Here is a 72,089-nt window from a genome sequence, read left to right on the forward strand (position 1 = left end):
TAAAAAACTTTGCATTTCAGAAAATAAAAATAAACAATTGCAAAAAGATCTGGATGAAACATAAAAAATAAACACACAAATGATAAATGATCTTCAACAATATCATATTGAAAATGACAAGCTTGAAAGAACTTCTATATCCCTTGAATCAGAAAGTCAAAAACTAAAGAAACAGATCAAATTTTTAGAATTAGAAAATGAAGAACTCAAAAATGAAAATCACACACTGAGATTCGATTTAGAAAAGTCTAATCGGTCTGTTAAACTTAGTTACAAGTCTCACAAAGCAGTGAAAAACTGGATAAATTGCTAGGGATGGGAAGAAGCCATAAAGACAAAAGAGGATTAGGCTATGAATCTAGAAAGCCAAGCCCTGTCTCTGCACCACCTATAATTAGGAAGATTGTTGCATCTGGAAGCAACACAAAAATCACTCCAATCTGTTACTCCTATGGAGACTTAGGACACTACAAGTTTGAGTGTCTTCTATCCAGTAAGTCTCACTTCACTTCCACACTGAACCATATAGAAAAATCAAAACCAGCAGGAAGAGTAGTCCAAAAAATTACTAGTCCTTCAAAACATACATTAAATGAAGGTAGAAAATACCATACTCCACCCAAAATAACTGAAAGGATGGTGGAGTTGTTGAACTAAGTGAATCAACTGAATCAAAAAACTAGGGAACTAATGAAACATGGAATCTGACATAAACACCTGAAAAATCTAAGAAAATCCAAAATGAAGATAAAGTGACATCTCCTAAGAAAACTATCGCCAAATGGGTTGTAAAGAACAAGAACAACTGCCTTATAATTCACATCGCACTTAAGGCAGGCAGTAGTTCCAAGTGGTATTTTGATAGTGGATGCTCCAGACATATGACTGGTGATCAGACCCATTTTTGTGAATATTCAAAATTTGATGGTGGGTTAGTCACTTTTGGTGATGGGAGCTCGGCCAAGATTATTAGACGTGGGACAGTTGTTAGGCCTGGCTTGCTCAAGAATACAGATGTTCTTTGCGTAGAGGGACTGAAACACAATCTCCTAAGCATTTCCCAAATTTGTGACGAAGAGCATTCTGTAATCTTCTCCAAAAATATGTGTAAGATCTCAAATCACATAGGTAAACTAGTTATGAAAGGTCTTCGCACAAATGACAACTGTTATGTAATTAAAAGCAGTGGAGAAAGTGTCCCATCCACAAAGTACCACATGGCCTTAAACCGTGAATCCAAGCTGTGACACCAAAGACTTGGGCATGTCCACTATTGGAATTTGGTGAATTTAAGTTCAAGAAACTTCGTGAAAGGTCTCCCTAAGATCAAGAAAAAGGAGAAGATTGTGTACGGTGATTGTCTAAAAGGCAAATAAATAAAAGTTGGACATAAAAACACAACCACCGTAGCAACTTCCAAACCTCTTGACCTATTACACATGGATTTAGTAGGACCTACTAAAGTTGTGGGCCATAGGAAAAAGAGATATTTTCTGGTAGTAGTGGATGATTATTCAAGATTCACTTGGGTTGCCTTTCTTCGGAAAAAATTTAATGCATTTGAAGAATTTCAAAAGTAGGTAAAAAGAATTCAAAATTAAAAAGGGTATTTCATAAAATGAATCAGGATTGATCATGGTGGAGAGTTTGAGAATGATCAATTCGAATCATATTGTGATAATAATGGAATTAGACATGGATTCTAAGCTCCGAAGACACCTCAATAGAATGGAGTGGTAGAAAGGAAAGACAAGGTATTACAGGAAATGTTCTCAATTATGCTAAATAGTAAAAACATGACTAAAAGATTCTGAGCCAAAGTCATCAACACAGCCTGCTACATAATTAATAAGGTATATCTCAGGGAATGAATTATGGAATAGAAAACAGCCTAGTGTAAAATATTTTTGTATCTTTGGTAATAAATGTTATATTCTTAAAGACAAAGAACATTTAGACAAGTTTGACTCTAAAAGTGACGAAGGTATTTTCCTTGGATATTCTACTAACAACCATGCTTATAGAGTATACAATTTGAGGACACTCATTATTTAAGAATCAGTCAATGTGGTTGTTGATGACCAACCACACGACAAAAATAGTCCTGAAATTGATATAAAGGATGAAGTAGACATGTTGACAATGAGCAAATTAGATAACAAAGTCTCTACACCTCTTGAACCTTAACTGTTGAATAACTTGCCATTCATTAAGGATCACCCCATCAATCAAATTAGTGGAGATCCTACTGGTGGTGTGAAAACTCAACGTCAACTTGAGGACATGATCAGTCATCTGTGCTTCACCTAAAAAATCAAGCCAAAAAATGTCATAGAAGCTCTCCAAGATGAATTTTGGATAGTAGCTATGCAAGAAGAGCTCCATCAATTTAAAAGAAATGAGGTGTGGCAACTAGTTCCTACGCCGTATGATACAAATATCATCGGAACCAAATGGATTTTCAAAAACAAATCCGATGAATCTGGTAATGTAGTAAGGAACAAGGCTAAAATAGTGGCACAAGGCTACTCACAAATTGAGGGCATATATTTTAATGAGACATATGCCCCTGTAGCTCACCTCGAGTTCATAAGAATTCTCTTGTCTATTGCGTGTGCGTTAAAGTTTAAACTATTTCAAATGGATGTTAAGAGCGCCTTTCTCAATGGTGTACTTGACGAAGAGGTGTACGTAGAACAACCAAAAGGATTTCTGGATCCTGAATTCCCTCAACACTATACAAATTGAGTAAAGCATTTTATGGTCTGAAGCAAGGTCCCCAAACATGGTATGAGCGCCTAATGCAATTTTTGCTCGACCATAATTTTTGTAGGGGGAGTGTTGATAAGACACTATTTACGCAAAAGACTAGGAATATCTTACCCATTGCCCAAATTTACATGGATAATATTGTTTTTGGATCCACTTGTGAAGATACAGCTCATGAATTTGCTGAATTGATGAAATCTGAATTTGAGATAAGCATGGTTGGTGAGCTGAAATTCTTTCTGGGATTACAAGTGATATAAATGGCTAATGGAATATTCATATGCCAGTCCAAATATGCTAAAGATTTGATTAAAAAATTTAAACTTGATTCTAGCCGCACTCATAATACTCCCATGAGCACCACTCTCAAACTTTCTAAAGATATCAATGGGAATAGTGTAGATCAACACTTCTATCACAGTATAATCTGCAACTTACTTTACCTCACCGCGAGTCGGCCAGATATCTCATTTAACATTGGTGCATGTGCTAGATTTCAGGTCAATCCCCAAGAATCACATCTATTCACAGTATCATACGGTTTGTGGCTAGGACTACTAACTACGACTTATATATGATACCCTTTGACACATCTACCATTATTGCTGAGTATTCAGATGCTGACTGGGCTGGGCACATTGATGATTGCAAATCAACCAGCGGAGGTTGTTTTTATATCGGTAACCGTCTTTTATAGAAAAAAGCAAAATTCAATCTCACTATCCACCGCTGAGGCCGAATACATTGCAGCAGGGAGTTGTTGCGCACAACTTCTATGAATGAAGCAAATGTTATTGGATTATGGTATTACATAATCAACAATGACATTCTTTTGTGATAACAAAACTCCATCAATATTTCGAAAAATCCAGTCCAACATTCTCCCACCAAGCACAGAGACATTCAACATCACTTCATTCGTGAACTTGTCGAAGAAAACATCATTATATTAGAACATGTGCTTACCAAGCAACAACTTGCCGATATATTAACAAAACCGCTAGATGCCAACAGATTTGAAAATCTCCAAAAATCTGTTGGGATACGTGCGATATAAACATAACAGCCCATTTTCACGAATTATCAGATTTAAGGAGTCACAACCTCAAAAAAAAAAAATTGAACATATATGTATATTGAATTTTGAACCTTGAAGTTCTATTCACAATTTGGACATATATGTTATCAATTTTGATACCTTTTTTAATATACAAACTCAAATGAGGAATATATATATATATATATATATATATATGTACATTTTTTAAAATAGTGAAAAATTCACTTTCTGAAGGAACTTCGGTAACATCGAACTAACCTTCGGTGATACCGAAATCGGGCAGGGCTGTTTATAAGAGTCGGGCCCTAAACAGTCCAGTTTTTCCCTAGTTTGTTTTCTTGCTCTCACTGGACTTCGACTGGAGGTTTTTGCTACTGACTCAACCGTTTCAATGGTACTTCCTAGGTAAATCCTTTCCTTTCTCATATTTTGTGGTAGTTGCCTTTGGTGCTTCCTAGGTAAATCCTCCTTCCACCCCTTTTGTCCATTTTCGTCATTCTCCTTCTCTTCGATGGATGACTAAGAATTTACACCATTAAGAGAAGGTCGCACTAAAAAGAAGCATGATAGGGATGAGTCCTCCAGGATAAAGACAAAGCTATGTGTTGTAAAGAGAGGACGAAGTATTCACCAATATACCCAATGTTCCCAAGCACTCTCTCTTCCATCGAGTCCCATCGCAGCCCGTTTACTACCCGAAAAAATTATTTGTGAAAGGACTATTGACACTTCATGCCTTTAATCTTACAATGTACGCAATATCCTTCACAATCACTGTTGGGACCTGATTTTGTCGTTCGGAGGGGATGTTGATGTAAACCTCATCAAGGCATTCATGTCTCATTACACACGGCCAGATGATCATGACTCTCTGGCCTTTGATGTCAACTATCGCGGGAAAACCTATCAAGACACTCCAGCCAAGATAACTTCTCTTATCAAAATTCCTCTTTGCAATGACCTAGCATCTGAACTCGATATGACAATCGGTGAAAAGCAAATTGTTTGGACCAAGTTTCTTTGTAATGGTCACACTATTGAGTGGAACAAGGGAAATGCTCTCCGAGCAATCGAAATAGCTCATAATTACCACATCCTACATGTCATCTTTGTTGCAAATGTCTACCCTTGAGGTGATAACACCACCGAGCTTACTCCATTCATGGTCGAAACATTACATAAGCTCGGAATGGGTGAGCCAATGTGTCTTCCTACCATGATCTATGATCAACTTGTGTCCGCCTTCGAGTTACAATCTAGTGCAATACCATTTGGTAGGTTGATCTGTCGGTTAGCAAATCTGTTCGGCATAAAGGGAGAGGAGGGCACAATTCTTAAAGGATTCACCTCGGTCAGTCATATCCAAATGCAACTTGGTTCTGGATAAGGACTGAGTGCTCATATAGACGAGGAAGGAGCCCCTGAAGAAGCCCTTGTTCCCCAGAAGAGGCTGTGGATGCACCTCCTGCTCCTTCTGCCTCTTTAGAGGCCACTCTCGCCCATCTCAGTAAGCAACAGCAGGAGCTCAAGGAACGCTAACTCGGCTGGAAAGAATGGTTGCATCTATCTAGTGAACCGTGCGAAACATTGCAGCTCATCTCTCGTGTCGCCAAGATGACTCCGCCGATGCTCTAGAGCCTAGTCCTCTCTAATTTCTTGTTATGCATTCAAGATTAGTTTATATAGATGGATGTTTGACTTGCCTTACACTTAACTTTTACGGCCTGGTATTTTGGTAATCAGTTGGGTTGTATGCTAATCTGGATTTTGTTTGTGTTGTGGTATGCCCTTAAGGGCTTAACTTGTTTTTATTTTTGGATGATGGTTAAAACTACCAAATCTTGTGGTAGTATTTTTTGACAAATTTATGACCATATCCATTCTGAGAAGATGAGTTGATGGCTTTCTTTTATCTTTCCTACTAATGAACTGTGTGACGAAGGCTTTGCTAAGTAGAGTGAAGCGGCTAATGGACTTCAACTTTTATTGCTTGTACCATTTTCGTGCAGTCCCCGACAAATTTAGGGAGAATGCTCTACACATCACCAACTTAGAGGCACCGTGAAGTTCCATCCAAGCTCTTAAGGATTCCAGGTGTTCAGCTGAGTCCCTGGATCTAGACTTGGGGGTGATCTAGGGCATCTGGAACCTAGACGATAGCTGATATCTCATGATTTTGTCAATAAATGGGGGCTCAGATTCCTTAAACATGGCTTCGATGGAGGACAGAGCTTTTGCTCAGCCTGCCCACTGGATGTCGCTGAGTTGATCTCAGATCTATTTCAGCTCTATCCCCCATGGGACCTCGCTCTCTACGACGACCTCAGGAGTTTTCCCACACCTTCTCTTCTCTAGAGTATGGCGTAGGTCAGACTTGGCGAGCTCGGTTGTTCTCATTGTTTGCATGGGGACTCGCATGCATTGTGTTGGTCAGTCCTTTACTACATACAAATTGTGAGGTACCTGTGAAGGTCAAGATTGCTCCGTTGTTACCTCCACTTCTATGCCTTAGTCAGGAAACGGTTGATGTCTCTCCAATATTTGCAGTATTCGATACACATTGCTGGTCAGGGCCTTGACTTGATTCTCTAGGGAGACAAGTATGTTAGTGCACTTATTTGCACCCATATTTGTCAATTACATGACTAGTTGTGTCCTGTAGTTGGATGAGTTCTTGGCAAGTAAAGACTGGCCACACAACTAGATCAGAAGCATCAAAGCTACAATAAAGATGAAGAAATACTTCTGCGATCGTGACCTTGCAAATAGATGATCTCAACCCAAATAGGAACACCTACTTAGGTCATCTATTCTAAGCCAATCCCAACTCTAAAGATTATATCCTAAAAATATTAGCTTATGCAAATCCCAAGTTGCTGAATGATTAAAAAGATAAAAACAGGAAAATCTGTCCACCTTTGGTAGGAAGAAGGTGTCACTGAATGTCACATTCGGTATCACCGAAGATACCTTTGGTGTTACCGAAGAGACTCAAAACTGTCCAGAAACCTCATGATTATAATTCAGTATCACTGACTGGATAATTCGGTGACACCGACTGCCACCGACGAACAATGCCCGATGCTACCGAAATGGACATATTTTGAACAACAACTTGAGGGATTAATTCGGTACTACCGAATAATATTTCGGTACCACCGAAGCAAGTTCGATGATATCGAAGTTGACTTTGATAGCACCATAAACTAGCCGTTTTATAGCCATTTTATATCTGTCGGAAGCTTTTGTCTACAAAAGCGGCTTGTAAAAACTTGCAAAATTAGTGGAAATAGGCACCATTGAGTCTCTAGTGTATCCCAAGCTTATCCTAGCCCATTTAGGCTCTATACATATGAGTTCGTGTTCTCTTCATTGTGGTCCTTCACTCCTATGAGCATTCAAAGCTCATAATTAATATAGAACATGAACTTGTGCCTTTTCTAGAGTATGAAGACCAAACCAATAGGAATATCCTTGGTTCTTTAATACTCTAGAGCGTTCATAAGTTGAATCCCTAAGGAAATCCACTTATTATCCTAGATAGGAGATTCAACCAACTCCCATAACTTTGGTCATCTTTTAGGTACATCTCATACAAGGGTTTTGATCATGAAGCTTAGCCAACAAGCAAATCCCAGCTACGCAATTGGGGGAGCACCGGGAAGTTGATTCAAGCTCGAGAGCGCGAAGATCTAGCAACCCGAGACAAGTTACAAGAGAGAACTCTATCCGACAAGTAAGTGTCATTTTAAGAGTTCAAAAGTTTAGTATTATTCCTCGTGTAGCATTGAGATTAAGAGTTTGATATCAACAAACTCAATTAGGTTCCTATTGTGGAACTTTGGCCGGTGGGCCTAAAGGTAGGTTCCTAGTGTGGGACCTAACGGTAGGTTCCTTGTGTGGGACCTTGGCCAATGGGCCTAAACGTAGGTGCCTTATGTGGGACCTTGGCCGGTGAGCCTAAACGTGGGTTCTAGGTGTAAGATCTTTGCTCTTGTGGAGAGCACAAATTGTGTCCTTAATGTAGGGCTGTAAAGGTTATTAGTGAACTTATTTTAAAACCATTAATAGTGAAATCTGGTGCACTCTGGGATTGAGTGTGGAGGCCAGGAGTGGAGTAGGTACGTAGCTGAACCACTATAAATGCTTGTGTTTTGAATGATCATTTGCGCATCTGTTTAATTATGCTTATATATGATTGAAAGTTTAATTTTGTATACATGATTGGATGAATGCTATTCATTGATAAAAAACACATTTCACACATAAGCTCACGACACTAAGCTAGGTATTATATCTGCATATCTTTAATAGCCTTGTGAATGGATCCTCTAACTAACTTGGAAGCTGTTAGAGTTATATTGCCTTACTAGCTTTAAGTTTTTAAATAGGCAGAAATAATTGAAAAGTCCTATTCACCCCTCTCTAGGACATTGCCTCATATTATTCTTCAGTATCAGCGGTATAAACTGTAATTTCAGAGTCGACCAACTCTGTTGTGGGGCCTACCCGAGGCCACCAATGGAATGAGGTCAGTATGGTGGTCCAAAGGCAATTCCTTAGGCTACTCATTTGGTGCGAGGATTGGCGCGGTAATGGCGGCCAAAGCCCCCTTTCTTCCTTTAGCCCTTGCAGGGTAGACGAAGACATGGTAAGTGATGGCTTCACTATTGTTTCTCATAAATGCCGCCAAACTGTTGATGCTCAAATCTAGTCGATCCTTATTAGCTCACTTTCCACTTGCAATTTAATGAAGAACAAGAGATGGCCTGCCTCATCTGCTACAAGCCGCTAAGTACCTGCAATTTAATGGAGGTACAAAAAAAAACACCGGGGGCGCTAGTTAAGGCTGAGGACCCTTCTGATGCTTAAGTCTGCGTATGGATTCACAGTAGGCATAGTAGAATCGGTGTATTTGTGTGTACCTTTACCCATGGCAGGGGGTGTATTTATAAGCTTTCTAGGTAGTCTACGTATCTAAGTTGATTTAATGAGGGCATATTGGAGTTAGATTCTAATTCCAAGAATATCTTCGACTTTACTTCGATCAGCGTGATTTCCGACGGAGATCTCGGGAGGTAATCCTACCAATATACGAAGAGGATTCTTCTTTCTATTTTGAGGCCAAGGTCGGTATCTGAAGTCGAGGTTGGTATCCGAGGCCGAGGTCGGTATTTGAGGCCGACCTTTGAGGTCGAGGTCTATGGTCAAGGCTGGTACTCAAAGCTAACGGTCGAGGTTGTCCCTTGAGGCTGAGGTTGGCACCCGAGATACCTGAGGTTGAGGTCATCTTTTGAGGTCGGCGAACAAGGCTGACCTCCAAAGTCATTGTTTGACACCTGAGGTCAGGTCAATACTCCGCCCTTCTCTGGGTTTTCCTATGATCTCTCTATTTTATTCTTGATCGTCAGGTCAGTCTGATTCACCTATAATAATAGCATGTCCCAGCTGACGAATTCGTCTGCCTTGTTCCTTCTTGAAGAAGAGCTTCGTAACAGGATACTTTTCTAGTTAAATCGTAAAGATTGATAAACTCCGTTCCAATAAACTTTTTATAGAGTCTAAATTGTAGACCATTTTGAGCCAGTTGTACAAATTTGGCCTCAGTCGTGACCACTTTGCATCGCTCTTGGTGCTTTCAAACCGAGTGATATAATTTTCGACTGATTCCCTTGGCACTGCCGGAAGCATGCAAGGTCGGTGATAGATTTTTTATTTTTTATTTTTTATTTTTATTCTTTGTAAAAGAATTGGGCATGAAACTTCCCTTCCATTTCTTGCTAGGTTTGAATAAATCTAGCAATAAATTAGAGCACTAGGTGAAAGCTAATGCTCTTAAGGAATGACCAAACAGTTGTAATTTGTGATAATCATTATTGGCCGGTTCTTCACGGTGCATGGTAAATCAACATATATGTTCTATGATTGATTGACCCGTGTCACCGGTGAATAATGTAAAATCTGGTCAATTCATTTAGGAGGTGGTTTGTGATAAACAAGAGTGGTCGTTCAATCAAAAACTTGACTAGCCACCTCTTGGACCATTTATAAAATTCGGTCATGGTCCACATGGCGATGCTCGTCCATTGGAGGTGGCTCAGGGCTTACCGGATATTATTCCCTATTGTGAGGGATATTTTTAGGAAAAAGTTGTCCCCCTAGGTATTATCCGATTCCTAACCTCATGAACAAAAATTATATTCTCCTTTTCATGTTGTCTAACCTCAACAAGTTGAGGAATACTCAACACTTTCTGTACTGGAGCATGACACGTGTTTCGTTGAAAAAGAGGTGTTGTCGGGACTAGTTATGTTGGCGGCAAGTTTCTAACAAAGCTTATCTTAATAGTTTGTTAAGGCAGAAATTGCTAAAGCATGACGGATGCTTTTGATCAGCAAAAATAGCCATCATCCGATTCAAGCTTTCAACTTGACTGACCATTCACCTATTGAATGTTTCGGCATGAATTCAAGATTGCTCGGCCTGAGCTTATGAATGTTCTACAATATCCTGAATCTCCATTTGCATATCACGTAGCCCAGTTGACATTATCTCAAGAAAATCAATCCGAGATGAAAGATACCCTGTCCTGATTAGAAGGATTGGGTGCTGGGTTCGACAGTATCTCAGGCACTAACTGCATATGTATTTCATCTTCTTGTGTAAGAGGTTTATTAACACCATAAGTGTTATGACCTCTTCGGCTCATATTGTACCGGTGCACAATAAATTTTTATGACAACCTAGTAATTTTTAGTCTTATCGGGCATGCCAAAAATTGTTCTCTCAACTTATTTTTGGTCACGTGTGGTGTATGCGGGTATGCTATAACTAAATGTGGGACTTGATTCAAACCAAATAACTTTGACTCCAAGTGCCAAGATAGGCAAATATGTTGAATGCGATTGTATATGATCGAGACTTGAGAGCATTGGTCGTCTATTAAGCCACTCGCACAAAGATTATTATAAGATGATCAGGCGACTTGTCAGAGGGTGAGGTTCTTCCTCCAAAGATGGGTTGCACTCTGCCTTTTGTGCGAAAGGACTTTTGGTATATTAGGCAATTAGAAACAATCACACAAAAATGAATACTCACAATCGATCGCAGGAGGACTACAAGGAGCCTTTTTGAATGGATAACTGTTTGTATTGAAATGGAACTAGTCCAACGTGAGAGTATAGACTTGAATTACAATTAGAAATTATCACTAATCCTAAAATAAAACTAAAGTTATGATTTTTTTTTTTTTAAAGATAGATTGATTTGTTATTTTGATTTTTCTTTCTATTTATAAGCTTTTTGGCTTTACAAATACTACACATCTATTTCTATTTTTTAATTCAATGGTTACGACAACTGAATCGTTGCCACATCAATCTTTTAGATTCTTCTGCTTCTTTGTACTCTTCCAATTGTTCTTCTCTTGACTTTTTTTGTCTCTTGAACTTCTCGATCGTGTCCTATTATCAGATGATTTGTACCATTTAACTCAACATTAGCTATGTTTATGCAAAAAAATACTCTAAATATTTTCTAAGATCTCTCCGCATACTATATTCTCTTTGTGCAATAATGTGTCATTTTCTGATTGACTAATTTAAGAATGACCAAAAATAGAATACAACATAAGTTAGTCCATTTTTTTTTAATTGACAAGCAAATTTAGATTAACCCACTATTAGAGCCTCCAAATTCAAGATCATATTTTCCACATTATTTATGCAACTCTTAAGTGCTTGCATATCAACCATCACTGTCTATCAGAGTATATGGAACTTTTTCAGTGGGATGTTCATTCCCTACTGACCGGGTCACCAGATATATTCCCTGTGGGTGACCCAATCCGTGTGACTTACCATCTTCCTTTATTCCAGATTATTTTAGTGAGTGAATAAAAAATGATATATATTTTAATATCAGGAGAATCACACTATAGAAAATAGTAGAGAAATTAATGGTCATCATTAAAACCTTTTTAAATCCTATTGGGATGTTTATTTGCCATCTAACCTGTTGGCAAGGTCATGGAAACATCCACTGATGAGCGGAAAATGTAAATGTCAGCTTCAGATAAAAACTAGTTTGGAATTTCTTTGGCACTCAAAATGTTTTCAACTTTTCAGCAGCTTCGCCATCGAATAACTGAGTAAAACGTATAAACATGGTGGATGAAATACCTCCATCAAGGTAGGTCCAATGGCGTCGGGTCTCAAGGCAATCAGTCTCAGTGAGACTTTTGCAATCATTCTTCTCAGTGGTGGTTGACCGTATTGCTCCTATGATAGTTTACCACCATATAAAAAAGTTATGATAACTCTTTAGCTGTGGATATTGCATACTTGCACGCCGATCCAGACCATCCAACTCTCTGAAACAATCAGGGATGGAACATAACCCAAGACCTAGGTATAGAAAATGATGGAAACCGCGTACTTTTTCCATATAATTCAGGCCACTTGCAATTTTGATCCTAAGCATTCATTTCTAGCCGTCGATTGGATTTAGGATTACTGATCAGCGTGATTTTATTGATATGATTCAGGAAGAGCCACCACAAATGGATGGTCTGGATAGCTGTGTGGAGAGTGCTACACGCGAAGACGATGAGCCACCACCATTTACAAAATGTCGGTGAGCTTCCACACGAGTCTAGACGTGGTTAAACGCGGTTTGGCCTCCCCAAATCCGTGGATCTCACGCAATTCGTTTCACTTCCAAGGGCAATTACAAATAATCATTTGGTGCACATCCACATCCCTGGGAATTTCATGCTCTGCCACTTCATGAGACTCGATACTCAGGCACTCAGAAATTCTACACATTCATGCATTAACTCAATCCAAACCACATAAATCGAAAAACCAGATTGGTAGAACAATCCTAGCCTCTTGTTCGCCGAGACTTGTTTGCCATAATTGGGCCGTAGGATATTTTTCATTTCAGTCGTCCAATAAATGTCCATAAATACATAGTTAAATCATTGCGTGATTTCTGGTCCATAATACATCAATCAACTCGCACCCATAATTTTGACAGTTCAATTGAATTACTTATACGCTGCGTGTACAAATTTTCAGCGCCTGTGTATCATCCATTGAACTAAGCCAGAGTAGAAAAGTTGCTCCCACCTCCATTTCTCTTGGGAACGTCAGGTGTTATCCGGGTAACACTGTAGTGGGCGTTTCTCCGACCGTGGGGCCCCCGATGATTCATATGCTGTATACGCCCTCCATCAATTTTTCCAGATCATTTTTGGGCTTTGTCCCAAAAATAAAGAGATCCAAATCTCATAGTGGACCACACCACGGGAAACAGTGGTCATTGAACGCCCACCGTTTAAAACTTCCTATGGCCTGCCGTAATGTTTGTTTTCTATCCAATCTGCGGATAAAGTCACACCGGAAAAACACAAATATGAGAATCCAAAGCTTTTGTGGCGCACAGGAAGGTTTTAATGGTCAGTCTCCACTGTTTACTGTGGTGTGATCCATATGAGATTTTTTAAAATTATTTTTTAGATCATGACTTAAAATGAGCTGGAAAATGGGGATGGACGGCGTGGATTATAATACATACATCAAGGTGGGCCCATGGTGAGGGAAACACTCGTTACTATGTTTACTCGGATAACACCTAATCCGCTCGCTCTCGTCTATAGGTTTGTCGTTTGGCTCCGGTTGGTCTCCTTCCTGGTTTTCTCCGTACTTAAAAAATAAATTAAAAAAAAATAAATAAATAAATAAAGTAAAAGAAAAAACCAGAGACGCGAGACGAGTCAAAAGATCAACCCAAACGCGGAACTCCAAAACTCATTCCTCTGATCGTCTCCCAACGCCAGCGTCTTCAAAAATTCCCTTCTATTCCAGACTCCTCTAATGTCAGACGTAGAGATAGCCTCGGCAATTTCCCTTCCCCTCAGGTTTCTTTAATGTCAGACGCACAGATATCCTTCTGCCTCTAACTCTCTCTCTCTCTCCCTCTCTCTCTCTCTCTAATGGCGTCTGAGATCGAGATTGTTGAAGACGTAGGATCGACTGCGACCTCGGGCGGAGGAGTGATTTCCGAAGCGCAGGGCGACGAGATACTTCGCAATGACGTATACACGGCAGCGGCGTACGGCGATCTGGAGAAGCTGCAGAGATTGGTGGAGAGCGAGGGGTGCTCCGTCTCGGAACCCGATAATCTCGGATACTATGCGCTGCAGTGGGCCGCGCTGAACAATCGGACGGCAGCTGCGCAGTATATAATCGAGGTCGGTTTTCTTTTTGGATTTCGATCTGGGCTTTTAGCTGGAAATTTCATTTTCTATATATATATATATATATATATATAAATTTGAAATTGATACTTGGTTGGAAAAGATGAATTTCATTTTACATACAACACCCCTTATTTCATTTTCATACACTTTTGGTTCTGTTATAATTCCAAATTGATACGTGGGTGTGTGTTTTAAAATTATAGAATGCAAGTATCATTTCCCCTAAATTCAACGGAGGAATTCTAGTCTTAGTTGGGCACTCTTTTATAGATTTGAATATTTTTGGCAGCATGGCGGAGATGTAAATGCAGCTGATCACACTGGCCAGACAGCACTCCATTGGAGTTCAGTGCGGGGTGCAATCCAAGTCGCTGAGCTATTACTCCAGGAGGGTGCTCGGGTGAATGCTGCAGATTTGTATGGGTATCAGGTCAGTTTATCTTGTTTCCTTAGTTCCTAATTGCACTTGAGTAATGGTTAATGCTTTGCTTAATGTACAGAACATGCTGAGTGTGTAGGACATCTTGGTCATGAAAAAGGTGGTCCCACCATGACAGTCACCTCGCACCAAAATCAGGCGGGCACATTAGTATGTTGAATCAGATGGTTGGTAGGTCTCATTAGACCGCTCATTGTCTCAAGTGGACCAGCCTTGTTTTTGCACCAATAGATCTTCATGGTGGGTCTCGTCTCTTGCACGGCTAGGATGGCCTACATAGGGACATGTTGGCACGTGAAATAGCTTGTATGTTAAGCTAACCTACAAATGGTTGTAGGTGATTGTTACTCTTTTAACAGTTATCTCCTTCAATTGTCTTTGATTTCTTTACTGCTTGTTGAGGTGAATAGGATGTGCTCTGCCTCTCTCCACGTGGATGACTTTGGGTCACACTTGAAGTTATCTGGATGGAGATTTAAGGTGGGAGCCTGCCTATTTTGGACTTGTTTGCTGAAGTGTCAAATGCCTTCCCATTCAAATGTCTATTGTGAATCTCCATAGGCAAAAAAGAAAAAAAAAATCTCCATAGGTCATTGATTCTATGGTGATGTGGGATTTCATCAAAATGTGCCCTAACAGTTCTTTTTGAAGGTGGGTTGTATGGTAGATGGTATGTAGATACATAATCAGATGCACTTGATGCCGATGCAAGTATTACTTAATGCTTGTAAAGCATGGAAATAATTGGGACAAGTTAATTGTGGCTCATTGCCATTCATTACATGTTCTTTTTTTTTTTTCTTTTTTTTTTTCTTTTTTTTTTTTGTTGAAGATTGAAATGCTTTAAAGGGCAAATTGCCAAAACAAAACGACAAGACCAACAGAACAGCAAAAGAGAACAAAACAAAGAAAAAACAAAGGAAAAGCAGAAAAAAACCTAAAAAAGCTCAAAACAACTCAAACCCAAGCTTCCGGGAAGCATTGAAACTAATCCAAGATCGAGGATATGATAGTTCTATCCAAGAGATTTAGACTAGACAACCTATCCTTCAGATCCCAGATGATTCGATTTGAAATAAAAGGAGAGGAAGATACATCTTGTAAACAATGATTATTTCTTTCTTCCCAAAGGGCCCAAAGAGTAGCCATCGCAGCCATCTTCCACACTGCCTTAGAATTCTTCTCAAGATGCACACCATTCCAAGAAAACAGGAGACTCTGAATTGAGGTTGGCATCACCCAGGGAACTTGGAATTTGCTGGATATAGAATACTAAACTACAATAGCATACAAACAGTGGAGAAAAAGATGAGGAATGGCTTCCGCCTTGCGAAGACAGAGAAGGCAGACATTGGGGGAGAATGAATGGAGACTAAGGATTCTAAATCAGATTTCTAGAGACAGTGCTTTTAATGATAAAAAGACTGAAAAAAGAAACAAATTACCTTTTGTGGCCCGACTGAAAAAAGAAACAAAGTACCTTTAGTGGCCAATATGGAACAATGACAAATGCTCCTTTGAAGTTTTAGCAGTTGTCTCTTCTACATTTCGAGTTGCCTTTCCTTCTTGAGATGAGATGTTAGTTAGAAAATGTAGAATCTCTGTGACTTATCATCATATCATCTCCATATGGACACTAAGGATGTCATAATTCGATTTCCAAGGAACATAGGTACATTAAGTGGCCTAATACAATGATGGCACTCGATCTTATCAAGTCACCCTGTGAAATCCAAGTTGTCTTCCTTATGGAGAAGTTCCAAATTGCTTTTATCCAGTGGTGTGTCCAAAACGTGGAAGGAGAGCTGTTATGCTTAGTTGAATAACGTGATAATGCTTGGTAAATTCATTCGAAATTGTTATGTTGTCAGCATCAGTTTAAGTGGATGCTCTTGCTTAGGAAGAGAGGGATGTGCTTAGTTAATATTTGCCTGTGCTATATGAAGGCGGAGGAATCGGTGGACCATTTGCTTCTTCACTGTCCATTCATTTCTGCCATTTGGGCTGCTATTCGGGCCTGTTTCGGTCTCAGCTGGTGCCCTCCTGGTTCAGTTTCCTCTTTCTTTTTGGATTGGCAAGGGGTGAAGCTTGGAAGGAAGCGAAACATGTTGTGGAAAAATGGCCCTTCTTGCCATTTGGTGGTGCGTTTGGGAGGAGAGGAACGGCAGATGTTTTCGGGACTCTGCTAATTCTGTGGGCTGGGTCTTATCTAGAGCTAAATCACGAATCATTGAATAGGCCACCCTAGTTGAATCCTTGAAGGATTCCGACCTTTTGTTTCTTGGCCTGTAGCCCTTGTCTGCTATCTCAGCTGTATCGGCTGCTGTTTTTGTTCTGTTTCCCTTATTTTTCTAATCTAAATCTCGTTATCTTTCAAAAAAAAAAGAAAAAGAAAGTGGATGCTCTTGCTAAAGGAGTTTGTCTTAATGGATAGCCATTTGTCCTTCTTCTTTGAGTAACATTTTGTTTCATATATGACTTTGAATTTTACTAAAGGAGAAATAAGAACAATACAAGCTCGTTGAATTCTTTTCTTGCTTTTTGGTAGGTTTCTGTTACCTCTCCAAAAAAAAAAAAAAAAAGGAATAGAAAAGAACAGTGCAAACACTAATCACTTAGAATATCTAGTCAATCAGATCTGCACTCTAATTATTATCTTCCATCATTGATAAGGAGAGTGTCCCTAGATACTCCATCTATTGCAAGCTGATCCACTTTGGTATTTGCATCAGGATGAATGTGGGAAAATGTTACAGCTCACTGCTCACAATAATTAAAACCCTACTCAATTGGCATTCCTCCATAGACATCTCCCAAATTTAGCCAATTTTATGGCATTGCTAGAATCACCCTTGACAATAATTGGGAAAAGATTGAAATTTCCACTATGTCGACTTCTTGAAGGAGTGGTGTGGCCTCTGCATGATTTGAGCCCTTAACCCCAATAGGCCTAGAGAATTCTATCAAAGTGATATCTTGGTTGCTTCTAACAATGCCCCTGATATTGGCCTGACCTGGATTCCCTATCAAACAACCGTCAAAATTCAGCAGGGGGAAATTTCCGTTTCTCTTTAATCTTTGAATTCTCCAGCCACATTGAATAATCTGTCCAATTCAATGAAAAATACTGCCTTGGGATTCCATTCATCCTTGGATTGACCCTGCTCCACTTGCTTGCGAGCCAGAAAAGTTTTCTCGCTATTGAGCCAACTAGCGATGATTTACCTTTAAAAATCTTTCTATTACGTTCCAGCCATTGGCATCATATTGGAGCTTGTACAGATAAATTCCATAGGATTTTACTCTTAAGGATCAAAAGAATCTGACTGCCACCCTTCTACCGGGCATTTAACTGAATCCGGGACTCCCCAGTCAATGCCAAATCTTGCAAAAATTGAAGACCAAGCTGCCCATGCATATGGGCATTGAATCCACAAATGGCCGTTTTCTTCATCATCATGGCATGACCATCCTGCTAGGAAGGGAAACACTGTCATTTTGATATGATCGAGAGTCAGAATTCTGTTCAGGCATGAAGATCAGCAGAATGCATTCAACCTTAACGGGGCAGCACCCTCCCATAGCTTCCAAAAAAGCTTCCTCCACTATGCTTGAGCAACCTGACAGCAACAAGGCAAAGTACTTCACCGAGAAACTACATTATTTTTCTAAATCCCAAATATGTTTGTCTGCACCACCACAAGGAATATAAAACTCTTCCAAAGTTGCTAGCATATGCTACAGTTGATGAATCTCGTACATTGATCCTGAACACGGGGGTACTGCACAAACTTCCCCTATGCACTGGAAGAAAATTTCACAGTATCACCTTTGTTCACCACTACTGCATATAGCCTTGGAAACTTACTAAAAAGTGGACTGTCAGAACACCACTTGTCTTCCCATCTCTAACAAATTCCAACAAAATTGCACTTTGTTCCTGGTTCCTCCTACCCTGAAACGGATAGGGACCCATTCTCTGAGAAATATCCATAGACTGATGATATTGCTCTCCAAATCGCTGAATCTTAGATTTGCACAGTTATGTCCCAACCATTTTCTGGCAGTCAATATTTTGCTACAAGAAATTTCCTGAGAATGGAGTTTTCTTGGAGCCAAATGACACTTCGAATGATTTTTTTTTTTTTTTTTTTTGAAGGGTGTTTTGAATAAAATTTTGTTGCTGACAATAGAAAAAATTTCAGTTTTGGCACTGGAATGAGTAGCTTGTGGCTTTGAAGGAAGTCAGATCTCTTACTAGAGGGGAGATTAGTTTGCTTTTATGTGATAACGATTATGACTTCATTCTTATCTTGTACTTCTTCTGAAGTAGAACTCACGCTTCCACACTCGAGATATCTTGCACTTTGAACAAAATTTTGCTGCTGATAAAAAAAAATAAATGAAACTTAGTTTTAGCACTAGAGTGAGTAGCTTGTGGTCCTGAAGGAAGTTGATTCTCTTGCCTAGTGGTGAGATTAATTTGCTTTTATGTGAGAAAGATGGTGACTTCATTCCTATGTTTTACTTTTTTGACGTAGAAAGTCATGCATCTACACTCAAGAGATTATGCAAGTTCTAACTAGAGTTACTGGACTTGACTAGTTTATGGCTCGAGTCCTGGTCAAATTGATACCCAACATAGTTTTTTGGGTTGACTCAAAACTCAACGTAGTTTATCAGGTGGATTTGGCTGAATCCTGTATCTTGGGAAGTAATAAAAAAGGATAAGTGATGCAGGACAATTAACCACGTGCTCTAAAAGCTTGAATTATTAGAGCATGACGAATCAATCCCTTTATCTCATAGCCCAGGCCCTTCATCTCATGGGTTAGGACCTTTGCCGAACCCCCCTCGTGGGCTCCAAATCACATGGGTACCACCTCACACGGGCCACCTACCCTAAGTGTATCCCCGCATCCCACAGGCTACCCCACTCGAGCCCGGTATGAAATGCGCATTAATCACCCCCAGTGAGGAGTATCAAACACGAGACCTTCCCTGTGGGCCCCTCCCACCCCGAGTGTGCCCCTGCATCCCACAGGCGGCCCCACTCGAGTCCGGTGTGAAAATGCCCATGCATTAATCACCCCCGGTGAGGAGCCTCGAACATAAGATCTCCCGCTCTGATACCAATTTGATGCAGGACAATTAACCACTTGCTTTAAAAGTTTGAATTGTTAGAGCATAGCGAATCAATCCCTTTATCTCATATCCCAAGCTCCACATCTCATGGATTAGGACCTCTGCCGAACCCCCCCTCGTGGGCCTCAAATTACATGGGTACCGCCTCACATGGGCCGCCCACCCCAAGTGTGTCCCCGCATCCCACAGGCTACCCCACTTGAGCCTGTGTGAAAATGCCCTTGCATTAATAAGTCCATGCGATGAGCCAAAATGGCCAAGTCCATGAGATGAGGAATGAAGATGATCTGTCCCTGACTACTTGTACCTAATCCGGTGACAACCTCGTCACTTATTGTTCATAGAATCTCTTGATCTGATCCTCAAACTGCCACAACATCTCAATGTGCTCCCAATTTGCCTTTCTGTTTGGCAAGTCTTTCCACTTAACCAGGTGCTCAATGTAGGGTGGAATGCCTCACCATTGAATCGTCCAATCTGCGATGATGTACTCTACTTTTGTGTCAATGAAATAACCATTGTCATTGGTGCTCGCTCGAAGATTCCCTTACCTGGGTCTTCCATGCCCCCATGTTAGGGCTTCAAGTTGCTCGCATGATAGACTGGGTGTATGTTGAATCATGAGGTTAGCCACACTTAGGGGTGCAACTTGGGTTGGGTAAACCCAAACCCGATTGGCCCAAGCTGAACATTGGGCCATGTTGGGCCGATGTTGGGTTGGGCTTGGGTTGAAAAACCCTCTACCCAATCCTCAACCCGACCTAAGTTGGGTTGGGTTTTGGTTAGGGCCTTGAGCAGCCTGACCCAACCCGAACCTGATCTTATGTGCAATACATGTACTTGTGAGTTATGACTAATATATATGATATAAATGTAAAATTATGTCCTAGATATAAAATAGAGTTTATGCAAGTTTGACCGCATGATGAGTGGACCAACGTTATTTTGGTCAATAGCATGTTCCCATTGCACACTACTTGACGAATGGCATGAATCTTTGATACGTGTGTCTTTCGTCAGGATCCCTCACACTTTTTCCTCCCCCTCACATGAAGGGCTTTTCATTAATATTGTTTTGCCTGTGTCACAACTCAGGATCCAGGGTATGGTGCCTCCCACTGGGGACCACGTACTGAGCAGTCAGATTATCAGAACCATCCATATTGTGGATTTTATGTATATGGGCCACTGTAAGAAACTTAACACTAAATGGACGATTATACCATCACTATCAATAAATGAATTTAGAACAATGGAGAGAAAATTTTCAATGGCTCGCATTCAGTCTAAAAATTGACGGTTAAGATTGTAGACTTTATTTTGCCAGTGTTATTTCAGTAGTTATATATATGTTACTTTAATGGTTAGATTTTTGATTCCATGGGTTAATTTACTACTTATAGGCAAGGGTTACATAATTACTGCAACAACCTCTATGTGACAGTAATGGCGGTAACTGTTACATGTTAGGGGGCTATAATGACTGTTGTCGAAAAAAATGGCTTGTAATGGTCCGTTATGTGGCCGAAACACGTTTATATATATATTAATTTTTATTTTTATAAAGTTAACAGTGATGGCTGTTATGGCCACCGTTACCGTTATGGAATACCTTGATTATAGGTGTTAACCTGACCCAACTAAGTACGTAACCCAACTTGATCTAATCCGTTCCAACTCAAATTTCATTATGGTTGATTGTTGAATACCTTGGGTTAGTTCTATAGTTGGGTTGGGCCTTGGGTCAACTCCTCAACTTAACCCAACTCGACCGAGTTGCACCCCTAGCTGCACTTGGCAGGATATCTTGTCCACCTCTCAGTGATAAGAATGGTCCTTCATACTTCCAACCAACACTTGATGAACTTTCTATAGTGTCTTGAATTGTTAGGGTAGGAACTTCACCATCACCTTATATCTCCTACATTGTACTTGATTGGCCATCTGTTCTTAATTCTTGTTCACCCATTTCTTCAGGTGTCTAGTGGCCTTGTTAAGGTAGTTGCATGCCAAGTTCACATTCTCTTGCCAACTCTTAGCAAACTGATAGGTAGCAAGCCTTTTCCAATTCTACCCACACACAAATGTATGAGGTGAGCGGTTTACGGCCCCGTTGTGAACTCGAACAAGCTGTTGTGGGTAGATTCACTCCTTTGTAGATTGTAGGAGAATTGCGCCACATCAAGTAACTTGGCCCAATCCCATTGGTTGGCACTCACGAATTGCTTCAAGTACAGCTCCGAGAGTGCATTTACATGCTCAGTTTGTCCATCATTCTGGGGGTGAAGCTCATAAATAATTGGAAATTGGAGCCCAACATCTTGAGCTGCGCAGTCCAACATCGCCTACCGAATTGAGGATCCTGATTGTTGACAATGGTCTGTGTTACCCCCTAATACTTCACGACATTCATTCGGAATAGGTGTGTCGCTTTTTCCACCCCATAGTCTGCAGGTGCAGCAATGGATGTATTGTACTTTGAGAATAGATTCAAAATGGCCATGATTGATTCACACCCTTTGACTTCAGTGGGGCTAAGATGAAGTCCATAGTGACACTTTCCTATGGTCTCTAAAATGGGTAAAGGCTCCAATAGGCCTCTCTGCTGTGGCTGATCTACCTTGTCTTGTTGGTATGCAAGTCAAATTCGTACGTAGGCCTCCTCATCATCCCTCATCTGTGGTCAAAATTAGGCTATGTCTAACAATGCAAATGTATGATACTGTCGTGGGTGCCTTCCCAACGTGTGTCGTGACATTCCTTTATTAGTCTCTTAGGTTTCCTGCATGTAGGGGTGATTATCTTTTTGTAAGTAGCCCATCCTTTACCTAAAATTGCCGAATTCTCCTCTCTGGTGCCAAATCTAGTAGATTTTTGGAGGTACGTTCTTGCCGCAGGCCTTTCTCTATCCTCTCCAAGATTCCTTTTCTTTGGCTTATTTTTGCCAACTTCTCAATTGTTGCAAACTTCGCCTACCTACTTAGTGTGTCTGCCACTTGGTTTGACTGTCTTGGCTTGTATTCAAATTGCATGTTGAACTTGGGTAGAAAGTCTTGCCATCGCGCTTGCTTCGAACTTAGCTTCTTTCGTATCTAGAAGTAGCTTGTGGTGATGTTAATCTGTCATCACCATGAACTTCAACCCCGATGGGCAATGTCTCTATGTCCTCAAGCACTACACTAGAGCCGCCATCTCCTTTTCCTTTTCTTGCACCATGTATCGCCTCTCTTTATCATTCACCTTCCAACATTCGTAAGCAATGGGGTGCCCCTCATACAGGAGAACCCCTCCAATGTCGAAGTTTGATGCATCTGTTTGCAATTCTTGGAGCTTGTAGTTATCCTTTAAGCTCACCACTGGTTCCTCCATCACTGCCTTCAAGTCTTCAAAGGCTTGTTAGCATTCATCCATCCAGCGCCAACTCATAGTCTTCTTCAACAAGTCCATTAGAGTTGCCACCCTTTCCAAGTAGGACTTGTTGAACCGTCAATAGTAGTTCACCAAGCCCAGGAACTATTGCAACTCTATCTCTTTTGTGGGGGGATCCCCCTCTTTCATGCCCTTCACCTTTTCTTTTGTCCATCCATAACGTGTCACTGCCCATTATCTTGTGACTCAAGAAGATGGTTTCCGTTTTTGTTGAATGGGCACTTCTCCTCCTTTACGTATAGGTCGTGTTCCATTAGTACTGAAAATGCGATCTTCAAGTGCTCTTCATGGTGACTGTTAACCACAATGTCATCCAAGTAGACAACAACGAACCAATCTAGGTACCGGTGGAATAGCTTCTTGATCATCATACAACATGTCGCTAAGGAATTGGTGAAGCCAAAGGGCATGACTAATAACTTGTGTGATCTGTACCTTTTCACGCATGTCATCTTCGGCTCGCATCCCTTGGTGGTGTTCACCTGATAGTAGCTGGATCAAAGGTTTATTTTGGAGAAGGATAATGGGAATGATTCCAGTCTTCACATAAGGCCTCTGCAGTCCACCATCCATCTCTGCACATCTATGTTGTCCACTTCATCACCACCACTCACCATGCCATTGATGACCAAAATGCTGATTGATGAATATCAGGAAATGCTTTCTTTGTGTATTTTATATGGACTTCTTTGCTTGATCAAATCAGATTTTTATTCAACCTTTGACTATTGCTGCAAATCTTCTCTAAGTTCTACCCTTTTTCCCATTATTTCCAGCATAATTTGATTGTCGATTTTTATTTTTATATTCCAGCTTCTGGCCTGCTTTGCTGATTTTACTTCCATCATAATCAGCAATTAAGTTTCTGACTGATTCAGTAGTTATATATTTGATTATCTCTTGTTTGTAATGAGATTCCTTCAATTTTGATTTAGATTAATTGACTCTTTCTAAACCATTGAATCTAATTTTTATTTCCATCATTGTCGAATCTGATTTATCAATTTTATTTCTGTTACAGTTACCTCAATCAAAACCATTAGTTTCATTTTTGTTTCATTGATTACTTGATCAACTGGTTTTGTTTTTTTTTTAGGTCTACTTTAGTTACTTCTGTTTCATATTCATATTTTTGATATGTGGAATCTAAGACTCGGTGACCATTTTGTCTTAACACACATGGCTAATCTCTATTATCATTATCTTCCATTTAAGTTTGCGTATGTTTATAGATTGTGTTGACTTGCGGTATATAAATTCCACTGTTGAATAGTTCATTGAAGAATTGATCACATATATTTAGACTATTTCACTATTAGAATTCAAGTGTCATTGCCCTCGTCACGTTTTAGAAAAGAAGAAAAAAGCGTTATTGGCTTCATTACTTCTTGTCATTCTCATTTGGATTCAACCATCAACATGAAGGTCTCATTCATTGGATGCAGCCACATTTTTTTTTTCCCTTTTCAGATTTTTTTTTTTTTTTTTTTTTTTTTTTCTGTTGACTTGTAGTATATTTTACAAATCCTTATCTATCTGTCACGCCCCAGACTCGGTAACCGGACTCACAAGGAACCCGATGGCCGGTTCCGGCCGCAACAGCCTCCGTAGTACCCCATTCTCGGCTCCTGAGGCAGGTTCCGATCCTGGGATCCTAGAAGGAGAATTTCTATAACAATATAATCATTTCCAATGCGAGCATACCCAAGATTACAGCAAGTACATATGAGAATAACAAGGGGCACACATCACAAAATCCACTAAGAATTTGAACTTTTACAAGCTTACATCAGGTCCGAAAGGACATACATAAGATAATGGGAAAAGAGAGAGAGGTCAGCAACACTGGAATCCTCAACTCAACTCTACTCCACGCTTTGCTGCTACGACGCCTGCCTAGAGTCTCCTGCACGCATCAATCGTGCATAAGCTTATAGAAGCTTAGAGGGTGGTGAAAGTGTGTGACAAAGGTGCACAGAAGAATAACAGGATGTACAAGGAAAGAAACGTGCTCAATGAGAATATTACTAACCATACCAAGGCTTATCATAAATACAATGCAATGAGTATTGGATGCCATACTAAGGCAATGCATGAATGGGCTTACACAACCAATGCTAATGCGATGCAAGTAATGCCAGTGCTCATATCCAAACCACATATCAAGTACATTTCCAATTATAAGGAAATCATGGGGGTCCATTATATTGCTGAATGACTGTCACTCTATAGACCCCGCACAGTCAAACGAGCGTAAGAGACCTCACTACCTGCATGTGGACAGCCAATCACCAACAAGGCCTGAAGGTAGCGGATCCATTTACGAGCTGGTCAGACTCAGCCTAACAACGCCTCCTCACACCAGGCAGGTAAGGTCATACCCCTATCCAACCGACTACACGATAGTGGGAGTCGCGGCCTAACGGTATAAGGCCCTCCTGCGCTCATAGTTTCCACTCGGTCACGGCGTTGAAGCAGATCCTTGGTACCATGAAAGTTTTGAAAATTTCACCCATGGGCATCCTATGCACCCGGTATGCTCAAGTAATATTTCCGGTGTCCACTTATACGGCCATCTACGAATATCCCTGTGGAGGTGAGGCTCTGATGAAGCAAGGGTGGTATTATCATGAAATGCTATGCCAATGCATGAGTCACACACATAGATCATACACTAGCTGCAGGCACACAATGTGCATAAGGGGAGAAAATCCATCCCTCAATGACCACCACACAATGTAATCAATTCATACAGATGATGTATATGAGTCACAAGAAAGTAAGTGTGCTTCCCGTGGAAAATGAAATCCTCCGTCCTAAGGAGGGTCAAGGTCTAAATATATAAACAGGTGTCCTAGGGAGAAGAAAAATCCTCTAGTGGGGGCCTAGTACTTTGGGATAACCCACATGCTAAGAGAGAGAGTCATGATCTTAAAAAGGAACGGTCCTAGCCAGGCCCAAGGTGGATCTTCAACCACCTATAAGGGCCTCTATGGGCCTATCTTAGGGCCACCAAGGAGGACATCCAACCTTAATTAGGTCCCAAAAGGAAGCCCACTACGCATAATGTAAGGTCTAAGGCCTAAGCAATGTATGGTCTAATGGGCCATACACCAAGCCCAATCTCATAGACCATATAGTGGGCCCTCAAGCGAGGTTTGGTCCCAACCATAAGGGTCATAGACCCATATGTTGTGGTGGGCTTCATGGGCAGCCCAGTAGTTCATTTACATGGGCAATTCTCACATTTAACACAAGTGAGTTGGGCCTCACTTTTTAGTCCAAGTATAGGGTCAATTTTAATGGGTGGCCAAGGGCCCAACTTCTTGCATATTCTTGCTCCTAAACCCATCACAATAGATGGGAGAGTATAGGCCTAAGATCAATGGGCCTATCCAAAAGGACTTAGTCCACAAGGCCTAATTACCAATACAAAAGGGCGGCCATGCATATATATAATGTCACATAATGGGCCTTGAGGAAATAGCCCAAAAACAAAAGCCATTCAATTCATGCTTTATGGTGGACTTAGAGGGCAGCCCATAAACCCAAAAAAATACACGTGGGCAGGGCCTTGCCGTATCAGCCCAAAGACTTAGCAAGACCTTCCACAATATGCATCAATGTGGGCCTTACAAGTCAGCCCATAATTAAGTACTTCATGAGGGCATCAAGGCCCATAATACATGATCAGCTTATAGACAGCCCATTGGGCCCACAATTCAATAAGGTCAGACCTTGCACAATGTTGGGCTCAAGGAAGAGGTTTATAGTCCATTGGGCCTATAAAACTACTTAAAAATCTGGTTAAGGTTAGCCTACAATATCACCACAAAGGTGGGCCTTAAGAGGCACTAATTAAGCCTAAAAATGTTAAAGGAAAGAAGGCAAAGAGTGTGTGCAACACTCCCTTAAATCTGGTTGGCCACAACAACTCCAAAACAGTCAACCATGCAACAAATTTGGGCCCCTTGTTGGAATTCCAGCCCACCCATTTCCTGGGCCTGCTGGAGTCCAGAAATTTATTTAATCTAGATGGGTTACTAACCCATGATGACCCACACATCACAACGGGCCCCACCAGATAAAAATGGGGATATACAACACTTACTTCAAGTGGGCCATGCCGTTGGAATGTAGGCTCAGCAACCCAAGGTTGGGGCGTCCCATGGTGGTTAGTCCTACGGGCCTGGGTATTTGGCCCAAAATTGATCCAAATTGCAGGCCACACTACGGTCGGTACAGGGGCCCGATGGCCCTGAAAATTTGCAGGGTGGTCCTTCCATGGGTGGACCACACCTCCACAAAATTTCGTGATTTTTGGATAACTAAAAGTATTTTAATTAATTTATAGAAATCAGTCTGTCCAGAAAATCGGACTGACCTGGACGTCCCAACGTGGTGGGCCAGTCCGGCCCTTGCCACGGTGTGCACAGGGGTCCATTGGCCCTAAAATTTGGTAGGTGGGTCCTACCATGGGTGGGCCACCTCCCTGTAAATTTTCATAATTTTTGGACACTCAAAAGTATTTTAATAAATTTCGAAATTACAATCTGTCCAGGGTGGAATGTTGCTGGAAATGTAACTGTCCTGAATTTGGGCCATCCAAATGGGTGGGTTCTGGGCCTCCAAAATTCCTGAAATTTGGACCCAAGGTCCCTCATCAAGCCTACAACAAAGTGAGACACAGAAAGATGGTCCACCTTTTAAGAAAATATTTTTAAAATTTTATTTTTTTGGGACTGTGCTGCTGGACTGCTCAACAGAAATTTTTGGCAGTCCACTATGTTGGCCCACCCCTTTAGATGCCCAAATGGGATCCATAGGCTCTAAAATTTTGCAGGTAGGTCCTACCATGGATGGGACAGCTCTCTGCAAAATTTTAGAATTTTTGAGGTAGTATAAGTATTTTATTTAATTCATACAAATTATGGACAACAATGAATATCCAGAAAATCTACTGGTGCAGAAAATACGGCTGTCCCATGTTTGGCACCATATGGGGTGGGCCTATATTTGCCCAAATTACTGGAGAATTGGTGGGTTTGATGGTCCCACATATGGACAGCAAGTGGGTTCCACTGGAGTGGTCCACTTACTCCCAAATCAAGATGGAAAATGAGCATTTCTAACATGCAATGTTGCTGGACTATCCAGAAATTTCTGGATAGTCGGCCTACTTTGGCCCATCCCATAGGCCTCAAACATGGGGGAAATGATGTGGGCCCCAATCCTCATCAAAGTGGGGTCCACACTCTAGAAAACCCCCAAAGAAATTTGGGAGAAATAGATATACAAACAGTCCCAAACAATTACTCAAAATCATACTATAGATGGCGTGAAATCTGGACGGCAACATATGTTGTCCATATTTCGGTCTATAAAAATTATCCAAAGGGTTTTGTATCCTAATCCATCAAGTGTGGTCCACCTAAATGGGTCATCAAGATTTCAGATCCATCAGCACACCAAAAACTCTAAGAAAATCCATGTTTGGAGACCACCCAACCCATGCATGTCATGGTGGGCCTGGACGTCCCATTTTCTGATGGAACTGAGATGTTACAGACCACATCAGTGGGCCACAAATTTCCAGCAACAAAATGAAGAGAAAGGGAGAAAGATCACGGCCATGGTGGAAGGTTCCGGCACTATAAACCTTCCACCTTCAATCCACACCATCCACTATATTGGTGGCTTACATGCATGCCATTTACAATTAAAAAGAGGTGCTGAGGTCATGCATGCAAAGGTCTAAATGACCTATGAAAGGTTAGATCTAAGAAAAATGCCTCATGGTGGGTCCATGGAGAATGGCCTACCATGGAAGAAGATATGCATGCTCTAAGCCCATGGCCTTGAATTTAGGAGTCATGTAGGACCTCCACCATGGATTGGTGGGTCTTACATGCTTTCGTTCATGTAGAAAAAGAAAAACAAGAAGAAGAAAGGGAGGAGAGTCTTCATGGAGCACCCACCTCCAATGGACAAGCTCCAACACCAAGTGCTAGCTTCTATACTTCAAGGGAGATGTTTAAATGGTGTAGATGGGGGTTTGAGGGTAGGATTGAGGGGAAGATAGGAGAAAGAGTTGCTGGAAATGAGGGAAGGTGGGGACGTCTCCACCATGGAAGGAGAGAAATGAGAGAATGAGAAAGAGAGAGAAGGGAGAGGGGTATAGCAAAGCAATCATTTGTTTTCTTGGCTAGGAAAGAGGGTTGTAATCATAACACATGGGGGGAAGAACCCAAGGCTAATGATGGGGTTTAGGGAAGAGAAATTGCATGGGGAAGAAAAAAAGATCTCATGATGACTTCTAGAAAAGAGAAAAAAAGAGTCATGATGAGTTTAGAGAAGGGAGTCCATCATTACTAGACTAGGCTAGGTAATCATGGTAACTTGCATGGGAGATAGGTGCATTAGGGTGGGGTCCACATGGGGAAACGTGCAAGCCAGGTGGGTCCCACCAAAATGCAATCAACGGTCTAAATAATGCGCGGCCTACAACTTTTGATGGACACGTCGGATTTATGCATGAGACGCGACGTTGGAATCACGGCAACGAGGCGATTGCAATGGCATAGGTCCTGGGTCAATCCGAGTCGGGTCGTGACCGAACTCAAGGATGACTGCAAACGTTATCTGAGGGTCGCGAGTCGCTGGAATTTGACCGGTAGGACTGCGGGACCAACATGGAAGGAATGCATACTCACACACACACATGCACACATGTGAACCCGGTCGGGTCTCACACTATCTATTTTTCTGCCTATCTTCTTGGTCATCCCACAGCTCCCTAAGGCACCCAAGAGGGGCAGCCTTTAGGCAAATATTCCTTTTTGAACATCCTATTTTCAAAATTGAAGGTAATGTTTGATTCTACCAGCTTCTCCTTCTTTTTTTTTCAAATTGAAGCTAGAATCTCATTTTACTACACTTGCCAGGTTTGCCAAGCCTCAAAATACTTGGATTTGGCTGTATATTTTGTTTAATTGAAAAAAAAAAGATGTTATAAATAAAAGATGAATAAAATATTAGATTGTCAGGATTCTCGAGAAGTTGTGGTCAATGTTTTAAATATTGATGATATCGGCCGATATATCCCACGATATATCTTGTATCCCACCCATGCGATATGAAATGTACATTTAGTGCCGATATATCCCACATGTTCGATCTAGTGAGCATTTTCATTTCCGATCCCTTTAAATTTTATTTTATTTTTATTGAAATCATGTTAATTCAGTGTTAAATGGTTATAAATCCATTGGTTCTTCATGTTTTGCATGAAAAATCATAAATTTGGAGCGTTGATCTATATCCACTGGTTCTTCATGTTCTCCATGTTTTTTTGTTTCGAAAATTTCCTTCAACCAGCTATCAATTGAGACTAATTTCAAAGTATTTAGGAGTATTTGATGAAATAATCATCACATAGACTCTAATTTCGAAATTTGAGTGTAGGTGGTCCAATTTGGGAGAAATTGGGAAAAATCAAAATTTTCCCAATTTCTCTTGCAATATTGCACTCTAAATATGAAATCAAGCATGTATGATGGTTGATCTACTGATTTGTTACGTCCTTGTTAATTTTCAAAAAACAAAAATAATTTTTAATTAATAATTTAATAAAAATTGTTGATTTTTTTTTTTTGTTTTTTGTTTTTTTTTTTTGAAATTTCCCTTCAACCAACTGTCAATTGAGACTAATTTCGAAGTATTTAGGATTGTTTGAACTTTGATGAAATGATCATCACATACACTCTAAATGTTATGCATTCAATTTGAATATGGTTGCATTAGTTCAGTCAGACAACGCATAGCTTAGGGCCCTATACAAAGAAAACCTATTATGTGCACTTCTTTTTTGCGATGTTATGATTTAAAAGTGTGTATTAATGTCTTTTTTAACAATCCTTGAAGTTTCATTGAAAAATTCAACCAATTTCCCAATGTTTCCCCATGTTTCCCAAAAAGTGCAATAAATTAGCCCATGTAAACAATATATCCCATGTGATCATAGGTCCGATATGGATCTATATGCAATGTTGTCATGTGCGATCACACATTTGGATATGCACACACTGTGAGACCTGACCCGGTTCACATGTGTGTATGTGTGTGTGTGTGTGTGTGTGTGTGAGTATGCATTCCTTCTATGTTGGTCTCGCGGTCCTACCGGTCAAATTCCAGCGACCCGCGACCCTCGGATAGCGTTTGCGGTCATCCTTGAGTTCGGTCACGTAGACCCGACTCGGATTGACCCAGGACCTATGCAGTGCGATCGCCTCGTCGCTGTGGTTCCAACGCCGCGTCTCATGCATAAATCCGACGCGTCCATCAAAAGTTATAGGCCGCACATTATTTAGACCGTTGATTGCATTTTGGTGGGACCTACCCGGCTTGCACGTTTCCCCATGTGGACCCCACCCTAGTGCAATATCTCCCATGCAAGCTACCATGATTACCTAGCCTAGTCTAGTAATGATGGACTCCCTTCTCTAAACTCATCATGACTCTTTTTTTCTCTCTTCTAGAAGTCATCATGAGATCTTTTTTCTTCCCCATGCAATTTCTCTTCCCTAAACCCCATCATTAGCCTTGGGTTCTTCCCCCCATGTGCTATGATTACAACCCTCTTCTCTAGCCAAGAAAACAAATGATTACTTTGCTATACCCCTCTCTCTCCCTTCTCTCTCTTTCTCATTCTCTCATTTCTCTCCTTCCATGGTGGAGACGTCCCCACCGTCCCTCATTTCCAACAACTCTTTCTCCTATCTTCCCCTTAATCCTACCCTCAAACCCCCATCTACACCATTAAAACATCTCCCTTGAAGCATAAAAGCTAGCACTTGGTGTTGGAGCTTGTCCATTGGAGGTGGGTGCTCCATGAAGACTCTCCTCCCTTTCTTCTTCTTGTTTTTCTTTTTCTACATGAACGAAAGTATGTAGGACCCACCAATCCATGGTGGAGGTCCTACATGACTCCTAGATTCAAGGCCATGGGCCTAAGAGCATGCATATCTTCTTCCATGGTGGGCCATTCTCCATAGACCCACCATGAGGCATTTTTCTTAGATCTAACCTTTTATAGGTCATTTAGACCTTTGCATGCATGACCTCAGCACCTCTTTTTAATTGTAAATGGCGTGCATGTAAGCCACCAATATAGTGGATGGCGTGGATTGAAGGTGGAAGGTTTATAGTGCCGGAACCTTCCACCATGGCCGTGATCTTTCTCTCTTTCTCTTCATTTTGTTGCTGGAAATTTGTGGCCCACTGATGTAGTCTGCAACATCTCAGTTCCATCAGAAAATGGGACGTCCAGGCCCACCATGACATGCATGGGTTGGGTGGTCTCCAAACATGGGTTTTCTTAGAGTTTTTGGTGTGCTGATGGATCTGAAATCTTGATGACCTATTTAGGTGGACCACACTTGATGGATTAGGATACAAAACCCTTTGGACAATTTCTATGGACCGAAATATGGATAGCATAGGTTGCTGTCCTAATTTCACGCCCATCTATAGTATGATTTTGAGTAATTGTTTGGGACTGTTTGTATGTCTATTTCTCCCAAATTTCTTTGGGGGTTTTCTAGAATGTGGACCCCACTTTGATGAGGATTGGGGCCCACATCATTTCCCCCATGTTTGAGGCCTATGGGATGGGCCAAAGTAGGCCGACTGTCCAGAAATTTCTGGACTAGCAACATTGCATGTTAGAAATGCTCATTTTCCATCTTGATTTGGGAGTAAGTGGGCCACTCCAGTGGACCCCACTTGCTATCCATATGTGGGACCATCAAACCCACCAATTCTCCAATAATTTGGGCAAGTATAGGCCCACCCCATATGGTGCCAAACATGGGACAACAATATTTTCTGGATATTTATTGTTGTCCATAATTTGTATGAATTAAACAAAATACTTATACTACCTTAAAAATTCTAAAATTTTGCAGAGAGGTGTCCCATCCATGGTAGGACCTACCTGCAAAATTTTAGGGCCTATGGATCCCATTTGGGCATTCAAAGGGGTGGGCCAACATAGTGGACTGCTAGAAATTTTTGCTGAGCAGTCCAGCAGCACAGTCCCAAAAAAATAAAATTTTAAAAATATTTTCTTAGAAGGTAGACCATTTTTCTGGGTCCCACTTTGTTGTAGGCCTGATGAGGGACCTCGAGTCCAAATTTCAGGAATTTTGGAGGCCCAGAACCCACCCATTTGGATGGCCCAAATTCAGGACAGTTACATTTCCAGCAACATTCCACCCTGGATAGATTGTAATTTCGAAATTTATTAAAATACTTTTGAGTGTCCAAAAATTATGAAAATTTACAGGGAGGTGGCCCACCCATGGTAGGACCCACCTACCAAATGTTAGGAATGGACCCCTGTGCACACCGTGGCAAGGGCTGGACTGGCCCACCATGTTGGGACGTCTAGGTCAGTTCGATTTTCTGGACAGACTGATTTTTATAAATTAATTAAAATACTTTTAATTATCCAAAAATCGCGAAATTTTGTGGAGGTGTGGTCCACCCATGGAAGGACCACCCTGCAAATTTTCAGGGCCATCGGGCCCCTGTACCGACCGTGGTGTGGCCTGCAATTTGGATCAGTTTTGGGCCAAATACCCAGGCCCGTAGGACTAACCACCATGGGACGCCCCTACCTTGGGTTGCTGGGCCTGCATTCCAATGGCATGGCCCACTTGAAGTAAGTGTTGTATATCCCCCCTTTTTATCTGGTGGGGCCCGCTGTGATATGTGTGGGTCATCATGGGTTAGTAACCCATCTAGATTAAATAAATTTCTGGACTCCAGTAGGCCCAGGAAATGGGTGGGCTGGAATTCCAGCAAGGTGCCCAAATTTGCTGCATGGTTGACTATTTTGGAGTTGTTGTGGCCCACCAGATTTAAGGGAGTGTTGCACACACTCTTTGCCTTCTTTCCTTAAACATTTTTGGGCTTAATTAGTGCCTCTTAAGGCCCACCTTTGTGGTGATATTGTACGCTAACCTTAACTAGATTTTAAAGTAGTTTTATAGGCCCAATGGACAGTAAACCTCTTCCTTGAGCCCAACATTGTGCAAGGGCTGACCTTATTGAATTGTGAGCCCAATGGGCTGTCTATAAGTTGATCATGTATTAGGGGCCTTGATGCCCTCATGAGGTACTTAATTATGAGCTGACTTGTAAGGCCCACATTGATGCATATTGTTGAGGGTCTTGCTAAGTCTTTGGGCTGACATGGCAAGGCCTTGCCCACGTGTATTATTTTGGGTTTATGGGCTGCCCTTTAAGTCCACCATAAAGCATGAATTGAATGGCTTTTGTTTTTGGGCTATTTCCTGAAGGTCCATTATGTGACATTATATATATGCATGGCCGCCCTTTTGTGTTGGTAATTAGGCCTTGTGGACTAAGTCCTTTTGGATAGGCCCATTGATCTTGGGCCTATACTCTCCCATCTATTGTGATGGGCTTAGGGGCAAGAATATGCAAGAAGTTGGGCCCTTGGCCGCCCATTAAAATTGACCCTATACTTGGGCTAAAAAGTGAGGCCCAACTCACTTGTGTTAAATGTGAGAATTGCCCATGTAAATGAACTACCGGGCTGCCCATAAAGCCCACCACAACATATGGGTCTATGACTCTTATAGTTGGGCCCAAACCTTGCTTGAGGGCCCACTATATGGTCTATGAGATTGGGCTAGGTGTATGGCCCATTAGACCATACATTGCTTAGGCCTTAGACCTTACATTATGCGTAGTGGGCTACCTTTTGGGACCCAGTTAAGGTTGGATGTCCTCCTTGATGGCCCTAAGGTAGGCCCATAGAGGCCCTTATAGGTGGTTGAAGGTCCACCTTGGGCCTGGCTAGGATCGTTCATTTTTAAGATCATGACTCTCTCTCTTAGCTTGTGGGTCATCCCAAAGTACTGGGCCCCCACTAGAGGATTTTTCTTCTCCCTAGGACACCTGTTTATGTGCTTAGACCTTGACCCTCCTTAGGACGAAGGATTCCATTTTCCACAGGAAGCACACTTACATTCTTGTGACCCATATGCATCATCTGTATGAATTGATTGTATTGTGTGGTGGTCATTGAGGGATAGAGTTTCTCCCCTTATGCACATTGTGTGCCTACAGATAGTGCATGATCTGTGTGTGTGACTCATGCATTGGCATAGCATTTCATGATGATACCGCCCTTGCTTCATCAGGGCCTCGCCTCCATTGGGATATTTGTGGATGGCCGTATGAGTGGACACCGGAAATATTACTTGAGCATACTGGGTGCATAGGATGCCCATGGGTGAAATTCCCAAAACTTCCATGGTACCAAGGATCTGCTCCAACGCCGTGACCGAGTGGCAACTATGAGTGTACGAGGGCCTTATACCGTTAGGCCGCGACTCCTACTGTCGTGTAGTTGGTTGGATAGGGGTGTGGCCTTACCTGCCTGGTGGTAGGAGGCGTTGCTAGGCTGAGTCTGACCAGCTCGTAAATGGGTCTGCTACCTTCAGGCCTTGTTGGTGATTGGCTGTCCACAGGCGGGTAGTGAGGTCTCTTACGCTCGTTTGACTGTGCGGGGTCTGTAGAGCGGCAGTCATTCAGTAGTGTAATGGACCCCGGTCTCGGTAACCGGACTCACAAGGAACCCGATGGCCGGTTTTGGCCACAACAGCCTCCGTAGAACTCCATTCTCGGCTTCTGAGGTAGGTTCCAATCCTGGGATCCTACAAGGAGGATTTCTATAACAATATAATCATTTCCAATGCGAGCATACCCTTGATTATAGCAAGTACATATGAGAAGAAGAAGGGGCACACATCATAAAATCCACTAAGGATTTGAACTTTTATAAGCTTATATCAGGTCCGAAAGGACATACATAAGATAATGGGAAAATAGAGAAAGGTCAGCAACACTGGAGTCCTCAACTCAACTCAACTCTACTCCACGCTCTACTGCTACGATGCCTGCCTAGAGTCTCCTGCACACATCAATCGTGCATAAGCTTATAGAAGCTTAATGGGTGGTGAAAGTGTGTGACAAAGGTGCACAGAAGAATAGGAGGATGTACAAGGAAAGAAACTTGCTCAATGAGAATATCACTAGCCTTACCAAGGCTTATCATAAATACGATGCAACGAGTACTGGACGCCATACTAAGGCAATGCATGAAGGGGCTTACCCAGCTAATGCTAATGCGATGCAAGTAGTGCCAGTGCTCATATCCAAACCACATATCAAGTACATTTCCAATCATAAGGAAATCACCAGGGTCCATTGCACATTCAGCTGGAAATTGCATATGCGACAGTGGCATATGCGATTTCCGTACATGTGCGATCGCATATGCCACATATGCGAGAATATGCAATGTATGCGATTCACCAACAGTCAGAAATCTGACCGTTTTCTAACTACTGGGATTTTTTTATTTTAAAAAAATTTTAAAATATGTATTTTTAGTCTATAAATGGGCATTCAAAGCACTCATACAAGCACTCAAAGTTCAAACTCTCTCTCTATCTCTATTTTCTACTCTTACACTCTTTCTTATATAATTCCAAGGCCCAAGCTCCATTCATATTTCTTTCAAGTTTGAAGTTTCAATCAAGGGACAAGGATTCAAGAATCAAGAAAGTAAAGCAAACAAGATTCAAGATTACATCGAAATTGAACTCTCTTTCTAGTTTCTTCCAAGTTCTAAATATCATAATCATATTCACACACCCACCACTCTCTCTTTCTATCTCTCTTTCTCAAAGTTTCTTTACATTCAAGACTTAAGAGACTCAACTTACAAGTTGCAAGTTAGTTTGTTATAGTTTGAGTTTCTTCTAAGTTCTAACATTTTTATTTTTTTTTCTTTTTTAAAGTTTGTTACTTACAACACTAGTTACAAGTTACAAATTACTTATAAGTTACAAGTTATTACAAGTTAGTTACAACTTACAAGAGTACAATACAAGTCTACAACATTCTCTCAAGATTCAAGACTCAAGTCAAAAGTGAAGAATTTGTGTTTCTATAAATTTGTAATTGTGTGTAAATCTCTCTCTCTCTCTCTCTCTCTCTCTCTCCCCCCTCTCTTTTACTACAAGAATTTATTCATTTTTTTTTCTTATTTTCCCCCTATTTTTCTGTTTTATTTTTTATTTTTTATTTTTTAAATTTGAAATTTAAAATTTTTTTAAAATAATTATTATTATAATTTTTTTAGAAAAAATAAAAAAATAAAAAAAATATGCGACCACATATGCGATTGTGTGATTGCATATGAGCACAGGCATATGCAATCGCACACGATCGCATATGTGATTTGACAACATTGTCTGTATCCCAAGGATGTGATACGTAACGTGATATTGATATTTCGAACACTGGTTGTGGTGAAGTTTTATTAGCAGCTGCCAACCTGACATAACTCACCTTATCTGGGCTTGTGGCGGGCAATGAGAGCACAAAACTTCCACATGCGTGATTTAGAATTGAAAGCATTCAAGGGAACTTAAAAGTAGCACCAATTGGTAATAAAATGAGGGAAAGTAGATTTAGATAATTTGGCCATATGTGGTGGAATTCAAGAACTACACAAATCTAGTTGAGAAAGGGTTAAAAATAGTCTCAAGCAGTGTTGTCATATGTGATCACATGACATTTTGACAATGGTTTTATGACCGTTGGGCATTATGTGGTCCCATAAAAAAATATGTGATTGCGTATGCCATAGGTATGCAATGGCATAATCTCCATCAAAATCACATCAATAAAATTTCTAGTTTAAATGATCTCTATTCAAAATCACATCGAGAAATTTTTTGTTGTTTATTTTGGTTGATTTTTTTTTTTTATTTTTTTATTATTATTTTATCACATTTCTTTAGTTCGACTACTTGTTAGTTCACTTGTTATAGTATAATAGTCTAATCAGTGTAATAAATAAATATACATATATATATATATATATATATATATATATATATATATATATATATATATATAAATAAAATTGGTAATAAAACTATAAAAAGTAATTCCCTACCATTGTACTATTTTTACATAAATTTTTTCCTTTTTTTTTTCTTTTAATTTTTTCTTAAAAAAATACACTTCGGGGCTGTGTGCATATGTGATTGTGCAGTCCATATGCGCACAGCCCCCTTGGGTCACACAAGATTGGATATGCAAGCAAAAAAGTCAAAAATGAGAAGGAAAAATGGAAAAAGCCCTTCAAAGGGGCACTAGGCTACTATGAATGGTCATAAAATGGAAAAAGGCCCCTTACGGTTCGAGCCATTATGACCTCATGTCACTTAATAGCTCTTGCCGTTACCGTTATGTTTATTGCATACCGTTATGACATTTTCTTCTATTTTCTGAGACAGAGAAAAACACATAAAGTTGTTGTTGTGGTTGTTTTTATTAATTTTTTAACATGTAAAGGAAGAAAATAAAAATCTAACAAAGATTTAAAGCTATATTACAAAAAAGAAAAGTTTTAAATGTTTGTTAAGAGGCTGGTTGGTAGGCAGGGACCTAATAATTTTTATTTGCGAGACTAATTATTTTTTTTGCTTCTCTTTTTAATAAGTGGGTTTCCTTTACCTTTTAAAGAGTAATTTTGTCAAAACTAAAGTTGTTTTTCATTTAAGACTCAGAGGTACAATATTTACTTTTATCTTCTTCTTCTTCTTCTTCTTCTTCTTCTTCTTCTTCTTTTTTTTTTCTTTTCTTCTTTCCTTCTTTCTATCTTTCTACTTCTTCAGGCTAAAAAGAGTCATTTCAAGAAGTATCAATGGGAAGATTTTGTGCTTAGCTGTCTAAATGGATGGATGTGGCTGAAGTTTGTTGCATATGCATGCTGATGTTGAATGTTTTTGAGATATGATTTGTTCCCTGCTTTAGAAGAAGCCATGTATATATGAATTGTCCTGAACACAGGATTTACTCTATTGGAGCTGTTTGCTTGAAATAGAGTTCAGTGCTAATTTTGATTGTTGATTGTGGTAGAATGTATCTTTTGATTTCCTTGCTGCAATGTTTTTCTGCTTATTTCAATATTCATGTTAATATTCTCGTCAGTGCTAATTTTGATTGTTGATGGTGGTAGAATGTATCTTTTGATTTCCTTGCTGCAGTATTTTTCTGCTTATTTCAATATCCATATTAATGTTCTCTTTGAATAAAGGATTGTTCACCTAGTAACACATCTGTGCTTGAGTTTCTTCTTTGTATTTTGATCAAATTTCACCTGATTGCAGACGACTCATGTTGCAGCACAGTATGGTCAGACAGCTTTTCTTTATCATGTTGTCACAAGATGGAATGCTGATCCAGATGTGCCTGATAATGATGGAAGAACCCCTCTCCATTGGTATTCAATTGCTTACCTTGTCTGCATTTATGATTTGCACATTCTAAAACGTTCATTGGTGTGACATGCTGATGGTGCTACAAAGCAAAAAATAGTTCTAACTTTTTCATCCAAGAATAGCAGTGGGAACAAACTCTTTTAGTTTTTTCCTGATTTAATTGCATGGACAGATTCTAGATCCACCTTTGAGTTCTCTGGTTTTCATCCAATCCACACACAAACAGTATAGAAGCAAAGAAAGAGAAAGGACTGGTTCTTGTGGAATCTCATCCCGAAAGAAACTATAGGACTCTCGCCTATAGTTAAATGAAGCATGAAGCGAAGCTACAACAGAGTCAGGTTTGGGAGCAGGGAAGTGTCTGCTTTAAAATTTTAGCAAGTCTAAACATCCTTGTAGTAGGAGCAAAGCTCAATTTGAAGGGTTCCCTAGCCTCTAGGTTTTAGAAGAGTAAAACTTCTAGAGAAGATTTCCAATCATAGGAAACACAAAAATAAATCTTTAATTGCAGGAGATCCTTATTGGAGTTGGAAGGATTTCTTAGGCTTTTGGAGCTTTTGTGGGGGAGTCCGTCCTTCTCTAGGAGTCGTTAATTTGCCCACCTGGTCCCTGAACTGCTCTGGCAAGTTCTATGTTCAATCACTGTTCAAGCTCTTTAGCAGCCCTTCCAATCTTGTTAGGACCAACTTCCCCTCTTTCGTTTGGTCTCATGGCACTCCCTCAAAAAGTTCAGGGTTCATTTGGCTTTTAGCTGTATCGCTGTTCAAGGGAAACACTAGGAAAATAGGTGGAATTTTCTATTAGAACTCCAGAAGATGTTAGAAGACACATAATCACCTTCTTAGAACTCAAAACATTACAAAGCGATTATACATAATTGGTTTCTATTGTATAAGGGCCTATTAGGTTTTCATTGTATAGGGGCCTAAACCCTGCATCTTCTGATGAAAGCAGTGCATTTATATCCAAAAATGAGTTCATATTTTTAAAATATCATACAATACAAATAATAAAACAAAAACATACAACCACAAACAAAAGGGAACTAAATATATACTTTCACCTCAAACCCTCATGGAGTTACAAGGTGGCTCAAAGTCATCATCATTGTCCCCACTAGTGGGGCCATAATACTTGCATTACCATTTACCTAACTTTCATTACCATTGTAGGAGGTAAAAATTGGAGAAATTAGGATCTCCCAAATTCATGGTTAAATTTTTTCTTTAATTTTATTTTTAATTGTTTTTCCCTCGATCCATGTCAATGCATAGACATGGATTCCTATTAGAATCCAGGCTAACATGTGGAGAGAGAACAAATTTTCTCACCTTTGAGATCAGCATATTTCCACTTGCAAGTCATGATTTCTCCAATAAATTCATTATTTAATGTGAAATACCCCTTGGAAGAGATCGCCTCCCGGAAAAAAACAAACAAACATTTTTTTCTTTTGCTGAATTTCACATGTAATTTTGCTTGATTTGCTTAAACGCGCAATAATGTATCAACAATTACTTGCATCTATAACAAAGGGACTGTTGATATCTCGCGATATTTTAAATATCACAAGATATTAGCGATGTTATCGATAATGTTGCTGATAACTTGTAAACTGTGTTATTACCCTTATATATCATACCACCGAGGTGCAACATGGATAATATCGGTCGATATTATAAATAATATCAGCGATATTTTGAACACTGGCTGTGGTTGGGGTTGGGGTTGGGGTTTGGGTTGTTGATTTGGATTGGGTTTAGGGTAAATGGGTTGGAACGGATTTGGGGATTGGGGAAGAATTAAGGCTAGGAGTTAGTTTGCAGTAGAAATTGAGCCTAAATTAGGATTTAGATCTTAGGTGGAAGAACCTAAGGTCTAACTGAAGTTATGGCCCTTGATAGAATGGAATGGCAGAACAAGATTCGTATAGCTGACTCCAATCAGTTGGGATAATGCCCTCACACTTAGTGCAACTATATTTTAGGTTGGGAAATTATGGGGAATATTTGAGAATTGGATTTGAATTTGTGTTAGATATAGGATTGGGGTTTCAAATTTGGGTAGATTTAGGGAAATTGGAGATTTATGGTCAAGGTTTTGGAAAATTGAGGAATTTGAAAAATCTAAGGTTTGGGATTGTGGATTGGAGGATGGAGAAATGTTGGGGACTTAGCAAAAATATGGTTTTACAGTTTGGGAGGTTTAAGGTTAGGGTTTTGAGGGTTCAATTTGAGGGAGGTTTTAGGGAATTATGTTTTGGGAGGTTTAAGGTTAGGGTTTTTGGGGGAGATGGGGTTTAGCAAAATCAGGGGTTTAGAGTTTGGGAGGTTTAAGGTTTATAGGGTTTTGGGGGCTCAATTTGGGGGAGATTGAAATTAGGGTTACAGTTGGGATCTGGTAATCAAAAAGATTTTGGTAACTGGGGAAAGGAAAAGAAAAAAAACTACTTACCCATGAAAAACTTTCTGTGGTACCAAAGGTTGATGGAGATAAAAGCTAAAAGCAGTTTGAACTTCATTCCCGTCCAAGAATATCACAAGGAATGTGTGTTTTGTTGTTTTCCCAGATTTTAATAGCCTGGACAGATTTCATTTGATTAACATACAAACAGCATGTTAGCGAAGGAAGATAGAAAAAGGATCAGTTCTTGTGGAGTCTCACCACAAGAAGATGAGTCTCACCACTGGTTTCTAGAATAGTCACACTTCTAGAGGAGATTTCAATCACAGTAGACACAAAAAAAAGCTTTAATTAAATTGCATAAAGCTTTCATTAGATCATATACTATGGTATCTAAATCCATACATATGGCTATGAACTTTAGGGAATGGTTACTTTAATTGATAAAGAAAACAGCAAAACCAAAGGAAATCTATACACATTTTTGGCTAGGTATTGTATGGCCTTGGTACAAAAATGTTCGCCAAGGCCTTCCAATGTTGTTCTTTTTAGTTTTCAATTCACCGATTGATGTATTGTGTAATGTTTGGGGTGATGATTCCTCGTCCTTGTTCTTATTGTTTTCTATTTTTTGGCAATAAATTTTTTGTTAGGTAGAAAAAATATAGAAAAATAGAAAAATAAAAAGTAAATCCTATCGGCCCTCAAACTAATCCATCCATTGTGAAGGAAAGAAAACTTAATAAGAGAAACCAACTTAATGACTCCAAAAACCACTCAACTACTTTCTCTATGTACAACCGCATGGGCTTGGATATGTGTACGTATGAAACCCTCCCATACTCTATGGTTGTTTGCATAAACCCAACAATAAGGCTGTCAATTGGATATGTGGGACCAAGTCCAATCAATGGAATTTGATTGGATACGTGTGCCTCAAATTGACCTTAAATCATGTCCTGATCTTTCACTAGCCAGCCATGGGGTCCACTAGTAAACCATGATTGTTGCTCCAATCAGTGTTCGAAATATTGGTATCGCATTACATATCCAATCCATCAGATACAAATACGTATCAGTTATCGGACGGGATATATCGTTTGTATCGGGTAATTTATCGCACTTTTTGGGAAAATAGGGAAACATTGGGAAAATGGTTGAATTTTTCAATGAAACATCAGGGATTGTTAAAAAAGACCTTAATACACACTTTAAAATCATAACATCTCCAAAAAGAAGTGCATGGCACAATAGGTTTCCTTTGTATGGGGTCCTAAGTTATGCGCTGTCTAACTAAATTAATGCAATTATATTCAAATTGAATGCATAAAATTTAGAGTGTTTGTGATGATCATTTCATCAAACACTCCTAAATACTCTGAAATTAGTCTCAATTGACAGTTGGTTGAAGGGAAATTTCGACAAAAATAATACTTTAATTAACTTTTAATTAAAAAATGATTTTTATTTTCCGCACATTGACAAGGACTTAACAAATCAATAGATCAGCCCTCATGCATACTTGATTTCATGTTTGGAGTGCAACATTGCAAGCAATTTGGGAGAAATTGGGAAAATTTTAACTTTTTCCCAAATTCGACCACCTACACCCAAATTTCGAAATTGGAGTGTATGTGGAAAACATGAAGAACCAATGGATATCAAAATCAAATTTTGGGAAAAAAACATGGAAAACATGAAGAACCAATGGATATCGAAATCAAAGCTCCAGCTCTATGATTTTTCATGCAAAACATGAAGAACCAATGCATTTATAACCATTTGACGCTGATTTAACATAATTCTAACAAAAAAAAGAAAAAAATTGAAAATTGAAAATGCTCACCGGATCGAACATGTGGGATATATTGGCACTACCTATGCTTTTTTGTATCACACATGCGGGTTACAAGATATATCATGGGATATATCGGCCGATGTCATCGATATTTAAAACATTGGCTCCAATGGTCCTTCATTACATAGACAACATTCCAATGGCTTGACTGATTTGGTTGGCTGACAGTTAGGTGACAAAAGGAGTTTTATTGCATTGATGCCTCACGCTGAGATTAGTTTCTTGTTTTAGCTTCAATTGCAGCATGAATATGATCTTCTAGAACTAATTGCCCTTAGAAGTGACATCATTATTCAGCATGACTACTAGTTGTGGTTATTAGAAAGTTCTAGGACCTGTTCCTTTCAGCAGGTTAATTGATTCTAGTTCTGTTCATTCTCCAAATTTGTAGGGCTGCTTATAAAGGCTTCGCCGATTGTATTCGCCTTCTATTATTCCTGGATGCTTATAGGGGGCGACAAGATAAAGAAGGTAATCAATCCTTTATCTTTAAAATGTTTCCTTGTGAATTTGCCTTTTGTTGTTCGAAAAGGTATTAAACTTATGTGATCTTGTCTTGCGGTAGTAAATTGTTATTCCATCTTGTTCATATTATTTTTGCATGGACAAATAATTCCTTATGCTTGTTTCCATCCATATTCCATTAGGTTGTACCCCTCTTCATTGGGCTGCTATAAGGGGAAACCTTGAGGCATGTACAGTGCTAGTTCAAGCAGGGAAGAAAGAGGATTTGATGGTGACAGACAACACAGGCTTTACTCCAGCACAACTGGCATCTGACAAGAATCATCGGCAAGTCGCTTTTTTCCTTGTAGGTATTCTTAGCTGAAGAACAGTTGGTATTTTGCAGTGGTCAAGCAACTTCTAGTCAATAATCTGTCGCTTTATCTTTGATGGACCCATACCATATGAATTGCTTCAGCAGCACTGATCTATTGCATGATAACTGTTGGTATCTCTAAGTGGCTAGTTGATTGTTTGAAGTGTGACATTAGTAACCATGGGACTTACACCACATCTCCTGTTGAGGATGGGACTCTCAACTTGTATACTGATTTCTACCAGTCATTTTGTTTTGGTTTTTATATGGATATGGAAACGTTTTTTACTTGGAATAAGAGACATTGTAGAATAGGCTATGAACCCCGACAACCCTGCCCCCCCCCCAAAAAAAAAAAAAAAAAAACTCTCTCAAAATTTCTTCTTGGCACTGTTTAGATTTTGAAAAATCCACTACTGAACATAGTCCAGACTCGAATATCCCTCTTATTAGTGCTTAATGCAAGTGAAAAATATATTATTAGGTTCTTAAATTGTAATATTCAGCCTATAATCATAACATTCAATTAGGACGTATTGGAGATTGAAATTTGATCATGAAATTCAATTGGTTTGTGACCTTCAGATTGCAGATGAAACTTTGCTCTTCTTTGATTCTGATAGCAATCCAAATTGACAATTTAAGGAAGGTCATTCAATGCTTTGGAGCCTTGTTTTTTCAGTAGATCAATATCCTTAAAAGTGAACTTCTAGGTGTCAGATTGGACTCGAGGAAGTTCCTAGACTTGTAGGGGTGTTCAGGTGAAAGCAAGGCTCTTTTTCCTGTTCTTTTCTACATATGTGTATTGACAAGCCTGGTAAGCATTCATGGTACAAGATAGTAGAGAGATTGGAAGGGAATGTTCTAGTTGGAAAAGCAGATGTTTGTCGCTAGGAGGTAGAATCATGTTGATCAAGTTAGCCATGTCTAGCATGCCAATCTTCTTTATGTCCTAATTCCAGTGCTAGGTTAGTGGTTTTTTTTTTTTTTGGAAGGATAATTGATGTTTATTAAGAAGCTGCCCTGTAACTGCTAAGAACAGCAAAAGAATATAATAATAATAATACAAGAAGCTAGCCAGGGGATAGAAAAAGGATCAATCCGAAATAGGATAATGTTTTGCACCATCAGCCCCTGCTGCCCATTCCATTACACCCCTTTTGATTTTCCACACAACTTCCTCCCATGGCCCTGTTTTGTTATGATAAAAGAGGGCGTTGCATTCACCCCAAATGTTCCAAAGGACTACCAGTAAAAATAAGCGCCAAACTGAATGTTTTCATTTTGCAAGCCGAACATTGTGCCATGAAAAAATAATGACTCTACTGAGGAAGGCATCACCCAACTAACTTCAAAGGCTTTGAGGATGTGTGACCACACTTGATGAACGTATGGGCAATGCACGAATATTTGATTAATTGCTTCCACATCAGCCATACAAAGGCTACAAATGTTGATTTTTGTCAGTGGTAGCTTAGAATTATTGATAGATCGAAAAAAATCCATCAGGAGTTCCTTTGGAGAGGTTTATAAGATAAAGCATAAGTTCCATTCATGGTATAGAGTGATGTATGCAAACCTTTTAAAGAAGGTGGGGCATGTATAGGATACTTGAAAATCATGAATTCAACTACCCTACATAAATAGTTCTGGAGGTGGGGGGGGGGGGGGGGAACTGGATAGCTCTTGGAAGCAATTCATTTTGAGCAAATATGTGGTAGACGTGGGAGGATTGTTCAAAAATTCATCCTTAGTACAGAGCTTTGGGTCCTTGGAAAGCAATCATCATCATCATCCAAGTCTTTTGCCAACAATTAGGGTTGGCTATGTGAATTATGTTATGCGATTCCACTCTATCAAGGGCCATGACATCATTTGGACCATAGGTCATCAGAAGTGAAAATAATTTCAAGAAGGAAATAGTCTTCTGTGTGGCAAATGGTGGTCACATCCTCTTTCCAGAGGATGTCTAGTCCATTTATCGGCCCCTTTACTTGATTCACCACAAGTTGGATCAAGCCTACTTCATTGACAAAGGTGTTTGTCTCTCACCATTTCTGCCACAATCATTTAAGTGAGGAGCTGGAAGAAATGGTGCACTTGCTCAATCTGCTTCAGAAATGGAAGGTGTAGCATTTTGTTGGCTTGTAGAAAAGGGCAAAGTGCTAACTATCAATAATCTAAGGGCAAATGCCTAACACTAATGCATGCATTATGTCCCTCTAATATTCAAAATCGGTGCTTATGCATTGTGATTTTGCTTGTGCTGTCTGGGGGAGGTTCGTTGACCTGTTTTGGTCCTCTTAGGTGATGCTAAAGTCAATTGGCTTGTTCATTCTGGCTTAGCATGATGGCGGTCTTGGCCATAAAGGGGAATTTTGTAGAGGCTTCTTGATGCAGGACAACTAACCACTTGCTCTAAAAGCTCGAACTGATAGAGCATGGCGAATTAATCCCTTTATCTTATAGCCCAGGTCCCACATCCCATGGGTTAGGACCTTGGCCGAAACCACCCCCCCCCCCCCCCACATGAGTGTAACAATTGATCTTTCTACAATTGTGCAAGCAGCGGTGTAGAGGTTTTCAGGAGAGCCAAAGTGAGCCTGGTTGTGAGGCCAAGTCTCTCAAGTCATTCGACTATTGTTCTTTTAGTTTTGTTGATTCATTTTTGAATGTTTTGCCTTAATGCTTTGGGGCAGAATCTGTCATAATTGCATTCTCTTTTCATTTCTTTTAATAAATTTGATCTTAGCTCTCAAAAAGAGCCAATGATACCAAGTATAGGCCTTGATTCACGAGTCCCCTCTTACCTAGATTAAACATATCCATGCAGTGGTGCACTTCCCTTTCTTTCTTTCTTTCTTTCCTTTTTATTTATTTATTTATTTTAAATTTTCCCTTCCATTAATCACCCCACAAATCTATTCTTCTTTGTTGATTAAGATTTTTTTAGCAAAATTTGATTGGTAGGATTTAAGTCATTAATTGTAAAGTTTTTCAAAACAATGGCTAGAAACGTAGAGAAGAATTTCTCATGTTGTAGGTTAGGGATGTCATTTCGTTGCATAAGTTCATTTTGATAATGTCTTTTATGATATTGAGATAAGGTCCTCAACTCCATCTGCTAGCGATGTTCCAGCTGGTCCACAGCTTTGGAAAGGAGGGAAGATGTCAAGTGGGTAGCTGGTAATCAAACCATGATTTCTTCTTTTGAATCTTGATCAAGCTAGTTGGTCCATAGAAGCAATGCATCACAGTTTGTAAGTCTGGTTGGGGGTGTAAAGTGCATGAGCTGATTCAACCAAAGTGAAAACTAGAACTTAATTGCATAAATATGATAAAATGTACCAATTCTAGAAGCCAAATTCTTCATTTGATGATCTCAAACATGATAATGAAGCTCAAAAACACGACTACAGCAAGACATACGTAAAGGAATGTAGAGCTACTAATTTAGCAGCACATAATGAAGGGTAAAAGCAATACCTGCTGGAAGACAGGAAGAGGGGAAACTTATGCTAAAAACCTAAAAGTGAACTTTTTCCTTATTCAACAATCCAAATGTCACTGCCACTGGATACAACGGATTTGAACTAAGAAATATGGTAGGATCATTTGCCTAAATACAGACAGCTATCCAGGGTTCTGTCACTCCATTTGCCTTTAGGATCATTTGTCCATGCTGTTCGCCTCATTTGGCATGGCAGATGGTGTTCTGTGTGTCATTTCATTTTATAGGATTATTGCCTAAATACGGACTTCATTTGGCAGTTGCCGCTCCACGTGTTACTTCACTGCAGAGGAAGTTTTACTTTCCTGTCATGATAGTTTGAAACTTACTAGCTCTTGGGGAACTTTTTTCTTTATCTAGTGTCAGTATAGAGTATTTCTTTCCCGTTAGGTTTTTCCTAAGAAAAATTTGATGATCTCTTATTACAGTTATGCCGTTCGATCATCTCTTTATTTTTGTGATGCTTTTTCTTACATTTGTTTGCAGGGAAATGCTAGAAGGTTGTTAGAGAAACGCTGGGATGGGAACAGCCGACTTGGAAAAATTGCAAAATTAGGGCTTGCACCTGTACTTTGGTGTATGATTATAGTGCTACTTGCCATCTATATTCATTCTGTCATCACAGGTGTGTTGCTGTGCCTCTTGCATGTACAAACTGCAACATCTCCTCAGTCATGGTATGGTGCTTATTTTGGCTGCTTGTTTTTGGTTGCAGCATCACATCTGTTGAAAATAACAGCTGGATTCGGTTTTTTCGCATGGTCGGGTGTTTTCCTTGCCACTGCCGGACTAGTCATGTTTTATAGATGTAGCAGGTATGCTCAATAGAGCTTTTATCATTATGGTACTTTGAATCAGTGATGGTCTGTATTTATAGCTACTCAAGCATATGAAATCAATAGGATTTTAACAAAAGGTTGTTGTGTTGCACAATATGTACACACCGATCCATAGCTCAAGTGGTAGACTGAGTGAAGATCACCTTGTTTCAACACTGAGGTCTTGGTATCGATTCCCAAGTGGAGTGTGAACAGTGGGGTGTGTGTACTAACAGGCTAACCAATTAAAAAAAAATTATGTAAAAGATTGGCTTCTTTTTTTGTTAAATAATAAAAAAAGAACTACTGAAAGTTGAAGGGCTTTTGGTTCATCACTGCATTTCACGTTAAGTTCTGTCAATCTGGTTTAGTGCATGAAGAAGAAAGGCTTAAAAACCAGCGCAATTTGCTGACTTGCCAGTCAAAACTTGTATTAGTCATGGCATTGGACTCAGTTGAGTTGTGATATTTTATGAATGAGAATCTCCCTTCATCAAAATTACGTGGGTATACTGTACCTGTTTCCTCTGAAACCAGTGAAACTAGAATTATGTTTTCTTGGCTGAATCTTTTATAGTGGATGTGCAAGAAAATTAGATTTGCGATTATTTTACGCATATGGCAATGTTGTTTTCTGTATTTGTGGTCTTGTGCAAATGTAGTGGTTCACATTGCTGCTTCATACTAGGAAAATACCTGTGCCGTCAAGTTGATGCCAAACCTTGAGTTTAATGAGAAGACGAGGTTGATTGGTGATTATTATTAAAAGGTTCCATTAGGAATCTGCTCCTACTTTACATCTCCTTTCAGCAAACATGAAGTCGGTTTATTTTCTTTGCAACCCGCAGTTTTGTTTTTGTTTTTTTTTTCCCTTTCCTTTCCAAACTTGTCTCAGGGATATTATCATTTGCTCACTGTTGGTCAAAATCTCACTGAGGTTGCTGCACTTTACAGGACAGTAGTCATCTTCCACTTTCCGTGTATATCATATATAATGAGAGTAGCTAGGGGCCAAAATTTCCCTCAATTAGTTTTTGATTTGCTAAAAATATGAATTATTAGAGGGCATGGGAAGGGTGGTATTGGGAAGCAAGGGAGGAATTTATCGAGGTTGTCATTATTGGCCAGCTTGTGGGTATTATGGGGAGGCAAATAACCGATGCTCTTGCAACTTTAGCAGGGTAGTTTCGGAGGTTTTTAGGAGGGAAAAATTGTGTGTAATGGACCAGGCCTTGAACATGTTAGTTCTCAGCGATTGTCCCCTTTCCTCTATTTCTTGGGCTGCTTTGCTTTGGCTGTTTTGATCTTGTTTGATCAGTAAAATCGTTACCTTCTAGAAAATTACCAAAGGCCATGGGAAGGGTATTGAGTCAAAGTAAAGAGAATTAGGTAAACAAGGTGAAGCCATCTCTGTCCGGTGAGAGAGGGGTTCTATAGAGAGACCTGCTTTTTTTCTACGAGAAACATTTGGATACTATGACAGAGTACAATAGTTGATATGTAGCCAGTTAAAATTGTAACATGACATATAGTTATTCAAAATAAACTCTCCAGATTGGTGAACATAAAATGGACCAGGAATTTATATGACTCTTAAACCAGAAAATACGTTGATTTAAATTCTTAACTGGCAGATTGGTGAACATATAATGGACAGTCAAATGAGAACATTCAATTGTCCAAATTCAACAAAAGAATGCTCATTAATCAGAAGACACAATAGTTAAATCAATCTGAATTTTGAATAATAGGCTATCTAGAGTGGGTCCCATGACATGGATAGTTTCGTTGAGTTAATGTATGTCACGAGTAGAATTTCAGAGTGCCGGAGTATAAACCATGATACTCTGCCAGAGTATCAAATAACTCCCTTTTGCAACTGCTTCTCTTCTGCTTTCTCACTTTGGCAAATCACTTCCTCTCTATCCATGTGCATTGCATGTGCTGAATGTACTAGTACCATTAATTATATTTAATGGTAATTCACAAACATTTTTCCTTCTATTCTTGTCTTTATGCTGTTATTTTGTGCATTTCCATGTGCTGTTTGCTGCCTTCTGATTCAACTAGTCATTTTCAATAGCTCTCTTGTTTCCGAGTTTTAAAACCATGGTTTGAATTCTGTGTTGTATCAATGGATATCCATCCTTCAACCATGAAATCAACCACTACAAGTACACACTGGGGTATATTGAATCCTCATCTAGCTCATCAAGTTGCATGCACCTGAAATGTCAATTTCCTTTGCAAATCTGCTGCATCTGCAGATGCTTCATTTATGTCCTATGCTGTTCTCTTTGCTGGATCTTTTATACTTAAACATGCAAGGGTATGGATGTGCATATTATTCTCTCAAATTTTATCTTCTTAACCTTTCAGATGATTTACTTAATAAAATATGTTTCACATATTAAATTCTTTTTATTACTTTCATCCATCGGGGCATGTTTGCAGATATACTCATTAAGATGCTAAAGTATTGCTTTACATAAGTATTTTTGTAGATGCTGTAAATTATTGTCTGATTTGATGTGTTTCTTTGTTTTCCTTTTGCTTGTAGGAAGGATCCTGGTTACATAAAAGTGAATCTACATGATTCACAAAATCTGAAAGACGACGTAAGTTGCAGTTTCATGGTCACTTCTTTGACTTTTGATGGGTCTTTACTTGTTTATTGACATCTCTTCTCTATGCTTCTTGGCTTAGCATTTCTCTTGAAATATCTTCCTATCTGATCTCTCTTTTATTCTTGAACAGGAACCTTTATTAAAGACAGAGCTGAATAATCCTGCACTGTTAGCTGGGAATTGGTCTCAGTTGTGTGCAACATGCAAGGTGACATCCCATTCTAGTCTTCGTTCTTTTGTACTTGTCAGTCATAACTAGTTTTCTTTCAATGATATTTTGTTTTCGTTCTTTTAGATTGTCAGGCCTTTACGTGCGAAGCACTGTTCCACCTGTAATCGTTGTGTGGAGCAGTTTGATCATCACTGCCCTTGGGTATCGAATTGTATTGGCAAGGTGCTTTGACACTGATGAGTTGAATCTTACTTCTAATTGCTTTTTTTTTTTTTCCCCTCAATATACACATTCAGGTGGCTTCTCACATACACATTCATGTAGCTTCTCCTGTGCTTTGATTGAATCCTTAAATGTTTTGTTTTCACTGCAGAGAAACAAATGGGATTTCTTTATGTTTCTTATTCTAGAAATGTCTGCAATGCTGGTCACTGGTGCTGTAACTTCTATACGTACGTGTATTCTGGAAATCCTTTCCTCTAGCCCTTTTAGTGAAGCTTATGCTAGGTGCTTTTTTATCTACCCTGATGGAAAATTTTCCTTTTTCTGAAATGCAGGAATCTTGACAGATCCAAGTTCTCCGTCTTCTTTCGGAGCATGGTTGAACTTTGCTGGCACGCATCACACCAGCGCTATATCATTTCTGGTCATGGATCTTTTCCTTTTCTTCGGCGTTGCAGTCTTAACTGTTGTACAAGCTTCACAGGTATGTTGATAAAATACTTGGTGGTTGCATGTTTCCTTCAATTTATTGTTGCCATGGATCATTTCCACAGTGTAGATTTACAGGACTTTGATGAATTGCAATAGCATGGCATTTTATGGGTGCTAACGTAATCATTGAAATCTCCTTTTGCCATTTGGCTTGGAAAGAGCAGGCCACTTCAGCCCTTAGCAATCAAATCTCCTTTTAAATCATAATACCTATGGCTTGTATCTTTAAGTTCTTTGATGACAAGAGATGGCCTTGTGTTTGACTTCAAAAAGCTGGCTCAACTCAAAACTTAGCAATTATGATTAAATATGATTAGCTCATAATGATTTAAAGTGATAGCAGAAATGCTAGGGATGCCTGCCCCTAGTGGCTTGGTCTTTTGCCCCACCATGCAATGATCCAGACCATTCATCTAGAAGGTGCCATCATGATGGGCTACATGTTAAGAGTCTTATTTATCAGAGATCATGCTGTCCATACAAACGGAGAAGCAATGGTCGAGAAAAGCAGCTTCTTATTTTAGCATGGATAGTTTGGACCTCTGATCAGTGAGATTTTGCCATGTGGAACCATATACAATGCAATCCAGATCCTGTGGTGGAGCAGAAGGGGCGAGCAGCTTTTGTGACCCTTGCCAGCAAAGCTCATGAAGATGACAATTGATGCATTTTAATGGTGGTACTGAATCGCTTCCTTTTTTTCCATGGTGTAGATCTCTCGCAATATTACGACGAATGAAATGGCAAATGCAATGCGCTATAGTTATCTCAGAGGACCAGGCGGAGGCTTTAGAAATCCATATGATCATGGTGTTCGGAAAAACTGTTTGGATTTCTTGATAAATGGTTATAATGAAGACATCGAGTACATGGAACAACCAGTCCATTCTGAAGGTATCGGGATGGTTCCAATTACCAGAAATACTAATTTGCAGAATGGGGAGAACCAATGTCATCATGCCAATGGCAACGGCCACGTCTGCATTGATGTGGAATCGGGAAACACGAGCCATCATGGGCTTGTACATTCCTCCCATAACCATGGAAAGAGCGATGGGGTCCCTTTGGGCTTGGGTCTTGGGCTTGGACGGAACAATGCTCATCATCATCATCACTCGCATTCTCTTGTAGCTTCGTGATTCATCACCATACCAAGGGAGGAGAATGTTGTCTTTGTAGCTAAAGCATGACATGGTTGTGCTTCAATACCTCCATTCATTTCAGTTTTGTGCAGTTATCTTTCTGTATTTTGAGTTCTATCATTCTAGTGAAAATGATTGAGTCTTGGACATCACTAGTGAAATTTCACTATTGGTGAACCTGCTCATGGCATCGGATGGTGAAAAGAAGAGGGTCCCAAGTGAGGCAACTGTCTTGATAAGTCTTAATGGGATTCCTTATTGAGGAATCACCGGTTCCTGCACATCAGCAGATGCACAATTTCTCTCCATACAGAGCTGTCAATGTGATAATCCCTGCCATCGATGGACATGCTTTGAATAGCTTCCAGATTGGTAGATTACAACCTTGAGCTAAAGGAGCAAATACAGTAATGGTTCAGATTCGGAGAGAAAATGTTCATTGGTCAAAGGGGGTCGAAAGCTTCTGATAATGGGCAGTTTTAGAATCTCCATCGAGAATCCCTGCTATAGTTGGGGATGCTTCAAATAGCTTGCAGATTGGTAGGATACAACATTGAACTAAGGAACAAATACCGTAATGGTTTGGATTCAGAGAGAATGTTGAATGCTCAAGTATGCTTCCGGTAATGCCAAGGGAGTTTTCTCCAAAGCAAGATCCTTGGTTATTGATTGGGCTGCTGCTATTGCTAATCTTCGTGATTGTCATGTCTGCTCCTAAGTATGTCTCGCTGTAATTTTTCGTGCTTTCTGTTATATACTTTAGTGAAAAAAAAAAAAAAAAAAAAAACAATTATCAAAGGGTCGAAATCTTCTGATATTGGGTAGTTTTAGGAGAATCCTTCATCCAACTTGTCGCCTATTAGGTCAACGGCTTTTATGACTTAAATATGGCCTATAATCCCCCTTTGTGGTTACCATCCAATCTTGATCAGGCCGAGTCACTAGTGATTGTTGGATAATTTCCCTTCTCAAGTTAAACATTCCTAGGGGAGAGCAATTTTCTTGCAACTCAGTATCATTTATGTGGATAGTTGTGGACCGTTGCTAGAATGGTTTTTGCTGAATATTATTTTTAAGGGTTTGATCACCCAATTGGTTCAAAATTAGCTAGGACTCAATAGGTTGATCGATTGGATGGTCTGGATTGATGGGCATGATCGGTTGCAACTCCTTTTTCCCAAATAGACCACAAATCAGCCAATAAAGCCTTTCCTACCTCACCCACTCGACACTACAAAAGACATAACACAAACATTCAGAGGAATCATTCCTCTCTTGCGCCATTAGCACTTTTTTTATTTTTATTTTTTTCTTTCTATGAGCCAATCCAATACAGTAAACTTAGGAGCATCATAATGCCAAACTGGAGTTGTATGATACCATTGGCAGTTCTATTGGAAATTAATGAAGTGTATTTATGTATTTTGGGTATGGGTTTTGTGTACTCCTGAGGAGTATGTTCAATATTTTTATTAAATAATATAATAAAAGGTGTGTGACTTGTATGCTAGGGCTAATAAGACCTAACACACAAGTCTCTTCCCCTAAGCTTTTCTCTCCCCTCTCTCCTCACTCTTATCTCCTCTCATTTCTTCTATTTTCTTCTCCATATCTACTTGGTATCAAAGAAAGGCTATTCACATTGATCATAGAAACTTACTGAGGTCAGCAACTATACAATGCATACAAACAAAATTTTATCAGGAAAAGTATGGTTCAATAAAGCTCTATCTTAGAAGATTTGTCATGATTTTTGTGATGTTTTTTTTTTCTTAATTTGAGATATGTTTGGACCACTATATATATATATATATATATATATATATATATATATATATATATATATATATATATATATATATATATATATATCTCTTAAATCATCAATTATTTCTCAAATATTTCTCCATATGGTGGATTGGTTTGATTGTATTTGGCTATCAATAGCCTTGTTTACATTAGGGAGAGGTTTTTTTTTTTTTTTTTTTTTTTTAATTTTTTTTAGTTTTTTTTAATGCTTGTTTGGTCTACTATAGACCGGCTCCACTGTTCGTGGGGCTTGGGGGTTAGGGTCACTGGCCATACATCAAAAGTCTCAGCTGATGCTCCAATCTCCTGTTTAGGTGTTTTATAGTTGATTCAGGCCAGTTGGTAATCATTATTGTTGGATTTAATGTATAACGTTGTTTTTGTATCTTTGTTTTGTGGATTGAACACCATATATTTGGTAGTTATCTAAAATTGTACACCGTATTTTGAGTATTTTATTTACTAGTGTTATATGCCTATGGACCCTTATGTTAGTGCATTGATTTATGTACCTTGTTTACCAATCACGTGAGTCCATATGTTATATGGTCGGTTGAGCTTTTAGAAACTGAAGACCAAAGACACAAGAGTACAAAAGCATCAAAGAGCAAATAACAGGTAAATAAGGTGCCTTGGTGACCTTAACCCTTAACCTAAAACAATCCTTAAAACTCTAGATGGTCTTGGCTTAATGGGTAAACCTTATTGTTCATCCCTTATCCTTAGAAACCTAATTGAAATAAGATAAATAAGGCTATAAGAGGTACGAAACTACTGTGAAATGAAATCATACGCCTAAAACAATAAACTTACGAGTGTTGCTCGATCCCATCGATTAGACCTTGAGGGCATCAAAGACCACTCGATGGAATTCAGTAATTCAAATACGTTCAGCAAGTTATCTGAGTTTCTTGATGGAATCGAAGAACCTTCGATGACATCAAAAGATATCCTCGATGCCATCAAAGACTACTCGATGATATCGGATAGCAGTGTGTAAATTGTCCAACAATAATTTAGTTGGAAATTCGATTTCTTTGATACCATCGAAGCCCTGCTCGATACCATCGAAAGAGTCGTTTTTTAGCTTTAAAAAAAAACCGTTACAGCTCGAACTCCTTATAAAGGGCATTCAGTTCTTAGGTATAATGATGAGTTTTTGATATAATAAAAGCTTAGGTAATTCCATGATCATATCCCTCGTTCCAAGCCTCAAAACTAATGCGTGCTAATTTATCTTTCTTGAGATTAACACTCTAATGAGGATTCTAATATCCACCTTGAAGATGAGTTTGAACTCCACTATTTTTTAGAAATTAGACTTAACCTTTAATAGGTATACTCTTGTCTAAATCCGCTATAAGTCTCATATAGTGAATCCCATATGAATTACAACTTCCTATTAGCTGTAGGAGATTCTACCAACATCCTATCACCTTAGTCACCTCAAATGTGTATCACATGAAAGGTGGTTGATCTTGAAGCTGAAGCATTGGCAACGCATCAGTATCATGATCGGGAGAGCAAATGGGAGATGATTAAAGCACGGGAAAGCATAAATCAAGCAACCCGAGAAGGTACAATGAAATAGGTTTAATCTGATAAGTTGTCATGTGTAAGATTCCATATATACTCAGTCCTTATGTAGGATTAAGTGTAAGAGTTTAAATTACTGAACTTGACTAGGTTCTTGTATAGGGGCTAAATCAAAGTCCTTGTGTAGCCATTGAACATGGGTGCGTATGTGTTAGTCTTCGTGAGAGTCTCCGGCGGGAGTAAACATAGATATTTGGATTAGGACCGATGTTATTCTTAGCTTAAGGAAAATTAACTAAAGTCTCTTGTGGGAGTCGATTCTTGTGTAAGAGGTGAAACTGATTAAAAACCTCTAATAGTGAAATCTAGTACACTCATGGGTTAAGTGTGTCCATCAGAAGTAGAGTTGGGAAACCAAACCATTATACATACTTGTGTTTGAGATTATATTTGAGCACTTGTTTAATTATGCTTATGTAGTAAATGTTTAATTATATGTATACATGATTAGATGAATAGTAGGAGTTGATAGTTAGCACATCACACACACACATGTAAACTATTATTGATGGGGTTTTCCTCCTTAGGTCAAAGGAGATGTGGTGCAGTTCGGATGCCACAAACAGTGGAATCACCGCACTGCTCAACCAGTCGAGAGCACTGCTCGACCAATCGAGTGAATAGTGCTCGACCAATCGAGGGTCACTCGACTCAAAGTCCAGTGAGCTCAGTGAACAGTGCTCGACCAGTCGAGTGAACAGTACTCAACCAGTCGAGGGCTGGCTCGACCAGTCGAGTGAACAGTGCTCGACCAGTCGAGGACTCTGCTTGACTAGTCGAGCTTACGCAGATTTGAGTCCGGATCTTATGCGGACTGCGGAAATTGGAGGTGGTTTCGCAAGAGGTGCGAAAGGGAATTTCTAAATCTATAAATATGGGTGCTTAGGGCTTTTTTAGGTAATGCAAGAGAGTTTTCTAAAGCTTTGTAAGGGTTTGCTAAAGGGTTTAGGGCTATCAAACGTGAGAGAGAGAGAGAGAGGAAGCTTGTGGAAGGGAGGTTATACTCGTAGAGGTGATCTACTGTGCACTCGACATCTCAGCGTTTCTACGTCCTCGTGATCGGTGAAATCTCTCTGCTTTTCTTTTATTCTCTTATTGTTTATCTACTCCTACGTGAGTGAAGAAGGTTATAACGTTCTACTTCATAGTGGATTGTTGATCTGGACGAGGTCCCGTGATTTTTACCTCTTTGAGAGTTTTCCACATAAAAATCTCTTGTGTGGTGTGGTTTATGCTTTGATTTATTTCATTGCTTTATTATCCCATAATTCTGGATTGTTTTAGGAGGCTAGATCCTAAGGTTTTGTACAAGGCCCCCAATAATTATGTTTTTAAACTAGTTGCTTAATTAGCATATTATTTCTAGTATATGTGATTAGGCCCTCTATTAGCTTGAAAGCTTTAGCGTTAATTGCATGTTAGCTTAAGTAGGCGACTGAATTTAAAAAACATAAATTTTAATTGATCCTAATTACCCCCTATAGGATATAACCTTCTTTTCGTAGCCCCGCATAGCTTTCGCATCGCAGTCGTGGCAATTTCATTACACCACGTGAATTTTCACATTGTATTATGAAGGAAAAACTTTTTTCCAGGATCCATTGTGAGGTCTTTAAAATCTCATACCTGGTTGATTACAATTGCCATATTGAATTGTAATAATTATCTATAAGATACTCAATTAGTGAAATTATTTTTATGAGGTAGAGACTGGCTTGAATATAACGTTGAATGAAACTCTTGACTCTATAATTAAAACTTTTAAAACTTAAACTGAGGAGAAGTATCAAGTTATGACCTGGTGATCCCTCTATGAGTAATTTTGTTATATTTCTTACTTCTACCAAAAAGATATGGGACACCCTTCATAACATATATTTATAAACTCGAAATAAATTTAGGATTTATAAGTTGAATTCAAATATTAAAGTTTCAACAACATTCGAGAACACTGAATGAGTACTTATTTGCTCTTCGGGGTATGTGGGATAAGTTAGATATATCTTTATTATCTTATCCCCCCTTACTGCACAAAGGATTATGATTCTATATGAAAGCAATGTGAAGAAATTTAAATAATGCAATTCCTTTCTGAGCTGAATTTTGAATATGAAGGTGTTCGCGAGTAGATTATTATAATGGATCATCTATCTTCTTTAACTACAGTTTATGCTTTAGTGTAAAGTGTTGCTATCTCATCTTCCACTACTTTATATAGGTTAATTAATCTTCTTACATAGTCAGAGACTAGCTTTCTTATAGCGTGGATCTAGAATATCAAGATGGGGTATGTAGGGACATGGATGCAATTTCAAATATGACAACTAAGGTAGGGGCCATGATTTTGAAATATGGAGGACATGATAATCGTAGATGAGGAGGACGTGGTCGTGGTAGTGATGAACCTCGTGTTTGTACACATTGTAGGGGTGCAAATCATCCTATTGAGTGAGACTATGATATTATTGGTCATTCATCTTGAGCAGGTGCATCTCTGGCTAGTAATGTAATACCCTATGTCTTTTTTTATGCCTTTCTAAGCGCTACGGTTTCCACACGTGTGTGACCACACCCTAACTTCCCGCATGAGTGCATGATCTACATTAGTGTGCCCACGATTCTTCCTTAGACCCTTGTGTGTATCCTAGTATCTCCTATACCCCTTCGAGCACGAGCGTGTGTACCTCGCTATTCTCGGAACCGCGTGTGTGCGCAATTTTGCATGTCCATGCCCTTGGGCATGTGCATCCTGACCCTTCCCATGTGTGCGCATGCCCCCAAAGAAACCCCTCGATTATGTAGGTATGAATTTTGCCTATATGTGCACCCAAACGCCAATGGTGTTTCGTGAAATACCCAAAACCCCACATGTAAGGAGAAACCCAAATGGGAGTAGGCAAGTGGGTTTTTTTTACCCCACCTTAGGTGGGCTTAGACCAAACCGAAGCCCATTTCTACCAAATCTCAGTCATTCTCTTACCTTACACATACATTACTCCCCACTAACGCCTTTACTTACTCTCTCTCATAGGCACCTCACCTCATGTATGCTACCTCACCTACTCATGCATGCCATGTACTCTTTCCATGTGACACCCCACTCCTCACCTCCTTTCTAGTTAATGCATGTTAAACAACACAATCCACTCACCCCTCTCAGTTAATCTTAGTTAAGTTAGCTACCATTTCCTAACCATATTTAGTTGTCTAGCCTAAAACATCCTTTAACCTTAGTTGTTGGAATTTTCACCCAACCTTACGCTCTCCATGCTATCCCAACCATGGTGAGTGCATCTCCCCCATCACCATCTCTCTCTCTCTCTCTCTCTCTCTCTCTCTCTCTCACTGATGTCATTTGGGGCCCACTACAAATGGGCCACACTGTGGAGTCAACATTTGTATGCACACTACCCACACAACATGCACACCTAACTGTGGGTCCCATTGTGATGTTTATTTGCCACCCAACTTGTTGATTAAGCTCATATAGACCGGATGAAGGGAAAACACTAATGACAACTTAATCCTAAGCTGTCGTAGGCCCCACCATCCAAATTAGTGGACATGGGGCCCATCGTTGGAACCTTGTTAGACCTAGCTTGGGTTTAACATGATGTATTTGTTCTATATCCATGTTATCCATCTGATGACTTGATAAGCTTGGCGTGTGGGACCTACCATGATGTAATTGTATATCCATACCGTCCATCCATTTTTCCATATCATTTTAGAGTATTATCCCAAAATTGAGACAATTCTAAGACTCAGGTGACACACACTGCTGGACGTTGTGCAGCAGGTGGGGCGACTAACACCCCTACACCACACACACTCACATATTTAATGTGTGTGTATAATAAAAATGAAGAAAATAGCCAACAATAGGGACACTATTGCCCAATCACATCATGATGTATCTATCTTATCCACTTCACCATCCGTCTTTGCATCCCATTTGGATTGCCCCACCACTTCAATGGAACCCTCACAATGAAGCAAGTATAAATCTCAAGTGAACGATACCACAGTAAACCATGGTGATTGAACACCCACACTTGAAAACTTCTTAGGGCCATTATAATGTTTATTTGCCTCTCAGCCAGACTGTGGGCCCCACCTTATAATTTGTGGGACCCACCATGATATATATGTTGTGTATCCACAACATGAGACTTGCCTTGATGTATATGTTTTATCCACACAGTCCACCCATTTTAGCCCAAAGATGGACCAGTAAATTGGACTGTTAAGGGTACATTGGGCCCCTAGACATATTTAGGTGTGTTAGGCCTCAGGGTCGTGAACCCCACATGATATATGTGTTCTATATCAATGTTATCCATCTGCTGAACCAACATGTTGGAGCATAATCTTGAAAATGAAGTAGATTCAAATCAAGATGGCCACAAAACAATGTCTGGGTTCCTATGTCTAGCAATGTGTGGGCCCCTCTGATGGACCTCACAGAGATGTTTATTTTCTATCTATCTAGTTCATAAGGCGACACACACTAGGATGAAGGACCACATAACTATCAACTTGATCTAAAACTTTTATGGCCCAATTTGGGCAATCACACTATCCAAACTAGAAAGTAGACTCCACTTACTAATTGGGTAGTCCCTGCTATCCAGATTGGATAATGGGCTGTTCACAAAGTGTAGGGTCGCGATTTAGTAATAATCTTGGTAAGATCGAGGTCAAATCCATAGGGATTAATCTTGTAGGTTTCTGAAAGTAACTGAACTAGAACTAGAAGAAAATGTAAATCCAGAATAAAGTGAATAATTGTGATTAAGATGAAATCCAATTGGAATTGGAGTCCTATCCTATCCAATTGGAAAAGAGAGATAATTGAATCTCAGAACTTCTCATGGACCTAATCTCAACGGATGAGAATTGTGAGGATTGGAAATGATTCCATCATCCAACCGTGCCCAGGAGACAATGACAAACAACAGGATATATCAATCCTACAACCAATCTTAGGAGAATTGTGAAGATTAGGAAGGATTTCATCACCCTACCATGTTCAAGGGACGATGATGAATAATGAGTCTTACTAATTTCATAATCTCAAATTCGGAAAAGGAAATATTTAAAGCAATTGCAGATATATTGTAATTTGTCACAACAAACCATTAAAAAATAAAAATATTCCTTAATAAAGAATTAAAATTCATAAGGTTCAATAAAAACATGAATAAAAGTAAAGCAAATATCCCAATCATACTACAAGCTTTACCTCTTAGCCCTAGCTAAGAGGTTTAGCCAACCATAGACATGATTGAACTAAAATCTCTTAAGAAAAATATAAAAATAATTAAGGAAGAAGAAAGATTCTTGACGACGGCCCTCCACATTTTTGCTCTACTCCTTAAACCCTAGAAGATGCTTACGAACATCCTAGGAACTCCTATTTATAGTTGTGCCACACTCTCTTGCGAACCGACCTTGAAAATTTGCAAACCAACCTTGGAACTGCCTCAAATTTACGCAGTCCGTGTGCTGTCTACGTAACCTTTGATGAGTGAAAGGCAAACTTTGATGAGTCGAGGGTCATGCGAATTTAAAAGATAATGTTGCTGGAGTTTGAGTCAAAGTTTCTTCAACAAGTCGAGCCAGAGTTAGGACTGGTCGAGCCAGAGCTTCAACTAGTTGAGAATTACACACATTCACTTCAAATCTTCGATTTTCTTCACTCCTCACTTGGTTTCCTTGGATCTTTGACATATGAATTCTTTAATCTTGGTCTCCCAAGATCCATCCTTTGCTTTGGTGATTCTTGAGCATTAAATCCATGCTTTTAACATTCTTTTCAATCCAAGCTCTCAGATTCACCTTGCAACACAAACATGTATAAAATAAACCATTAAACAATATCATGTTCATAAAACCAAGATATAAGCAGGGGAAAATATGCAGTATTTGACACTCAACATGGGCCTCGCTTCTACATAAAATACATCCTTGGTGTTTGTTCGGAATAGAAAACCCTGCTTGTGATAGGCCATATGGCTACAAGTGTGGTCCACGATTGTGTGAAATTGTGGTGAGTGGGCTACCACTCATCATGTGTAAATGTGTATACGTGTAGCCACCTAAGTATGTGTGACTTGTGTGTATGTGTGGCCCATTGGACTTGTGTAATTACGATGTGTGCGTGTGGTTGTCCAACTGGGTGATCTTAGAGCATGACAGATTAAAACAACCTCTAACCTTTGTTAGTTGTCTAGCCCCACATACTTGACCTCGATGGTAGGGGCTTAAATTAACCATGACCCCTAAGTCAACTCCACCCGACTCAATGGTAGCGAGCCCAAATGCACTTTATCTTGTCAGGGGAGTTAACTTGAACTAATTTCACACATCCACCCATGCCAGGCAAGTCAGACATCTTCCTACTTGACCTCAACAGTGTGGCTCAAATCAACGACGATCATGTATTCGCTTAGCCCAACGGTGAGGCACCCAATGGTACCGAGGTTTAAGGAATTTCATCCACGAGATATAGTGTATTAATCCTGTAGTAGTAAATAACATTTCTAATGTTTGCAAATCACAAATACAACTATGACGTCTAAGCCATCATAACCTACATCCATCACCCATGGGGCTTAGTGTATTAATCCTTAATAATAAACAATATTTCCAGTCATGCATGAATATGCTATGTTCATAATTGTGCCATGATTCCAACGCACAAGTAATGCACTTAGATCATCCAGTGACTTAGTAATGCAAATGCAATGCACAAGTGCAATAATGCTCATGCAGGGTTCCCATCGAGCATGTACCCCATCAACCAAGGTTCCAACCAAATATGTACTCAATCAACTAGGCTTACCATCCTCCACATGCCAGCCAACATAATTTATGGCTCAAAAGTTCATATATAAATCACATCACAATAATCATGGCTCCATAGTCCATGTAAATTACCATCATGTGATTTATAATCATAAAGTTGTGTATATGCTCCGCCACATGCTCCATACACATGACATACATCAAATCAATCGTGATACATATATATGCATGTTTAGTGTATCAAAATGTTATTGTGAAACATACATATACTTTGTTAACTTTATTGCAATTATACAAAGGATGCACAATCATACATAAGTTTATCTAGGGATCACATGATATAATGGTTATCATTCCTTGGCTAATTCACATTTTTCAACGGATTCAAATTAGTGAAGTTCAAATATCACATGTTATAAGATAGAATTTAATTATACATTTACATTAGCATAAGTGAAGTAGTCATAATTTCACACATCATCTCATGGTCAAATGCCCATATAATTTACCTCATTCATCGCATAGCTCAATGGCTACAATCTATCACATTCATCACTATTACTTAGTATACAAACAAATATAATGGTTCATATGAGCCATTATACTACAACATATATAGTCAATTCATCCACTTCACATATTACCCATCGTGAGGCATCATTATTATAATATAATACGCGTGGAAAATTCATGCACTCAACATATTATCCAAAGTGAATTATCATACACTACATACCACTTCTCACTTCCTATAGTTAGATGATCACACATATATTATAGTCACCTAATGGAATAACCATACACAATATCATAAGTTCGTATTGTCCGGTGGCCACATGACTTCATATTTTTTAAAGTGATCATATATCTATTATAGGTTCCAAGGTCAAGTAGCCATACAATTACCATTCTTTCACATAACCAATGGCTGCATACTTATATCACAAGTTCCATATTCAAGAAACTATATAACTAGCATGTTTCACATGTTTAAATGGCCACACCAGTAACTTAAGTTCATATAGTCTCGTGGTCTCCCAATCATCATAGTACATATGGTTAACTGTCCATATGGCATCACAAGTACTCATAGTCCCACGGCCACATAAATATCATAAATTTACTTACATAAGTGGCCACATATATTACAAGTTCACATGGTTGGATGATCACACAAATATCTTAAGTCCATTGATTCAAGTATATAGCTCCACAATTACCACAAGTTCACCCAATTTAATTGCTACAAAATTATCATTATATCATAGAGCAAATCAACCTCATTATTATCATAAGTTTGTATGGTCGAGAGGTTACACAATTAGCATGATTCATAAGTTTGGATGGCTATATAATCATCATAAGTCCACATGGTCCCATGAACAGTCAATTATCATAAGTTTCATGGTCCAGTGACCATAAAATTATTGTTCTACTCCTCATGGATTAAGGACCCAAAGTCACCTGATAGATTTCACTATACCACAACTTACATAGCTATATGGTCATTCCTTTTATCAAATTTTTACATGCTTGAGTAACCACATGATATCACGAATTTATGTTGATAACTGACCTCATTCATGTCACAAGCCTACATGATCAAGTAGTTACATCCATATCATAAGCTTACTTAGCTTAATAGCCATATATATATATATATATATATATATATATATATATATATATATATATATATATATATATATCTTAAGTTTATTTGGCTAAACGGTGACACTAATGTCACAAGTTCTCATAGTTTGTTGGTTACATGATTTCACAACTTACACTTTACCTAGTGGCCACACAAGTATCATTGGTTCACATGGTCTATTTGTCACCAAATACCATAATTCCTCATGGTCTAGTAGACATATAATATCAAAGAATCACATAGTTTATTGAAAATACAAATCTTATAAATTCACATGGTTTAGTGGCCATACTAATATCATAAGTTCTCATGGTCTACTGGCCACATAATTTCATTAGTTAACAAGGTCTAATAGCCATATAAGTGTTATAAATTCATGTTCATACAAGTCCATTCTTGTCACCAACCATATAATTACATCCGAGATCGAATGTTTACTAGTCATCACATCTAAACTACACATTCTAGCATATTTATACATGATGAATCATTTAATGCTACACGTCATTACATATCATCGAGTTACATATTTATGAGACTATATTCTAGCATAACTACTTGATATCTGCATCCGCTCGTACACAATCAAATTGAGATTCTGATTCATTCATCTTATTCATCACTTATGAATATGCTTAACTGACCGTCAAAACTATAATATGAGAAACTTACACATGTGAACAAGTCACTTGAATTTAACGGTATACATGTTTTGCCTTTGGATCACTCTAAAAATCTACTTGTAATAATCCGTTTACAAAACTAACCGTACACACTTACATATATGATCAGAGTACTAACCATCAAGTTTTTCTATTTTTAACATGTCATCTGACCATCCATTATGTTGGTTGATATATGTACATTCCCTTAATTAATTTGGTGAATAATTCTTTATTCATAATGATGTAGATATAAGTTCTTTTGTAAGTACCTAGAAACGTGCCTATAATCATGTAAAACCATTAGATTTCTCAAAACTCTCATATCAGCAATAATTATGAAAATGCCATTAACCTAGACCCTTGAATTTTAGATCATATGGTTCTCACGATCCGTTTGATGTAAAATTTTATATCATGCCTATGTATTATAAATTAACTATACATGTCAAATTTCAACCCTTAAACCATTGTGAAGGTGATCCAATTGATAAATCAGCCTCTTAACCATTGGTTTTGGTGTTCATCGAGTGAAGAAACCTAGTGGATAGTCATAGTAAGATATTTTCCTTCATATGAACAACTTGGATTTTTCATAATATGGACCAAGTGTGAAATATCAAGACTCCACTTTGTTAGTTTTCCCTTTGGTGCGAAGTTATCCTTCTGAGGCTTACCAACTCCTTATAAATCTGGATCTTCTGATTTAACCACTTCCTGCCGTCCATCACAATTCAAATTTAGACCACACTTTGGTCTCATATGACTACAAGGTTATATAAAATTTAGACCTCGATCTATAATCTTATATCATTAAATGTTGAAGCCAGCTCATTCATTTTGGTATAAAAGGTGAAATTTTAGATTTAGGCTTTTCCATCATCGATCAACCACTAAATTTTATCCAATCGTTTGCCTATCGTGACTACACATTTCTTCCAAAATTAGGCCCTGATCATTAAGTATGAACCGTTAATTGATATCAAATTCGTTTTGGCACCCGTTAGGAGAATTTCAAGATAAGCCAATCTAAATTTTGGATCACCAAGAAAATCATATACCCTGACCCTATTTGACAACCCCGACACATTGGATAAATTAGATTTAATGAAAGATCATCAAAAAAGGTCAAATTGGAGAAACCCATTCTGTAACGTCTTGAAAAAATCCGTACAAAGACCCAAGTACCACCTCAGAAGAAATCACTGAGGACCGAATTCTGTGAAAATTAGACAAAAATTAATTAAGTACTAAACTAAATTAATTGGTAAATTTTCTTGAACCACAATCTATACGAACTGCAAGACTTAAAACCATTAGAATCACTAACTCAACATTACCTAAAAACCTACGAGCAATCTCAAAACCCAGTTGCTCTTGGAAGCACATTGAAACCCTATATCGAACTTAGACCGCGCGTCGAAAGTCCGATTACTGCGAAACTACATGGTTATGACTGCCTTATTGGGATTAAAAATTATCACGAGAATCGAGCGCAAATAGTATCCAAAAACGCACAACTTGAGCCCTGAGCAAAGTGTGTGAGAAACGTGAATATCTTTAGAAAATGAACCAGAACTTTAGTGAATTGGACCATTCGCTTACGGGCAAAATTGAAGACTTCAAACCATCAGTTTCTGACCAAACTTTACCCGTGGATCAGGAAAATTTCTCTGCAAATGTCGGTATACTTGTGGACCTAATCGAGTGACGATGATCATTGAACTGACACAGGTCATCCACGGTCGATCCACAAATCCGATCAGACTGAATCATAACCTGGTTAGGTCCATGGTCAGGGAACTTATTCCATAACACAGGTGAGTAACGGGCCTTCAGATGAGTCCTGTTTGCCTGAAACAGACACCCTTTGGCTGTAACCTAAGTATACCATGGCCCTGGGGCCATTTGAACTAGTTTTAGGTCTATTTAAGGACCTTAAACCAACACATTCCCATTCCATACGAATTTTCTCCAAACCTTAGGAGAGAAAAGAGAGAAAAAAGAGAAAAGAGTGAGGAGAAGAGAGAGTTTGGGAGATCGAGGCGGTGTTTCTCTCTTACGACTACACGCACTAGATCGTCTTTACATCTGGCTACACGAGCCATTCCAACTCCGATTTGGGTAACAAATCCTAACCCTAATCTTGTTTTAGGAATCTAAATAGAGGAATCGATGAAATAGCTAACCTATTTCGTGATTTAGGTAACCGTTGTGCTGTAGACGGGGACTTAGTGTACGAACCGAGTTTATAAGAGGCGTACCGATGAAAGGTGCGGACTATAAATGTTTAGGTTATGGTTTTCAAGGCTTTCAATGTCAATAATGAATTATGTCTAACTTGATTGCTGCCATATGATCTTAGTTATGATGTATTCAATAAATTATACATGTGTGTGAACTATGAGAATATATAATGCATTCCATGTGTTTGTTGAAATGTTTGAATGAAATTGAAATTATGATTTGTGCTTGCTATGAGTATTAAGCTAGAACATATGTTTGTTGTATGAATGACAACTCCTTTATGAAAGAATTTTTCATAATATATGCTATAACTAAATTAGTTCATATATGTAGTAATGTGTAATCTAAGTGTTTGATAAAATGTCTGAATGAGAAAGTGTTCATTAGATCGCTTCTAATGAGGGTGTTGAGATAAGATTCTCAACTACCTTATCCATATCTATAATTTCCTTCATATAATATAAATTGCTACTATGTGATTTATGGGTGAAAGACATATGTATATTAACATGTTCAATGTGTGTGATAAAATGCTCAAATGAGAATTATGTTTGAATTGTTTGTTAAATGCTGTTTTGATTATCACATGTGTCTACTTATTACATTTCAGTATGATTGGGACTACTACGTAGTCCAGGCAATCGGTAATAATTTTTGGATTAAGTGGCTAAACTAGTCTCGCCACAATGGATACGTTCGGTGAATCCAAGCTGTACGGTGATTGTCGACAGTGGTTAGGCCACGAGAAGTGCTTAAGTGCTCCATGTCGATTAATTTAGTGTATGCTCATACCAATCAAACTTGTCAAGTAACCCGATTGACTTAATGTGTTTTACCATGTATGGACGCTACCGCTTAAATCTAAGGTACCGCTTTTCGATGTAACAGCCCATTTCAACCATGGTACTACGATCCGCTAAGACTCATGAGCAGGGCATGGTGGTGCATGGGACACCGAGGTCGAGCTGTTGGCTTACGCTGGGGTGACGAGCCTTCCCGTAGTGACCAGTGAGCAACCTAAACTCATGAGCTAAATATGATGGTTTATGGGACACTGTATTCGAGTTGTTGGCCTACGCTCAAGTGACGAGCCTCCCGTAGTGACCTCGAGTATAATTAATTGAACTTGCCTATCCACTATTTTCATTAGGGGTGATGCCCTACAACTTGCCTATCGTATGTGATTAACTAGGATCGACGACCCTAGATGGATCCCTGTTTGGGTTAATGATATAAAGGGAGGTAGCTTAGCTTCCTGAATCTGCTGTATGAATAAGATTAATTAAGTATTGGCTAACACGACCATGCACCGCATTGTATGTGCTTTGGTGAGGAAGGGCATGTTTAGGGAGTTTGCTATGCACGATCGTGAGATAATGTCGCTGAGGGAGTGTAGGTGAGGGTATGCATCATTACAACATACCATTCCTGCATTAACAAGAGTACTTAGGATATGATTGTTGTATTGTTTTATCATTATTGCTTGACTGAATTGATAACATGTTAACCTTTGGCTTATAGTACCACTAAGTTGATCACTCACTCCCACCCTGGGACAGTGTTTTAAAACACCAACCAGATTCTGTTTTAGCTGCAGATGACGATGAGGCTTATTCGACGGAGCCAGATTTCTTTGAAGAGGAGGGGGAGTTCTCCTACATGCAGCTCTCAGGCGGGTCTATGTAGACCTAGAGTTACGTCACCGGGATTATGGGACTATGGATTAGTCGAACCTTTACACTTGATATTTTGTAAATTTTGGAACCATACATGTATTTATTTAGCCTGGTAACATACTCATACTCTGGGGATTAGTAAACACTTGCATACTTTATATATTTATCTTAGTCTTCCTCTTGCTTAATTTAAGTATCTCCGGAGTATGATATGCTATTTTAATGTAATCCCATTCATGTTTAATGTACTAATATGGATAACATTTAAACATCATTTTTTATGTTGCATAAGTGATGCGATGGATCTCGGGAGTTGAGCTTTGCTCGACCCCCGATTTTTAGGGCGTTACAAGTTGGTATCAGAGAATGATTTAGATTAAACTAGACCTGGGTTATGGCAACATGACGCACACTGACGTATTTTGACTTAGGAGGGGGCGATAAAATGTAAAAATGAATGTAGGATTTGAAGTTTCACTGACGGGTGAAATTGACAGCTGAAATGTACCCCATATGCATTTGAGATCACATGAAATGATCTCAACTCCTTTTTAAGACCGTCAATCGATGGGTTTAAGCTATTATTCGGTGGATCCCAAACTTGAAACATGCCAAAGGGCGTGAATATGTGCAAGATGGAACGCGAAACCACCTCAAATGGACAAGGGGGCCTAAACCACAAGAAATGGTGGGATCCACAGGGTCCCTCGCACCATTCTGGCACCCTGGGAGGGGGAGGCCACCGCCCCCAGGCGGCGGCACCGCCATCGGTCCAGGGGCCCGCAGTGGCACCATGCCAACGATGGCGCGCCACGCCCCCTTCAGCGGGTTGTGGTGGGCCCGCGGGAACCGCGGGCCCACTGCCCTCATGAGAAAGAGAAGGGCGTCCACAGATGAAGCTGGGCCTAGCCGCCCAACCCGTCAAAGGAAGAAAATAGGCACCGAAGCAAGCACAAGCGCCGAGAGAGAGAGAAGATCAAAACGGGATCTTGACCCGCGGATCCCCATTAAAAGATCGCTACTGGCGGGCATCGAATTAGGTAGGTTTCATAACCATAGAGTGGTATTCGAGGCTCATGTTGATGAAAAGCTATTTGGACTATACCCAGTGATGGACATGCTCTTAGAAAATGGTTGGGGTCCTATATTTGAGGGAAATACCCATGCGAGTGAAGGAGCAGTGCTTGCCTTCTATGCTAATATACGGGACCCACTACTAGAACCGATACAGTTTACTATCCCTTTGGGAAGAGAGCAAGCTATAGTCAATGTTAACATGGTGGCTTGAATCATGGGTATGGAGCGTGGACTTGTACATGCTAGTGAGAAAAACCTTGCCAGTGAGCAAGAAAGGAATCGTTGCACCTATTTCCTCTACGGTTAACTTGAGCAGTGGAGGCGAGGAAATAGCCTTGCATCGACCAAGTTTACAAATGATTTCTGCCTGCTCCACCACATATTTATGTACAACATATATCTAAGGTGGAGCAACTGCACGGAGTGTGCTCGCCTCATGGTGGATTTCTTATACAAAGCTGGTCAGGGAGACAAGCTATGTTTGCCTACAATCGTATTGTCTCAGATTATGGATACTGCACAATCCATACAGGGAGATGCCTCACTTCCCTTCGACCGACTTATTTGTAAAATTGCCCGCCACTTTAGTTTCAGACTCCATATGGTAACGTTGCCCCGATTCATATCATTAGTGACATTACGCTCAACAAAATGGGCATAGGCTCCAGGCAACGCCAAGCAAGGCTTGATGAATATGGGGATAAGATTGAGGAGGAGAGTGAGAGTGAGGAGGAAGAAGGGAGTGAAGATGAGGAAGACAATGATGAGGAAGGCAGTGATGAGGAGAGCACTGAGGAAGGAAGTGATGAGGAAGAGAAGGAAGAGGAAGAAGGGGAGTCCCAAGATTTGCATAGGGAGCCTTCTACTGCTATGCACGATGACCGCCGTGATCGGGCCGCCTTAGAAGCCTGCATGGCTCAGATTAAAGAGAACCAGGCTGCCCTGAGACAGGAGGTCAAGGAGACCCAGGCCGAATTGAAGTAAAGGCTTGAA

General features: G+C 39.5%; 1 protein-coding gene across 1 annotated transcript; it reads left to right on the plus strand.

Moving 5' to 3' along the window:
• The first annotated feature begins 13,539 nt into the window (after nucleotides 1–13,539).
• LOC131258406 (protein S-acyltransferase 24-like) lies at nucleotides 13,540–54,355 on the plus strand. The gene is made up of 13 exons (XM_058259718.1): nucleotides 13,540–14,084; nucleotides 14,383–14,523; nucleotides 39,390–39,502; nucleotides 44,153–44,232; nucleotides 44,409–44,572; nucleotides 48,579–48,717; nucleotides 48,808–48,907; nucleotides 51,471–51,528; nucleotides 51,668–51,745; nucleotides 51,833–51,931; nucleotides 52,083–52,161; nucleotides 52,267–52,415; nucleotides 53,137–54,355. The coding sequence occupies exons 1-13, from the start codon at nucleotides 13,827–13,829 to the stop codon at nucleotides 53,560–53,562; spliced, it is 1,884 nt and encodes a 627-aa protein (XP_058115701.1). The 5' UTR covers nucleotides 13,540–13,826; the 3' UTR covers nucleotides 53,563–54,355.
• The last annotated feature ends 17,734 nt before the right edge of the window (nucleotides 54,356–72,089 follow it).

Source organism: Magnolia sinica, chromosome 10, assembly GCF_029962835.1.
Source record: "Magnolia sinica isolate HGM2019 chromosome 10, MsV1, whole genome shotgun sequence".
In the NCBI taxonomy this organism is placed as follows: Eukaryota; Viridiplantae; Streptophyta; class Magnoliopsida; order Magnoliales; family Magnoliaceae; genus Magnolia; species Magnolia sinica.

Bases quoted from the DNA above. Each gene is read 5' to 3' on its own strand.
- LOC131258406 (XM_058259718.1), top strand. From the start codon at position 13,827: ATGGCGTCTGAGATCGAGATTGTTGAAGACGTAGGATCGACTGCGACC. The intron at 48,718-48,807 runs GTGTGTTGCTGT...TTTTGGTTGCAG, and splicing joins TATTCATTCTGTCATCACAG to CATCACATCTGTTGAAAATA. The intron at 51,746-51,832 runs GTGACATCCCAT...TCGTTCTTTTAG, and splicing joins AGTTGTGTGCAACATGCAAG to ATTGTCAGGCCTTTACGTGC.